Source organism: Camellia sinensis, chromosome 1, assembly GCF_055761805.1.
Source record: "Camellia sinensis isolate YWXY chromosome 1, ASM5576180v1, whole genome shotgun sequence".
Classification (NCBI taxonomy): Eukaryota; Viridiplantae; Streptophyta; class Magnoliopsida; order Ericales; family Theaceae; genus Camellia; species Camellia sinensis.
The window spans coordinates 205272252-205333199 of NC_138961.1; the positions used below are offsets into that span (position 1 = coordinate 205272252).

At 36.2% G+C, this 60948-nt stretch overlaps 1 protein-coding gene and 2 long non-coding RNA genes across 4 annotated transcripts; 2 read left to right on the plus strand and 1 right to left on the minus strand.

The window, feature by feature from the left end:
- The first annotated feature begins 31002 nt into the window (after positions 1-31002).
- On the plus strand, positions 31003-32120 carry LOC114279622 (plastid movement impaired 2). Its single transcript, XM_028221895.2, has one exon. It carries the CDS (start codon positions 31210-31212, stop codon positions 31855-31857), a length of 648 nt encoding a protein of 215 aa, XP_028077696.1. The 5' UTR covers positions 31003-31209; the 3' UTR covers positions 31858-32120.
- An 11046-nt stretch (positions 32121-43166) lies between these two features.
- Positions 43167-50558, minus strand: LOC114309009 (uncharacterized). The gene is made up of 4 exons (XR_014365965.1): positions 47479-50558; positions 45039-45878; positions 44790-44939; positions 43167-43935 (listed from the first exon to the last, which is right to left on the minus strand). It is a non-coding gene; the product is annotated as an uncharacterized LOC114309009 (long non-coding RNA).
- Positions 50559-55228: 4670 nt separating this feature from the next.
- Positions 55229-60116, plus strand: LOC114308995 (uncharacterized). 2 transcript variants are annotated; one of them, XR_003645648.2, is made up of 3 exons: positions 55229-56107; positions 59082-59175; positions 59760-59848. It is a non-coding gene; the product is annotated as an uncharacterized LOC114308995 (long non-coding RNA). The 2 variants fall into 2 exon arrangements; XR_014329343.1 differs by lacking the exon at positions 55229-56107 and adding an exon at positions 59940-60116 and having other exon boundaries at positions 58068-59175.
- Positions 60117-60948: the final 832 nt, after the last annotated feature.

Here is a 60948-nt window from a genome sequence, read left to right on the forward strand (position 1 = left end):
AAAGAGTTCCAAAAAGGGTGCAAAAGTGACTTCCATGCATCTTGATGTAAGATAGAAAAGGGAGATGATGGAGATAAAAGAATCTTTGACAGTTTCATGAACTCTAATGTCATCATCCCTTTTAACATTTTTTTGTTTAAGCGCTTATATAGACTTATTTCCTAACCCTAAACCTATATGCCTTATTGCTACAGAAGGGAGGAGCTATCAAATGTATAAGGCACCTAACTTCTAAAATTGCGTCCTAGCTCCCATTTTCATGAAATTTATACAAAAAAATTCAAATAGGAAGACAATTCTAAATCTAAATGATATGAACTCATTGTAATGTTAAGATACTACTTAAAGCTTGGTTTTCCTTGAAGGACTTCAAATTGTAGTTCAGAACTTCATGTTGAATGCCACATGGGCCTATTGTTACAAATCGTTAGCACACCATATGATTTACGGAGACTATCTCTGATTTACATAGACCAAAAATGAGTAAGTTGTAAAAACAGGCCGCAAACTGGCATGGTAAGATTTATGGAACTATTAACGTTGAAAAAGTTTTGAATGTATGCAAATGGTAGTGAAATATAGAAAATTCCTATATGGTCTTTCAGAAGAGATACAGATAGAATGATAAACTGTTAATGTAAATATTATAACAAACAATATTGCTACACTTCCCACATTTCTATACCATATTATTCTTACGATCTTGTCAACACAATGCTGGTTTAATGGGACCCATGATTTGCGTATATCTCCAATGCAATGCTGACAGACTGATACATCATATGGTAAGATATGATGGTAGAAATAAATTGTCATTGTAGCATTACTCATAAACAAATAATAATTGGTATAATTGCTTTTTTGGATATGTTAAATTTTATTTTCAAGTTTCGCTAAATTCAGAATTTTCTATTGGACATTAAGGTACAGTGACAGGATGCACAATCATTGAATTTGTGGAGATGTTAAAATTATATAATACTCCTTTTATTTCATTTTAAAAATTTAAATTATAATGTATTCTTTGGATTGAATTTGGTAGCATCAATATCAGCACCATCAAGTAATGCTTCTAATTGTTGTCATATTTTATCAAATTTTTGTTTCTACAGATATTTGGACACAAAAAGTATTTTCCATTTATTCTCTGAGTTTTCAACATATATGTTCTTATATGTAACTATGTGTATGAGGGGTATCGGTGGTCCAGTTTTGGGTGAGTTATATTATGTTCATGACTAGTTGCTTTGATTCTTGTGAGATATATCAATTCTCTATTATACGCTATATCAGTATTTCTACTCATGATTGTATTATCCTCTTGTGGACAGGCAACATTAGGCTTATTTGGACAACTTTCGTGGTGCCTTTAGATGGCATATCTACTTTAACTTTGGTATTTGCTTTGCCTCATTCGTTTATGGGAATTCAGTAGGATGATATTTTTGATCTCATCTGCATGTCTGTGAACTTTTCATCCCATATTTTATCTCATTCTTCTGCATATTATGTCAGTAATGTCTCTAAATCATGGAAATATGTCAAACTACTCAAAGTCCAGGCATAATAATGCTATGTAAAGTATTTCCAGTTCTATGGGAAAAAGTTACCCATATGGTTCTCATATCTGACTTATATGACTGTCCATTATCACTACCCTTAGTGTAAGAGGAAATTGCTTTGTTATATCTTTCAATGACCTTATTTTGTATTTACCCATGCTTAACTATCAGATGCTTAACTATAAGTTTTGTCATTAGTGTCCTTGGTGGCGCAAGTTCAAGTTACGGAAACCTCCTCTCTAGAAATGAGGGTAAGGCTGTGTTTTTCTTACCCACCCTAGACCTTGCTATAGTGGGAAACTTGTGCATTGGGTCGCCCTTTTTTAGCTAAATTTTATACATATTGTACGGGAAAAAAATAAACCTTCTCGTATAATCCTATTGATCAAGTCTGCGCTCTTCCGTACGATATCGCTTTACTCCCTGAAAACATAAACGTGAGCTAGCCGGTGGGTGTGTGCCGGAAACCCCTCCGATGCCTAAGTCAGCAAAATAGACAAGTAGGCAAAAAGCTCTGTGTATCAAAGAACCAAAGTTGTGTTACCTCTCCATAGGTGATGTTTGTGAGCTTTTATAGGTTTTGTGTGGCACAATCCTAGTAGGACTTTTACTCCTCCATGCAGAGTCCTCCTAGGATTCATACTCCTGAAGGATACTGCTTATCGTTTAACCCCCCCCTCACTGCTTAAACCAAGTGAGATGGTTCTTCCATGGCCGACCTACCATACGACCGAAGTAATCACGACTATGCTTAGCCGAACCATACCTAGTTTGGTTCTCTGTCCATAGTTTTCAACAAACCATGAATGCCCAAAACCAAACTATCTTTTATCAAGGTTTAGACCAATCTTGTTTCATTGCGCCATGACCGGTATAAGTTCAAAGCATCCTTAAACCAATCTAACTACAAAGCATCCTTCGACCGGACTAACATCAAGAGTCCCTCGGACCGGTCTTCTTCTGGGCTTGAGACTGGGCTAACTTTAAGCCTCTTCAAGACCGGAGTAACTTTATGACCTCTTTACTCAGCCCTTCGTACTGAGGCCCATAAAGGCCCAGCTCGGCCCAATTCGTATATAAATTACCCTCTCAATTGCCCCTTAATTCTATCTGCGTAGCATGATAGGGATTACCTGTCTATAAACCGGGCTAAAGTTTTACCTTTTCAGCCGAGCTAAAAAACCCTTTAGCCTTTCCAGCGGAGCTAAAACTCCGAAGCCTTTAAAGTCGAGCTATATACTTTTAACCCTCCCAGCTGAGCTAAACTTAAGCCGAGTTGTGCTTGTCCGGTCACAACGTCCCTTCAATCATAGAAACTGAATCGATTCTCATTCTTATGACACGTGGCATGCTGGTATTGGCTTACTGCAGCTGTCGCGCCGCCCTCGTACTCCGCAAAATTTGAACAGTCCCGCGCGTTTTCGTCCTTCCTATATCCCAAAACAATATTTTCGTCCTTTGAATCACCCTCATCGATCATTTTACTGTTTCAAGCTCTTCTCTCTCTTTCTCTCTTCTAAGCTCTTACTGTTTTTTGTATTTCGAAGAAGCTGCGTGTTCTTGCTATTGTTGCTACTTCCACTTCCATCTTCTTGTGCCTCTGGACCTGGTAAGCATCATAAATCTGTTTCTCTATTTTTGTTTCTGCTTTTGTTTAATCCATAGCATTCTATGTTTGAAAAACACTTTTAAGAACCACTTGAACTTCATGAAGTAGTCTATAGAATACTGTGTTTGATCCAAAATTACAATATAACCGAACTAAAAAGTAGTTTGTAGTCGATGCCACGCTAATCTAACTATACGACCGAGCTAGCACTTCATATTTATACTAGCAATTTCAATAATTCAAACCATCCTCTAATTTACCTCAGCCGGGATAAACGAACCGAACTAAGTCTGAACTTAGCATACTGGAAACCTTATCTTTCGACCGAGCTAGGTCTTTGGGGCTAAGCCAGCTTTCTAAGTTTTTAGATCGAACTCAAAAAGCTACCCCTAGAGGCTCAACCGGTCTGACTGAGCCTTCTCTTTAACTGAGATAACGAATCGCTCGCCAAGACCGAGCTATCGAACCCCCTGCTCAATCCGAGCTACTAAGCATCTTGTTGAAACCGAGACAGAACCTGTAGCATCCCACATAGCCGAAGTAGGACTCCTATTCTTGCTTTTATTTTGTAGCATGGTCCAATGATCTGTGCTTAACCCCTTTGTTTTCCACTTTGCAGACTTAGGTTGCCCAGGCACTCCACTGCGCGCTTAACCGAGCTACTGAGCACAGTTTTGCGACCGAACTAATTTATCCATAACTTAAAAAATAAATGGGGAAGTATAGGTTTTCGGTAGAAACCCCTGGTGGCCTGGCCGAATTTCGAAGGGATTACAACATCCTTGACGACGTCCAACTCATTCTGGCCGAACAAGATATTGTTCTATGGGGAAAAGAGGGCTATGTACCTTTTACCCTCTTATCAATAATAGAAACTGGACTAAGATTCCCCGTTCAACCCTTGATTTGTGAATTCCTAAGACAAACCAGAATATGCCCAACTCAGCTTTCCACTAATTCTTACCGTATAATAATGGGAATAGCCGAACTAAACCGCCGAGCCGGTCTTAACCTCGGTCTAGCAGAAATATTCCACCAATACTCCATTGGCTCCAAAGATGACGGCTGGGTCTACTACCTTAGGATACGCCGTCGCAGAGAAAAAATAATAAAAGATACGCCGGATAAGGACTTAAACGATGACGATTTTTTCTGGGTATCTGGGAATTTTGAAGACCGCAAAGCCCAGATCCCAGGCCGAAGTATAAACTAGAAAAAAGGAACACCGGGTATAATTACTTCAGTTTGTTCACATGCTTTGTTTTTATTTCGATTACCTGCTCCTGAACCGATCTAACAGTTAGTCTTCTTAATGCAGATTCAGCCCATCTTCAATCTTTGTATAGTTACCCCAATCTAAACATACTTCGCGCCGCACTACGTTTTCCAGAAAGAAGTTGGGCCAAACTTCTTAATTTTGAGCCGACATACCGTTACAGCGGTCGCCGAAAAGCCAGAGTAACAGACTTTCTGCTTGAGGACGCCCCCGAGCCAGACCCAACCTTGCCACAAATTAGACTAATCCCACTAACCGCTGAAGAAGAGATGGCCAAGAGAAATAGAGTCAGGGCCTTCTTGACCGAAACCAACAGACTCGAAGTATCGCCACCAAGCCAAACGCAACAGGCCGTTGTGGCCCTTCCTTCTCAATAGCCTTCTTCATCACGCCCATCCAAGCGCGTCCGGTCTACCCTAACCGAGCAGCGTCTAGCGGATGAGGACGAAACCACCCCTCCATCGAGCCACCCACCGATTCCACAACCGGAGCCTTCTGACCGGGCTGGCTCTTCCAAGTGGGCACCAAAGCTGAAATTTCAGAACCGAGATATCCAAGATACCGATTCAGTGGTTGCTGAGAAGGATCACTTGATGGCATTCAACCTTGCCAAGAGTGTTTGCTTTCCAGCAGACATGGAACACCACCAGAACCTGACCGAGCTAAGGGCCATCCGATCGGCCACCAAATCCATGATCCTGGTAAGATGCCCCTCTTGTCTCTCAAATTTTTGAAACTTTCAGTTCGGTCTTGTTATTTCATTTCTTTCCATTCATTTCAGTCTCTTCAGAAGAGCCAAATTGCCCATCAAAAGGTATTGGAGCTCAGGAAAACGGCTAGGCAGGCCATGGCAGAGGTGGAAGAAAGAATAACCGAACTGAAGGAATCACAACAAAAAACGACCGAGCTATTGGTTGAGGTAGCTCGTCTAACCGGACTAGTTACCTCGGCTGAAGCTAACAAACAGAAGGCGTTGACCGTGATGAAAGACAAGTATCTTCGTGAGCTAGTTGAGCTCGAAGGGAAAAAGGACGCCGAGATCGCTGAACTGAAGAAGAAGGTGGATGGTGCCAACGCCGAAGGTTTTAAGGAGGCGGAGGGCCTCTATATTCCACAATGTGAGGGAGCGAAGGACTTATTTTTCAAGTGCGGCTAGAGAAGTGCTGTGGAGCAGCTCGGCTGTGGGCCCGAAACCGAGGTCTACAATGCTCCTCAGTATTTCATTCCGGTCTCACTAGCGGAGTATGCTGCTTCTGTCCAACAACAATTTTTGCAGGGTTCAGATGATGAAGATGAAGAAAATGAGCCAACTGTTGCTCCGGTAGTCAACGAGCAAGGCAACGATCAATCAGCTCGGTTGGAGCCAACGGTTGAAGACCTAACTGTTGAGCTGCCGACTGACACCGTTCTGCCAGTTGCTACTGAGACTCATCTTCCATCTGCAACCGGTGTTCAAGTTGATATTGAAGCCGATCTTGAAGACCTTTTTACTTGATTCTGTACTTTCTTTTTCTTCTTTTTGCTTCGACTTGTAACTGGGCTGGGAGCCCCTCCATTGTAATCGTTTTGAACTTGATTAATGAAAATCATCTTTTGTATTCAACACTTATTCCGGTTTGATCTGTATGCTTGCACTTGTAATGAGTTTTTCAATGAATTCTTTTGTTCCAACTATTATCTCGGTTTGCTTTCCTGTTTGTGCCTGCTTTCTAACTACAACTTGAACGAAACACAATATTTTATGGCCGAGATACTTTATTCTGGTCTTAGCTGAGCAATCTGACTGAGCTTACTAGCCAACCACTCTTTTAGCCGATGTCATTACTTCGGCTAAAGAGTACTAAGAGTTGGTTTAATCCAGCCAACCACTCTTTAGCCGAAGAGTCGATGCCCTTACTTCGGCTAAAGAGTACCAAGAGTTGGTTTAATCCAGTCCACCACTCTTTAGCCGATGTCCTTACTTCGGCTAAAGAGTACCAAGAGTTAGTTTAATTCAGTCAACCACTCTTTTAGCCGATGTCCTTACTTCGGCTAAAGAGTACTAAGAGTTGGTTTAATCCAGCCAACCACTCTTTTAGCCGATGTCCTTATTTCGGCTAAAGAGTACCAAGAGTTGGTTTAATCCAGCCAACCACTTTTTATCTGATGTCCTTACTTCGGCTAAAGAGTACCAAGAGTTGGTTTAATCCAGCCAACCACTCTTTAGCCGATGTCCTTACTTGGGCTAAAGAGTACTAAGAGTTGGTTTAATCCAGCCAACCACTTTTTAGCCGATGTCCTTAATTAGGCTAAAGAGTACTAAGTGTTGGTTTAATCCAGCCATCCTCTAGATTGGTTTTTCCAGCCAACCTAAAGTAAAGTGTTTGGTTATTCTGACCAATCGTCCTGCAACCTGGATCCTTATCCTGGGCTTAGGAAGGGTGTTGGTTTTTCCAGCCAACCTTTAGATTGGTTTTTCCAGCCAACCTAAAGTGAAGTGTTTGGTTATTCCGACCAAACGTCCTGCAGCCTGGATCCTTATCCTGGGCTTAGGAAGGATGTTGGTTTAATCCAGCCAACCTTTAGATTGGTTTTTCCAACCAACCTAAAGTAAAGTGTTTGGTTATTCCGACCAAACATCCTGCAGCCTGGATCCTTATCCTGGGTTTAGGAAGGGTGTTGGTTTAATCCAACCAACCTCTAAGTTGGTTTTTTCAGCCAGCTTAGAATAAAATGTTTGCAATGTTCCTAACTTCACTAAAACTAACTTTTACAGAAAACAACTATGCTGAAAAGAATCGACTTGTTTTATTGAGGAAAGAAAAAATTTACACATGTTTGAAAGAGGAAAGCTAAAAATAAAATAACTTGAGATTGGCGGTGTTCCATGGCCTAGGGATTGCTTTGCCGTCCTTGTCTTCTAGGTGGTATGCCCCTTTGCCTGCTAACCCAACCACTTTGTAAGGACCTTCCCAATTAGGCCCTAGCTTGCCATCTCTTGGCACCAGGGTGTTTCCCATCACTTTGCGTAGCACCCAATCTTCGATCTTGAATTGCCTTGGATGCACTGTTTTGTTGTATTTCCTGGATAACTCTTGTTGATATGAGGCAATGTGGACTAGTGCTCTTTCTCTTCTTTCTTCGGCGAGGTCGAGCTCCAATGCTATGGCTATGGCTTCTTCATTCAAGTATGGATCAAAATTTTCGCTTCTAGTTGTGGGGAGGCCAACTTCCAGTGGGATTACTGCTTCCATGCCGTAGGCTAAAGAGAATGGTGTTTCTCCTGTTGATCGTCGAGGTGTGGTGCGGTAAGCCCATAAAACATGAGGAAGTTCCTCCGCCCACTTGCCTTTTGCCTTCTCTAACCTTTTCTTCAGTCCATCCAAGACAACCTTGTTTGATGCTTCTGCTTGGCCATTTGCTTGAGGATATGCTGGTGTAGAATTGTAGAACTCTATCTTGTATTCTTCACAAAAGCTTCTAAAGATTTTGCCATCAAACTGGGTGCCGTTGTCTGATATGAGGGCTTTAGGTATGCCGAATCGAGTAATGATATTTTGCCAGACGAACTTCTTCACATCTTTTTCCTTGATTGATGCCAATGCTTCTGGCTCCACCCACTTTGTGAAGTAGTCTGTTGCTGCGAGAAAGAACTTCCTGTTTCCGGGCATTGTTGGAAGTGGTCCTACTATGTCCAAGCCCCACATTGCAAAGGGCCATGGGCTAGTCAATGGTAGGAGTTCTCTGGCCGGCTGATGTATTTGATGTGCGAACTTCTGACATTTCTTGCACTTCTTCACATACTTCTTGGAATCTTCTTGCATGTATGGCCACCAGTATCCTTGTGAAATGGCTCTGTAAGCTAATGATCTTCCTCCTTGGTGGCTTCCGCACACCCCCTTATGTATTTCGAACAAGAATGCTTCTACTTTACTGGGGTGGACACACTTTAGATAAGGTCCTGAGAAGGATTTTTTGTACAATGCCATAGATGGAGAGAGCCAAAATCGCTGCGACTTTACTCTAATTTTGTTGGCTTCTTTTTTGTCTTCCGGTAAGACGTCGTCTTTTAAGAACAGTATGATGGGATCTATCCATGAGGGGCCTGATTCGGCGCAGCATATTTCTTCTACTTCGGGGTCTTCGATGCTTGGCCTTGGTAGGTAGTCAATTAGTAGTGGGTGAGGGATGGATGTATCTGCCATGGATGGATGGATGTATCTGCCATTGACGCAAAGCCTGCTAATTCGTCTGCTCTGCTGTTTTCCTCCTTGCCAATCTGTTCTATCCTTACTACTTCAAATTTCTTGATCTCTGTTCTGACCAATTCTTGGTACTTGGCCATCCTGTCATCCTTTACTTCATAGTCGCCAGAAATTTGGTTTACCACCAGCTATAAGTCGCTATAGACCATTAATTCGGTGGCCTTCATGTAGAATGCTGATTTGAGTCCTGCAAGAAGTGCTTCATACTTCGCTTCGTTGTTTGATGCTGGGAAGCCAAGGTTGATTGCTTGCTCCACAACCAGGCCGTCTGGTGAGATGAGGACTATGCCAAGTCCTGCACCATGCCGGTTGGATGCTCCATCCATAAAGAGCTTCCACATCTCTCCAACGAACAACTTCTAGCAAGTGAAGGGGTCAGATGATGTCGTGGGGTTAAGAATGTTGCTGGTATTTTCTTCAAGGTCCATGCTTGCTGTCTGCCCCTCGCTATCTGATTGTACCAAGTCTTTATTTGTTGGTGAGTCTTGGCTTGGTATAGCATGGTTTGCTTCTTCCTTGCTGTCTTTACTCTGGTCTGTTGTGGGGTTTGACTGAACATCCTGCACCAGGGGCTGCGCTATTCTGGCGTCAACTTTTATCCCTAGTTTGGTTGTATCAGTCAGGTCGACTGGGCAGATATGATGACTTCCTGGGGTGAATTCTGCGACAAAGTCTGCCAAAGCTTGGGCCTTTATCGTGGTTTTGGGTTGGAACTTGATGTCGAATTGTCCCAACTCTACTGCCCACTTTAAGATTCGCCCAGAAAAGTTTGCCCTCTCAAATAGAGCTTTTAATGGGAAAGCTATGAGGATAATTATGGTGTGGGCGTGAAAGTAGTGTGACAACTTCCTTGAGGCCATCATCAAGGCCAATGCCAGTTTTTCCAGTGGCAAATACCTTGTTTCGGCACCTAGCAATGTCTTGCTGACATAATAGATGGGCAGATGCTGGATTCCTTCCGCACAGACCAACACTGCGCTAATTGCATGCTGAGAGACTGCCAGGTATAGGAAGAGTTCTTCTCTAGGAATTGGGGTCACTAGCAGTGGTGGAGAAGACATATATTCCTTTAAGCTTTCCAAAGCGCGGTCGCATTCTTCGTCCCACTCAAACTTGGCTTTTAGGACATGGAAGAATGGTCGTAGTCTGTTCGATGACCGGCTTATGAACCGATTGAGCGCAGCTGCCATGCCGGTGAGATGCTGCACTTCTTTTACTGAGTTTGGTCTCTCCAAATCCTGGATTGCTTTGATCTGAGAGGGGTCTGCTTCTATACCCCGGTTGGTTACAAGAAAGCCCAAGAATTTGCCAGATCCTACTCCGAATGCACACTTGGACGTATTGAGGCGCAACTTGTGCTTTTTTAGGATCTCAAACATCTCACCTAGGTCCTTGAGATGGTCATTCTCATCCTTGCTCTTGACCACCATGTCGTCGATGTAAGCCTCCATTGTTCTGCCTAACAATGGTTCAAACATCTTGGTGACCATCCGTTGGAATGTTGCCCCTGTGTTCTTTAGGCCAAAGGGCATGACCTTGTAACAGTATAGTCCTCTTGGAGTTGTAAAGGATGTGACCTCCTGGTCTGGTTTATGCAAGGCGATTTGATGGTAGCCTCTGTATGCATCCAGAAAGCTAAGTCGGTTGTGCCCCGCTGTTAGGTCGACCAGTTGATCTATCCGTGGTAGAAGAAAGCTGTCTTTCGAACATGCCTTGTTGACTATTTTGTAGTCGACACAGACACGCCACTTGCCATTCTTCTTTGGCACCACGACTGTGTTGGAGATCCATCTTGGATAGTGCACTTCTCTGATTGCTCCTGCCTCCAGCAGGTTTCCTACTTCTTCTGCCACTATCTCGGCATGGTGGAGTGCCGATCTACGGGTGCGTTGAATGATTGGTCTGGCGGATGGGTGGACATTGAGTTGGTGACAGATGAAGTTGGGATCAATGCCTGGCATGTCGTATGGTGTCCAGGCAAACACTTCGATATTAGAGGTTAAAAATTCTAAGACCTCTAATCTCTCAGTGCTGGACAACGATGAACCGAGCAAAAAGAACTTATCCGGGTTCTTTTCATCTATTCTTACCTCTACCAAGTCTTCCACCGCTTTCTGATTAGCTACTTTGCCTATATCTACGAACAGTTCGTTGCTCTTAGGTTCTTCCACCGAATGAACGTATCCTTTGGTAGCGCGGCTGTCATTCACCGTGATAAAGCATTGCTTGGACATAATTTGATCTCCATAGACCTCTTCAATTACACCGGTATCGTTGGGGAACCGCATTACTTGATGGTAGGATGACGCCACCGATCGCGTGGCATGCAGCCATGTTCTGCCCAAGATGATGTTATAAGTGGAGGGGACCTTTAATACCCAGAACTCCACTTGTTTAGTCACGCTTCCTGCCTTGACTGGGAGGATTATTTTGCCAACGGGCCATTCTGGCATGGAGTTGAATCCAATCAAGGGAGATACGGCAGGTGCCAAGTCTTTATCTTGTAACTTCAACTGTTTAAAGGTGTCGTAGTACATTATTTCACATGAACTGCCTTGGTCTATCAAAATCCGCTTGACGTCAAAATCCTTGACTCGGAGAGTGACAACCAAGGCATCATTGTGAGGGCAATATATCCTTGCCAAGTCCTTATCCGAAAAAGACATGACGTTCGTGGCCTCTGTCTTCCCCTTCTTGATGGCAGGTTGGGCGCTTTGTACCTCTCTTAAATGCTCAGCCTTTTTGATTGATCCTCTGAGCTCGCATACACGCTCAGGTTCGAAAACTCCATGTATCACATTGATAACGCCTTAAGGTGGGGCGTCGATTGGCATTCCGTTGGGGTTGTTATGGTCCTGGGGGGCTGGTTGGGCCCTTCCTTCACTGTATTTATCCAGGTGACCTACTGCCACCAACTCCTCCAGGTGCTGTCTCAATGGCGTGCAGTTTTCAGTACAGTGCCCCTTTTCTTTGTGGAAGGTGCACCGTGATCTTTCATCATAGTCCTTCTGAGCTTCCCTAAGCTTAGCTGGCCATCTGACGAAAGGCTCATCCGTATTTCACTTAGAATTCGGTAGATCGGTTTCTTGAAGATCGTGGTTATGGCAGTGCGGACTCTTAACCATCTTTTATCCTGGTCCTCTTCGTTGTCTCGTCTGCCTCGTCCGTTTTTTCTTGGACGGTCTACCGCGTTGACCTTTGCTAAGGCCTTCTTCTCTGGTACTGTGGTCGTGCCAGATTTTGTTTTGGCATGTGCGCCATCCTCTTCTATCCTGATGCGCTGATGCACTCTTTCCATCAAGGCTTCCATGGTGAGGGGTGGTGTCATGGTGATTGAGTCCCTTAGTCTGTTCCCGACCGGAAAGCCTCTCTTGTATTGTGCAATGGCGAGATTGGTTGGACAGTCCCCAATCTGGTTAAATGTCTCCCAGTAGCGACTATTGTAGGACCTTAATGTCTCTTTTTCGCCCATGTCGATGGAGAGTAGCTGGTCAATCTCCACTGGGGTTTTGGTGTTTGTTCTGAACCTTGTGACAAACGCCTCCGCCAATTGCGCCCAGGAGGCTATGCTGCCTTCTGGAAGTTTTTCAAACCAAGTCAAGCCTAGATCGCCAAGGCTTGACGGGAAGAGGATGCACATTAGAGCCTCGTTTCGCCGATATACCGCCATAACCTGGCGGAAGTGGCTTAGGTGAATGTAGGGGTCCGTCTTCCCCTCGTACGTAGTGAATTTGGGTTGAAGGAAGCCTGTAGGTAGGGGCGTGTTTTCAATTGCCAGAACGAACGGCGAGGTCTGCAGCCTTGCTAATGCTTTGTCTGTTGGTTCGTAGGCAGGGCGTGGTAATGGCATTCCAACCTCGACGCTTCCATGCGATCGAGGAGCCAATCGTTGAAGGGCAGAAACTCTGCGAGGGTTGCGCGCCCTAGTATCTTCCTTCAAACGTGCCCTTTCTTCCAGCATGATCCGCAAATCGGATGATTTTGGCAACTCCGTCTGCCTGGATGATGTCTGGTGCGAGCGCGAGGGTCAATAGGTACTTCCCTCTATGTAAGACCTCAATGATCTCGTTCTCTCAGACCTGGAGAAACGAGCTCTGGAGGTTCTGGATTGAGTATCGCTTGTCCTGAGGCTCCTACTTTCTACTTGTGATGGTGTGGAATACCTTCCACGGTCTTCTGAGTGGCGAGGGGGCGCTTTGCTTTTGCGCCCCTCTCCTGTCGCCACTCCTTTTCCCTTCATCTGGTGTTTCAAGGCCTCCATGTCCGCTGCCATCTTCCTTATTAATTTATCTTGCTCCTTTACGCGGTCCTCCAGAACTTGAGGATCAATCCTCCGCCTTTGTCTGTTAGGACTACGTGAACGAGAGTGACGGGGGCTGTTAGTCCGCCTCCTCCCCCTTGTATCCCTCCTAGGATTTTGTCGCTGTGGCTCCAAGTCCGCCATGGGAGGGATAGAAGGTAGGCCTTCGCACCTTGCACCCCCCTCTGGAGTTTGTCCATCGATGGCGAACTGCGGCAAATCTTCATTGTGCGCCATTGCTTCTATAAAGGAGAAGTTTGATCAAGAGGTTTTGTTCTTGTCTGAATTCCCACAGACGACGCCAATTATACAGGAAAGAAATAAACCTTCTCGTATAATCCTGTTGATCAAGTCTGCACTCCTCCGTACAACGTCGCTTTACTCCCTGAAAACACAAACGTGAGCTAGCTGGCGGGTGTGTGCCAGAAACCCCTCCGATGCCTAAGTCAGCAAAATAGACAAGTAGGCAAAAAGCTCTGTGTATCAAAGAACCAAAGTTATGTTACCTCTCCATAGGTGATGTTTGTGAGCTTTTATAGGTTTTGCGTGGCACAATCCTAGTAGGACTTTTACTCCTCCATGCAGAGTCCTCCTAGGATTCATACTCCTGAAGGATAATGCTTATCCTTTAACCCCCCCTCACTGCTTAAACCAAGTGAGATGGTTCTTCCATGGCCGACCTACCATACGACCGAAGTAATCACGACTATGCTTAGCCGAACCATACCTAGTTCGGTTCTCTGTCCATAGTTTTCAACAAACCATGTATGCCCAAAACCGAACTATCTTTTATCAAGGTTTAGACCAATCTTGTTTCACTGCGCCATGACCGGTATAAGTTCAAAGCATCCTTAAACCGGTCTAACTACAAAGCGTCCTTCGACCGGACTAAAATCAAGAGTCCCTCGGACCGGTCTACCTTTTGGGCTTGAGACCGGGTTAACTTTAAGCCTCTTCAAGACCGGAGTATCTTTATGACCTCTTTACTCAGCCCTTCGTACTGAGGCCCATAAAGGCCCAGCTCGGCCCAATTCGTATATAAATTACCCTCTCACATATTGTCAGGATAGCAAATCCATAGCTGGATGGGCCATAAGTTTCGTTGCCATTTTTGTTGTTATTTCTTTCTGTTTATTTTCTTTTTATTTTCTCCTGCATGGATTGGTGAGAAAATCATTTTTTCAATTGACTGATGTCTGATCTTCTGCAATCATATTTAATGCTTGACAGTACTTTCATGGTTCATCTTTAGAAGAGATATGGGTTGTAACAAAATATGGGTTGTCATAATATCATTAACATTTGAAGACAATCTGAACAGTTGTTGTAATAATAAGGAGTGTTGAGTGAGTTGAATTGAGCTCGGTTTCTATTACCAGTTTGCTGCTGCTACCACCACGCTCTTCCTATATTAGTGATAGTAGTAATATCACACATTTAACTTAATGATTTATTTAATGAATTTTAATGCATTTGGAGTTTTACATAAGCTATTCCAATTGAAAACAGGGGCATACTTCTATACTCATGTGCTTGAAGTGTTTTTTTACTAGATTAGTGTCTAAGAGTTGTAAGTCTTATCACATGATAACAGCAATTGGCTTCTGATTTGAATTTTTATTAATAGACTTGCTTCTTGTTTTTCACGCAAATGCTATGATCAAGCATTTGGAAGCAACTGTATCTGCTACCAGATTGGATATGGAGAGCTTAAACTCAAAGATGGAAGAGTTGCATGTTGGTTTGAAATTTAAGGAGGACGACATTCAAGTTTGAGAATTTCAGAAGAGATGTAGGAGAAAGAAAAAAATGATCTAAAATCTGTGTAAGTGACATTGAATGAAATGACAAAAAAAATGTAGATACCCCTCACGAGGATGGAGGACAAGGTGAGGATGAGGGACACGAAGAAGAGTTGGGAAGAGATGAAGATGATGGTGATGAGGGAGACGAAGAAGAGTCGGGAACAGAAGATGTTGAAGACGGAGATGAATTTTCTAAGGAGCCTTGACTTTGGCCTTTTCATTGTTTTACTATGCTTAAGTCTAAATTGATAGTTAAATATGTTATGGTATGGGTTTTGTGGTTGTCCCAATTTGTTTATGAACACTTTTTGCTTATTTTTGGGAGTTTAGTATGATATGTTTTGTGTATAAAAAAATTCTTGTGGTTGGTGTTTTGGTGAATATGACCTCACCAAGTTGTTTATGGTTTGAAATATGGTAGTATATTGCCTTTTCTTTTTTTTTTTCTTTCTTCTAAATTTTTGAAAATTGTCAATGAGGATAAGTTGCTTGATGTTTGAAATATGATATATTTTGCTTGATGTTTTAATGTATTGAATAGTAATATATGAGGAGATTGTGAATGATACAATTTGTTAACTTCAAACCTTGTCATTATAAAAAAATATAATTTGGAAGCCCATAGACTGACTAAACACTCAAGATTTTGGGTTTTAGCTTTTATTTGGATTATGGCCAACGGATTGGCCAATTGATTTCTATCAAGGCAGTGCATTTTTCAATAGATTTGAAAATTGATTGGCGACCCATTAGTCAATCAATTCTTGCAAAAAAAGTGATAACACCAATCAATTTGCCAATCATTTTGGAGCCCATGGCCATGACAAACAAAAAAAAAAAACATGCCAAAGTTTGGCATCCTTGTATAATTTGCTTCAATAGTGTACAATCAAATCATAGTGAATCTATTTGGCACTAGGCAATGTTCCTATCTCACAATCATTTGTGCAATCAATTGTTCTGTACTCTTGCAATATGGATGCATTTTATGCTAAATAGATCGGCATCCAAAATCAAATTTACAACCTTACACATCAATAATCTACACATACATTGATTACCAAAATCAAATTTACATCCACATTACATCATCCCTAAAGAAACCATTCAAATTACATCACATTTATAAAAATAAATAGTCATTGGTAACGTTTATAAATTTTATTTTTCGTTTTTTTTTTTTTTTGGCTACTAATTATTTAGTCGCCAAAAATCTTTGATTTCTTTTGGCTACCAAATATTTAGTCACCAAAAAACCTTGATTTCCTTTTGACTACCAATTTGGTTCGTCGTCAACAACTTCACTTCTTTTTGACTACTAAATGTTTAGTCATCAAAAACTTTCTTCGGTTTTGTTCTATATTAATTTCGCCCTATATTTATTCTATGCAACCTGTACCCTGTATATATACAAAATAATAACAATCTAAGAAAATTTAACTTTTAATGTCAAATTCACAATATAATAGAAATTCCATACAAACCAAGCATAATCTAATTTAAAATAATAATTCTATACAAAACAGAGGATTATACAAAAACTATGTCTTTCGTACACAAAAAAAGAAATATCCACAATACCATGTCAAATGGTAATATATACCACGCCAAATGTAATATGTTCTATGCCAAAACTAATTTGTACGACGCCAATAGTTATCTGTACAAACAATCGTAATCCACCAAAAACAAAGGACAACATAATAACAGATTATAAAAAAAAAAAAAAAGCAATGTCCTCCACACACAAATAAAGAATATTCACATTTCCGCGCCAAAAACCATCTGTAAAAATAAAATTAACCATTAGTATTGATTGAATAACACTATCATTTCAAATTATAAAAGAAAATTATATAAAACTAGAATGTATATAATGTTTTCAAAATTGTGTATTTATAGTCATAATCGTATATTGTATGTCCAGACAAGTTTCTCTCAAGTTTTCCCCTCCCAAAATGCAATTTTTCAGTTTAATTTAAGGCATTTTCAACTTTAACTCCCAACTTATGTCTCCAACTTTAACTCCCAACCTATGTCTCCTACTCCCAAGTTTTCCCGTCCCGGGGGCTGTTTTGAATTTTCGCCCTCAAAACGTCCATTTTCGTCTAAGTTTAAGGCGTATTCAGCTCTAACTCCCAATCTATGGGTCCGAATTACATGCCGTCAGTTGTCACAAGTCCTATTTGTCAAAGGGAAGCTAGTTTATGGGTCCATATCAGATTTCATAGCACAAAAGGTTTTTATTGCAATTATGACTTACAGTCTTTTGCATAACTAGATCATGATAGTGAAGTTGCAAGCTATTTTCATGGGCCCCATCTAAAATTAAATTGTGGTCATCGCTGGATAGTTGGCAATCATTGAACAGTCAAGATAGATGACCTTTCACTAGAAATGATGAAAGAAAAAATGAAAGTTTTAACTAGAGTTCTTAACCTACCTGTTAGAAATCATGGAGTGCAGAAAGTCAAATTCATTGGAGATGCTGCTGCAGCCACTAGCTGTCTTCCTTTCTCGTTTTGCTTTTCTCTTTTGAAAAATCTATCCAGAAAAAAAAATAGTAATAGTAATAAAAAGAGAATTTATATGCAAATTGATAATGCCAAAAATGAAAATTAAACAGTTTAACAATTATTGTTTTACCTCTGTCTGTACGTCAAAAACACTTTTTGAGGTGTCCTTCCGGCCAACCATCTGAGAACTGATCTCCAACTAAGAACCAATAAACCATGCAAATTATGTTTGCAGGAGATCAATCAAGAGAATAAACATGTATCAAGAAAAATCCCAAGAAACTTTTCATGAGAAAGACTTGATCTTCGCCAAATGGTATTCTTTCTTTAAGTGTCAATTACCATTGGAATGCTTCTTCCTTATTTTTGTTATCTTTCTATATAACTACTAGCCTTTTTATTCAAGAAACCTTCAAGGAGGGAAGAAAAATTTATTCACAAGGTTGATATGCCTTTGTGGAGGAGCTATTACTCACCGGTATACTCTGCAAGTGCAGTAAGTGCAATGGAACTTGCCTTTAGTCCTTCCTTGTTACATATATACTTGAGCCTACAATAACCATTTTTTAACAAATCAGGCTGCATAATTGCAATCACAAAAAAGGTGACAGTTCAAATACAGTAGGGGGCAATCATTAAAAATACACCCAAGCAGTGATCAATAGACATGTTCAGACCACACCCTCCATGCCTTTCTATGCCTCTTCCCAACCTGACCGCCTCTCCAACTATGAAGTACACGCACAATACTCCCTGGCTGCACCCAAACCATGCTAAACATAGATGGAGCTAGTAACTATAATTGCATTATAATCCATTTTTTTAAAAAAATATATACAAATATATATATATATATATTACAGGAGTATATTCGGGCTCAAAATCTGATATCAAGATTTATTTTAGTATTTTGTGTGTGTGTGTGTGTGTGTGTTGGGGGGTGGTTTGAGGGGGCAATTTTTCTAATCATAATAACTCACACACCACAACCGCTTGTTGCTAAAGAAGTCTAAACCCATTCAATACCTCGAAAGGGCCGCACCCAAAAGTCAAAGCATCTCTGAACAGTAAGTAATGTATATGAAAATTTAGATAGCCAGACCTTTCACCTGCATATACAATTAAAACTACAAACAACCTAAGTTCCAAGTTAAACCTCTCAATATACTAGAAACAAGCCAACTATCCCAATTAGTTACAATAACCCACATTGTCATGCAATGGGTAACAAACAAGAAAACTCACTTAAAAAAAAGTCATGATGATATTATTTGAATTCATCTATCCTACTTATATATTCAAGATCACCTATTCAAACTTCCAATATGGAATGGGATTGTTACACTTCCTCTAATTAGAAAGCCTAGAGGGCATAGGTCCTAGAACCTTGGGCTGAGACTGAAGCTTACGGATGCTCTCTTGGACAAGATTATGGGCAAAATCTCTTGATCAAAATTTTGACCAATTCAAATTCAGCTGACTTATTTGAATTCAAATTTTTGCCAAAATATTGGTTTTACTTTAACACTGATGCTTTCTTTGTCGTTTCTTTTTCTTGTTCACCAAAATAAACAAAAAACTAAACAGTAGTGTGTTCATACCAAATAAACAAACAAATAAATAACTAGTAGATGGAATATAACAACCAAATAAATACAAACAAATAACTATTAATGAATCGAACATTGAGTCTTACATTATTAAGCTGAAGTAGTCTTGATGTGTGCATCTGTGAACATACATTAGTTTTGAAATCATCTTCATCTGATTCTGAAAATGATTCTGTGAAGGCATGAATAACACGGAGAAAAGAGAATAAGCCTCGGCGACGTCGCTTCAATGAATTGCCTTTGTTAAACATTGCATGTTCTGCAACAGAATCTTCATTTTGGGATTGTGCACCGCTTGCACTCTTGGCTGGAATATCTTTTAAGTTGAGGCTAAAGCCTTCAATTGTTGTTGTTCCTCTATTTTTATTTTTTTTATAACCGATTTGGATGTATGTCAGACACATATCCCACAAACCACGGGCATCCAGAGAGTAACTAAGACTCCATACAAAAGAAATTCAATTTAACATGGCATAAATAAAGGTGCTTGTTCTTTATAAAACTTCTTAAAAATAGAGGTCTGAGATGAGATGAGAAGCACTTACCACTGACCGCCAAGGGAACAACCACAAAGTGAGGAATATTCCGAACCTTTTCATTCTCCATCTGCAGGTACACGACAGATTCCCAGAAATAACATATTTGTGAGCTAAAAGTTTATCTTGAAGGCAAATTAGACAAGCAACTAAAACAATGAAAGAGATGCAGTAAGGTGAGCAGTCAGTTGTAGGAGGTAAGTTTAACCTACAACTTTTTATGCTGTATAAATTCATCAGATGTGTTTTAAAGATACAACACAAACAAAATTGCATGTGAGGAGAAGCAGAAGTTCAATTTCACAGAAAGTAGAATTTCAGAGACATGCCAACACAACAAAACTGATAGCTTTTGCAAGCACAATAAACCCATGTATATCAGGTCGCTCTATCAAACTCAACAAGAATATACCTTCAGTTCATGCAGATTCCAACGGTTTAGACCACTGGATCTTGAAATAGATACAAAGGGAAGGTCACTCGCTTGTACAATCATCATACAACCATTACTGGAGCTTTCAGAACTGGTAGTCGATTCGTTTAATAATAGTACGATTTGACTTTCCTATTTTCGACAACAAAAGGTCATATAGACAACCAGTTATGAAAATTAACGGCATAAACATGGAAACTCTTAAGATCATTACTTTACGTAGACAGAGATCCACACAGTGGTAGCCATCAGAAACGGATAACAAAACAGCTTCCAGTGAGGCATTTCTCTTCTTTACACTGCTCAAATCATGCATAAAACCCCTAGCGATGCCTATGTGCTGAAGAACATACCTGGTAGTATGATATTGATATAGGAAAACTTAAGGATGCAGATTTTGGTGAAGATGCAACTGGAAACAGTCGCAACAAATCCTCAAAAAGTATCTTCTCGGAAATTGTAGTAAAGGGCACTTCAAAGGCTTGCTTGAAACTGCCAATGTGGGGTGATAATATAAGGCATTAATAACTAGAAACAAGCCACATGACTATTCAGTTTCAAGCAGGCTTGCTTGAAACTGCCAATGTGGGGTGACGATATAAGGCATTAATAACTAGAAACAAGCCACATGACTATTCAGTTAAGTTTCTCAAATCCTAATTTTTTAAGAAAGACTAGAGAACGAACTCTTCTAAATGTGTATCCATTTTGGACACTCAACACTTGGGTAAGGGTATGGGATATGTGTTCAGTTAAGAAGCATGGACACTTCTACAAAGGAAGCGTGTCATGTCTAACATCTGTGTCCGACACTGACACTCTTCAGACACTTCTTCAAAGTGTCTTAATTAAAAAAACAAATCCATGACAGTGGACACTTCACCAAAACTTCGTGGATACTTCAGCGACACTTTTTGAACCCTCCAAATACCTCCTATGTGATGAATTTTTTCAATAACAATGTCCTACATTCTTAAAAAAACACAACTTATGCATTCTAAATATGTTTGGAAATATTTATAAAATGAATACATCATGCGTATTACAATGTTCTATAATTTGTTTTGTATTCTTTAGAATGTAATTATTACTGAATGATATATTGACTTTTAAGTTATGAACTATATAGTTTTTTAATGTGATTAGTGTCATGTTATATATTTTCCATTATCTTTGAATAAAATATTCATATATATATATATATATATATTTATGATATATAATATATTTTTCAAAAATAAAATTTTAACGTATCCCAAACGCGTGGTGTCCTACAATTTTTGGAAACCGACGTGTAGGCATGCTCGTGTCTATGATACTTAGGTGTCCATTGTGTGTAATTGGGCATTTACCCAAAAAATGTCTTGTAATTCTAGTTTACCATATAATTATGCATGAAGCTTCCATGTAATGCACGGAATGCTCTATGTCACCTTGAAATCACGATTCCAACTTAGTATATTAAAAAAAAAAAAAAAAGAATATTAAGAAACATGAATATTTTGTGGTGTCCCTGCATGAATAGAAATGGAAATTAGATAAATCGAACGCTTCGACACATATCTGTACAACCGTATCAAAGTCCATGCAACATAGATGAGCAACAATTACTTCAACATTGTGTTCTCCATTGAATATTACTCTTTATTTTAATGTTTGATGGAAGAAAGAGTGAAGATCAATATTTAAAAAAAGAATCTAAATCTTCCTTTTCGTCAGAAGCCTTAGAAATAAATTGCCATTATTTCTTACAAAGTTTCTATTGAGACTAAGTGAAGATCATGTATGCCAAAAAATGTGAATGGGAGAAAGGAATACCAAGATTTCATTTGCTGAAATTCTTTAGCTAGTGTCCTTTGCAAGTATCCAGTGTCCAAAAATCCCCCAAATTGAACTAATTCTTTGACTCTTTTCATAGTTTCCTTGAAGAATCAAGCAAAACAAAATTAATTACTGATCAATCATTAAAGTGCATGCATAATGAGAAGAAGAAAATAATTGAAAGGCATACCTTGGAATGAGGCCAAGCCATGAATATTTACAAATTAAGAAAAATACTCAAAGGCACTAAATCTATGCCTTCATTGAGAGAGAGAGAGAGAGAGAGAGAGAAGCATAATTCTTACAGTTTTATCCCTCAACACATTGACGGCATCCTTATGACACCACACTCTGCTGCGCTTTTCAGGTTCCTTTTGTGATTCCCGACGAACAATTTCCCTACCTATGTCTCTAAGCACTTAGTGCATTATCAGCTTGTTGTTATCTTTATTAACTTCTATGAGACCTCTATGAGTGAGATTTTGAATACCAATTGTTATGGAGAAATCACATTCCTCTAGTATTTTAACTGTGTAATCTTTGTCCTTTCCAACAAAGAAACTGTCACGACCCCAACCCGCCCCCATAGGTCTAGGATCGTAACCAGCCAGTAATCCGTGATTACTGAAGGCCTAACTGACAAAGCAAGCATAAGGGGGCTAGCGGAAGCTATTATGTAAAAAAAAAATGTCTATTGAGCTGTGCATTCAGATGACATTGCTATACATATATATATACACACATATATTCACGCATAAGTACAACAGCCATTACACGTTCGTCAAAAAAATATAAGGAAAAGGGGAGAAAGAAACTCCTATGACAACAGTTATAATATTAAAAACCACATGACCAAACACATGAATGCATAACAAAAGGGTGGACATCGGCTCGGTTCAAACTTAAGTAGGTGGGGAACCTCGTGGTGAGGCTCGATGGTTGGCTTGGCAAAACTCGAGTAAGATCGATGCCACTACATCCTTTCCTGAGCTGGATCACCTACAAGGCATGCCAAAATGTGAGCTAGACCCAGTGAATAACAACTGAGTGAGGAGATTATGAATGACAATTATAATGTAAAATGACACACAAACTAAACAAGCTTATTCAATATTTAAAAAGCATAACATTTCACATGGTGTGTACCAAAAGCAGCAAATACAGGCGGTCTAGAAAGGACGAACAGACGGTCATGGGGATCGGACAAACGGTCAAGAAGACCGAACAGGCGGTCATAAGACCGAAAATCAGGTTTGATAGTCAATCTCACATTAAACAGTAGTTCCGAAAGATGGAACTAAGGGATCTATAAGTGTTAATGGTACCAAATGGTAAACATTGAGAATTATGGTAAAATCATCTTTCATTATCATAGGAATCCTTCAAGATAAATATAAGTTCGAAGCAGAAGAAGATAATCAGGATTAAACATATTTATACAATAGTGTTACTCATAGTCCGTTTCGTGTTGCAGACGGCTGGAATGAGGTGGTTGACCTACACAAACAGATATAAGCATAGAACACTTAATTTCCACACAACTAGCTAATTAGTTTCATTGCTTAAGTGTTCGTTGGTTTAAAAGTCGTTCACCCTTGTTAGATGCTTTTACATTGCAAATGAACACTAATTATAGATGTAAATTATGGTGACAAAGGCTCGAGAGTGGGGAAAATAACACAGAAAAATGAAACCGAGGCTGCAAAGCTGCCGCACGTGCGGAGGTCCTTGGCCGCACGTGCAGGACCCCCTCTGCACGTGCGCCCCTACGTGCTTTTATTACAGAATGCATCATCCTCCACCCCTGTTTTCCGCACTTGCGGGCCTACCCGCCGCACGTGCGCTGATGCTCTCCCGCACGTGCGGGCTCCCCAGCTGCACATGCGGTTCTGGGTGCTCCAGAACTGAGTTTCAGCTCTGTTTTTGGGGTTCCAAACTCCACAAAATCAAACTCAAAATTGCTCAAATTAAAGACCAAAATTTAACAATCATGATACACAAACAATTTTCATGTTCCACTCAAAAGAAGACCTTTAAATTCAACCTCAAGCTCAAGAATTTCATCAACAGCTTCAAAATTAGGTGAAGCTTAATGATTCAACAAAATTATAGAAACCTAACTTAAGGTCAAGCAAGATCAAATAGATTAGCTCTAATTTCTTCAAAATTTGGAGACTTCTTCTTGTTAAGGTTTTTAATTTAATTAACTACCCTAGCTTTCAAGCTTCCCATTTGTTTCTCATACCCCATGAGTTCAAGGTGAAAATTAGCCTTATACAAGAGATTAAAAAGAAATGGTACATCAAGGAGCTAAGTTAATCAATTTGCTCAAGATCTCCTTCACCTCCTTCACTTCTCTTCTTTCTCTCTAGAAAACTCTCACACTCTCTTATCTCTCCCTCTTTTTGTCTAACACCAATACATATATAAATATAAATAAACAAAACAAAGATGTAAGCATCCATACCAAACTATGGAATATTGACTTCATTAACTTAGTTAATTCTATTAAATTAGAAATACACCTACAAAATGGTAACTGAACTCTTCCTTTCTAATTATGGAAAATTAGGCTCTAAGCACTTGGTCCACTAGTTAATTCATAACCTTACCATTTAACGAATTAGACATGTCTTTTTCATAAGGAACGTATCTAATAGCAACCATGATGCACATAAATAAGCATATAGGGTGCAGATAAAGACACAATTAATATTAGAATCATAACACAAGTCCTTTTTGTCATGGGGAAGCTGGTTGTGACATCGGTAGAGTGGTTCGTGGGCCGTTTCGCATTTTCACCCACCTAACGCCCTTTTCGGTTAAGTTTAAGGTGTTTTCGGCTCTAACTCCCAACCTACACGTGCTAATTACATTTCGACGGTTGTCACAGGTCGTATTTGTCATGGAGAAGTTGGCTGTGACATCCATACTGTGGTTTGGCGGCTATTTCACATTTTCACTCCCTCAACGCCCCTTTTCGGTTAAGTTTATGGCGTTTTTGGCTCTGACTCCCAAACTCCACATGCTAATTACATTCCGTCTGTTGTCACAGGCCCTATTTTCCATGGGGAAGCTAGTTGTGACATCCGTACGGTAGTTCAGAGGCTATTTTGTATTTTCGCCTCCTTAACGCCCTTTTTCGGTTAAGTTTATGCCGTTTTTGACTCTAACTCCCAACCTACACATGCTAATTACATTTCGTCTGTTGTCAAAGGTCCTACTTGTCGTGACGAAGCTAGTTGTGACATCCGTATGGTGGTTCGGAGGCTGTTTTGCATTTTTGCCCCGTTAACGCCCCTTTTCGGTTAATTGTAAGGCGTTTTCTGCTCTAATTCCCAACTTACGTGCCCGAATTACATTCCGTCTGTTGTCATAGGTTCTATTTGTCATGGGGAAGCTGGCTATGACATTGGTATGGTGGTTCGGGGGTTGTTTCGCTGTTTCGCCCCCTTAATGCCTTTTTTCAGTTAAGATTTAAGCATTTTCGGCTGTAAGTCCCAACCTACACGTGATAATTGTATTCCGTCTATTATTATAGGTCCTATTTGTCATGGGGAAGGTGGCCGTGACATCTGTATGGTGGTTCAGGGGCAGTTTGGGAATTGGGTTTGTTTTGATATATGGGTGATGCACTGGCTTAGACAATTCAAATATTTTAAAAGGCTTATATGCATGCCAGATTTAAAGTACAGACAACAAAAGTAATTAGTTGCCTTAGCCAGATAGTCCGACAAAAGATTTTAATTAGACAAGAATTTTCCAAAAAATCTTATTTTAGTTAAACCCTTAATTGAATATAACATAGCAATATATGTTCAACCACTATTAATTAACAAAAAGTATGCTAGAGCATGATCAGCTGAATATCATACCATATTGAGGGTTTCCGTCTTCTTGTGGAGAAACTGAATAGTGTTTAAGCATGAGCGTATATCACACTCTGTAATAGAAGCATACAAGGATATCAAGGCCATAAAACTCAGAAACATTCTACAGCACAACGCCATAGAGAATATTAGAAGCCTCTGAAGAATTCATCAAGATTACTAGATGTCCAAAGTGGTTTTAGCCAACATAAATGCTTATCATAAGTAATAGCACATGACTAAATCTGATGTGAGTTTTCTAAATGAGAGTTGAGTGAAGGTCAACAAAAATGTGTGTTATTCTAATTGTTTGCTAACTTGTGCAGCAGCTTGAGGAGCTCTATCGCAGATTTTGAGGGTTGAGTGTTGTGAGAAACATACTTGAATATCTCCAAAGATTTGAGTATATATTCTATGGGTTGAATGCAGACAGCCAATATATGAGCGGTTCACTAATCTCTATTTATCTAGATAGCCATCTGAATCTGCATTTGCCCCCTACAATGTGAACCCTAGCACTAAGTTGTAGTTTAGCGATGAGACTACAAAAGGTTGATCCCTTTATCTACATTAAGGGAACAATTACTGGAGAGCTCAGAGTTAGGTATTAAGAAAATAGTGATCATTACAATCCATTTACATGCTGACACACACACAACATGAAAATGGCAAGTCCAGCAGTGGACTGCATGGAACTTGCTGCGTCTCTGGTTCTGCCTTGAAAGCCACTTTTGTATTGGAAGTGTTAGGTTACAATAATAAGGCTTGAGTTCCTGTTTTAAGCCTTAATAAATTGACATAAATTTAGCTAAAATACTGGAGCTTAGTGTTATAGTGTTAGGTTACAATAATAAGGCTTAGTGTTATAGTGTTTTCGTTTTATTTTTTTTAGCTACTAACTATTTAGTCGCTAAAAATTTTTATTTCCTTTTTGGCTACCAATTATTTAGTGGCCAAAAACATGATATTATTATTATTTTTAATTTGTCCATAACCTATATATTCTGTGCAACCTATGCCATGTATATAAACACCTCACAACAAATCATAACCCAACCCCATAAAAAGCATTTTCATAAGGAACCAGAGGTCACAATAACAACAGGACAAATATATCGCCTACTACCCACCAAGTCACCACCCTTGTGATATAACAATTCTAAAGTTATGAATGTAGCAAAAGGATTGCTTTTTCTAGTGCTGCAAATGAACCCACATGATCATATCACATCAAGCACAATTAGTAACTCATTATCAAACAAAATATTCTATTGATATACAACAAAACTCTCTTGATTTATATGTGAATCTATCTAATATGAACAATTTAAAGAAGTCAAGAATCATTACCAGAAAATGGGTTTTCTTGACCAAAAACATTCACTTTTTAACACTGTGACTACCCAAATCAGCTGCAACACTGACTGTACGCAATACTCGTATGGTCCATGTAACATAGCTCAATAATTAAAAAATAACCGCTTTTTACTTTGTGATATAAGAGTTATGCTAGCTACTTCTACAAGCTATTATTTGCGGAATAATTTCCAAACTTCATAATATTTCGTGATTCCCAAATATTGAATGTTTGTTCACTATGTTGTAAAAGATGGCCAAAAGATACTTGCTTTACCTCTTTAATAGAACTCTTTTAAGCAAGACTAAATAATTCATGACAACTCATGACTTTACCTACCAATAGGGGAAAGAGAAGGTTCATACCATTAAACTATTTTCATCTCCAAGCTTCCATGACGGGTTATTCCAAGGATCTGATTCATCAATATATGTCCCCCAGCACGATATGCATACATGTTGATCTGCAATTTTAGCTCCCTGAGCAGGACGAATCATCAAATCAAAATTCAAATATCACACTAGATATCTAGATTATAAGAACATCACTTCATAACAACTGGAGCTTCCAAACACAACATGAAAAAGATTCTTCATTAATGCTATATATTTAGCAGATCCAATGAGCTAATACCATAAGTTCTACAATCACCTTTTTATCTAAGAAACAGAAGGACAAAACAAAGAGCAGATCAATGACTTGTAATATTGAAACTGCTGAGGTAGAAAAACATCTTGAAAATCAATTCCAAGTCCTATTTGTCAAGGGGAAAATCAATTCCAAGTCCTATTTTACAAATCTAATTCCCATATTAACATATCAAACAAAAAAATGAGACGATCAATGAATGAAAATGATCACAGAAATTATTAATATAGCTAAATCTGAGCTCAATCTGTGTTAAAACAACAAAATTGAGACCCAAAAATCCGAGAACGAATCAAACCCAGATCTGAAACAATCGATCAATTACCACAATTCAGAATTGAAGCAAACCCAGATCTAAAAGAGAGAAGAAGATATCAAACCTGATCGAATTGGAGCCAAGAAGTTACCCAAGTCCAGATCTGTTGATGTTTTCGAGTAGAGAGAGAGGAACTAAAATTGCGAAGAGCTCCTACAATCGAATCAAACTGTATTTGTGTTGTTGTTCAAATAATGGCAATGTGTGAGAGAAGAGCAGTTTGAGAGGGCTTGGTGTTTCTCTCTCTAGAATTCCGGAGAGAGACAAAGCGTTTGGGAGGGCGATCAACAAAGAGAGATCGACAGAGAGATCGACGGAGATCGACAGAGAGAGAGAAACAGAGAAGAGACAGAGATCGACAGAGAGACCAAGATCGACAGATTTTCTGAAAATTACTCCTCTGAAATAAATTTTTTATAAAATTTACGCTTTTAGTGGAACTTACACTGAAAACAAAACATAAGCTACTTATATCTATTGTGAAATAACTTACACAATTTTTAAAAAATTATCCCTTTTGTGAAATAATTTCTTTCATAAAATTTATACATATTGCTAAAACTTACACTTTTTCTGAAAATGTACACATTTTCGTGGAAATAGTTACACCTTTTTTCAGAAAAGGTGTATGTTCATAAAAGGAATAATTTTCAGTAAAGGTGTATGTTCATAAAAGGAATAATTTTCTAGAAAGTTATTCCTTTTGTGAAATAATTTTTTTTATAAAATTTACACCTTTTGTAAACTTACTTACATCTTTTGTGAAATAACTTACACTAATTCTGAAATGTTACGTTTTTTGTGAAATAATTTCTTTCATAAAATTTATACATTTTCTTAAAACTTACATTTTTTTTGAAAATTTACACATTTTCGTGGAACCTTTTCTGAAAAGTCACTCCTTTTGTGTCATAATTTTTTTCAAAAACAATGTAACTTTTTTAAAAATTATTTCATAAAACGTATAACTTGTTTTACCAAAGATGTAAGTATTATGTGTAACTTTCACAAAAGATATAACTTTTTCACATATGGTGTAACTTTCAGAAAATGTATAACTTGTTTTACAAAAGATGTAAGTATTATGTGTGAGTTGTCAAAAGTTACACTTTTGGTAAGCAATTTTACAAAAGGTGTAAGTTGTCAGAAAAGTGTAAGTACTTTCACAAAAAGGTTTAAGTTCTCACAAAAGGTGTAAGTTTTCACAAAAGGCGTAAGTTTTCACAAAGGGTGTAAATTTTCAAAAATCACTTACGCCTTTTTCTGAAATTACTTACGCCTTTTGTTAAAATTTACGCCTTCTGTGATAATTTATACATTTTGTGAAATTATTTACATCTTTTGTGACAATTTACACTTTTAGTCATATAATATATTCTTTTATTCATTTACCTAGAAAGTCACCAATGTGCTTGTTTTCAAATATTTTTGTACAACTCAATACATAAAAGGTGTGAGGGTAAAAATAGAAAGGTGTAAGTGCCTTGCAGACCATATGCAAGGCACACATAGGAAAAGTCCTAAAATAAAATATACGTTTTAATGTAAAAAATTTCCCAACAACAGGGTAATTATTCAGTATATAATTATGCAAACTTGTGAAATTTATTGTATTTTCTTCAAATTTTAAGAACGTGAATGTAATTTATCCAATACTTTATTTATATATCATTACCCTAAAGAAATGTGATATTTCATTATTTTAATTCTCTTAAATTTAGAATTGGAAAAAAATAAAAATAAAAATAGAATAGAGTAAAAAATAGAGAGTTTATTAAAAAATATATTTAAAAAGATGGTTAGTTAAAATAGAAAAATAAATTCTTAATTAAAATTTAATTAAAAATTTTATTATTTTAATGGAGATACTCAAAAAAAACGGTGCTACTAATTTATGAACTCTAAACATACTAAGATGAAGGGGGTCCCAATTTTAGATTTGAGAGGCTGATATGGTAAGGTTTTATCTGTTTGTCCATTTCATTTCACAGAACTGTAAAAAACAAATCTAATGGCAACAAAACCTCTATGATATTAATCAGTTTATAAAATCAAATACCTTCTTCTTTTTTTTTTTCTAAGGATTCACACTTAAAGGACAGTCCCACCACGATCTCTAACTTTTCCGTGAAAGGAAAAGAAAATATAAGATAGCCACTCCTTTACTCGATAGGAATTTAAGAAGTGGACAGAAAGGGCTGGCAAAACCATTGTGCGGACCAACCCAGCCACTGCATGCAGGGTTCATTTGTTGAAGTATATTTTATCTATTTTTTTTTTCTTTTTAAGTTTTTATTTAAAATCTCTCAATTAAACACAGCGTTATTAGAAAAGATTTTTCAAGATTTGTAGGCATGACATACAAAGGCCTATTTTAAGAATTTGACTAAAAGTTATTTTTTAATTTTTTTTATTTTGAAATATTTTAAGAAGTGGGTTAAAAGTCACTTTCTAACTTTTAATCTATTTTATCTCTCATAAAAAAAAATTAAAAAATAAAAAATAAAAAAAAAATAAATCAACTTTTAACCGTTTTTTCAAAATATCTTTTTAAGTCACATCACTTTTATTTTTTTTTCCATATTTCTTTTTTTTTAAAAAAAGTCAAAAAAATTAATTTTTAACATACTTTTTAAAACTCCTATAACATAAATTAAAAATTCCTAACGAACTGATGTGACAGATTTTCACACACCACACCAACCAAAGTTTTTCCTGTTCTCCAAACAGTATCATTTTCCGTGATGGAATTGAGCTTTGAGTTTTCCCACTTCATTATCAACATCTTTACCCTACAATGAAATAGTGTTTGATTAGTAGATTTAGGAAGAGATTTGAAAAGAGAAAGAGAGAAAGTGTAAAAGTAAGTAAAATATAAGTATATTTTATTCATATTTTTTTTATTTTTCTTTCTAAATCACTCTTTAAATCTTTCAACCAAAGAAAGTATTATAATTTCAACATATTCACACGTTGCCGTACATTCATGTCGGTTCATAACTGTTTCAAATCAATTTTTTGTAATCTTGTATACTTGATTTTATTTATTTGTTTAATCCTATTTATGTTTGGTGTCTCAATACTATTTAGCCGTACGTATCAATTCCTAACATGACAGGATACTTCTACATGTCCCCATACGGCTATATAAAAAGTTGTAAATGATTGAGACATATTCATTGAAATTTAAAAAAGAAAACAAAATTTGTGTACATATACTGTTCTTTACACCCACAAAACTACATCTATATATATCATCATCATCATCAGGAGGGAGGGAGGGAGAAAGAAGCAAAGAGAAACAGCCATGGGGAACAGCATAGGAGGAGGAAGAAAGAAAGCAAAGGTGATGAAGATCAATGGAGAAACCTTCAAGATAAAGACACCAGTACCAGCTTCGGACATAGTCAAGGACTACCCTGGTCATGTCTTACTTGATTCAGAGGCTGTCAAGCACTTCGGCCTCAGAGCCAAGCCATTAGAGCCCCAACAACATTTGAAGCCCAAAAAGATTTATTTCCTAGTGGAACTGCCCAAGCTGTCCGAGGAAAAAGTGCCTAGGAGGACACGATCAGACGGTATACACATGACCGCCAAGGACCGGCTGGAGTGCCTCATGTTGTCCCGGAGATCGGTCTCTGATCTTTCGATCATGAGACCGATCAGGCCCGAATTAGATGAGCCTGGACAGAGTTCGGGCCCTGTTCGGGTTAAGATGAGGCTACCAAAGGCTCAATTGGATAAGTTTGTTGAGGAAAGCAGAGATGAAGCAGAGGTGGCTGAGAAGATCATTGGGCTTTATATGGACAAAGGCGGTGGAGCGGAGAAGGTGGCAGCGTCCAATGAAGATGAGGGGCTGTCGTTGCAGCACAACCAGCAAGGGCAGTGGAAGCCTGGCCTTGGTAGCATTGGAGAGAATTTTAGGGCTCGAGAGGAGGAGCTGTCTCTTCTTTGAAGTTGTACCAATTTTTCATGCCTCGGTTCACTTTATATCCTTTGAGTGGTCAGAATAATGTGTATCTCATTAAGAAGTGACAGGTCGACTTCTACAATTGAAAGAAGTTTATGAGAGGAAGGGGCTAGCTTGGTGAGGCTCCTCTTACCAACCTCTAAGCGACTTTTCCTTTCCCTATCCTCTTAGCTAGATATATTGCAGTAGTTCTTAAATGTACCCAAAAAAAATTATGAGAAATGTACATAAATTGATTGGTGATTCAATTACGTGGTGTCACTGTTTTTGTTATATTATTTCTCCAATTAATGGGAGCATGTTATGGGCAACTCCAATTTGGTCACGGGTCAATTTGCTAAGGGGATAGCCTAGTGGTTAGACGACCTTTTCCTAGAACATTAGGCCTGTATTCAATCATTCTAGCCGCTTTGCGACTTTGCCCATTCCCTCTCGTAGCTAGATATATAACTGTTGTTCATGAATTAATGTACCCAAAGCATGGTTCAATTCAAGATGTCCTTGAGTTTTAGCATGTTTTGGGTAAACTCCAACTTGCATTGTTGAGTGAGTGTGCTTAACTCCTTTTGAAATAGTATGCCACTCCCCTACCCTTAACTTTGACTCTTTGTGGATTGTTTACATCGTGCTAACCATATTGGGTAAGTTTATAATCACAAAAGTATGGTTTGGAAAAGTTGTGGTTTGGTGACCTTCTGTGCCAAAACCCAACTGTTCCTCGTACCAATATTGGAACAAAAGGGCAAGAGATCTTTCATTGATTGGCTATTTCTCTTTCTTTCCAATTTTCTATGTCGTTAGTTATCTTTTGGTATACATGTCTTGATGGTTTCAGAAACCCATGATGATGGTAAAAGAAACCATCACTGTTGTATGACCTGGGAAAATAGTGTAGGAAAAATAAAAAATAATATACAGCGGAAATAAATGAATTCGGATATATCTTTAACATTCAAACTGAATCTATAGATCATGTACGTAAATCACGTGTCTCTATTAATATTTTCGAATAATTTTCAGTAATGTAGTAGAACCATTAGAGAATTATCCACATTATTCACAATACAAAAGCTATATTGTGTTTCTATGGAGAGAGAAGAAAAAATAAAAAAGACTACAAGAGACTAATCAGATATGGTTAAAATTAACTCTGACCATATAATACGTATATTATATGGGAGTGCTATAACCACCCACAACTCTATCTCCTTAATAGATGAGATAGTAGGTTAATCACACTTATTCCAAGAATAAGTTAATCCAAGTCCACTTTGACTGGGTCTCTCTTTATGGATCTTGGGTCATGCCACCATGGGCAACCCAATCGGGTATGAATTTCAAACCTGACCCAATATTCAATATTTCCCACTCGAACATGCGCTAGCATGACATAACGCTTACTTTATCTCAATCTATCTATCAAACACGATCATACTAGCAAATAGACTGTGCAACTACTGAAAACACCTGCATATGGGAGCTTTACACTAGAAATTCAAAAATGAGTCAGCGTAGAGACATCAATCCGAAAATAAAAATAGTGTCTCATATACCTCAAACCCATCTAATTACACTAGTCTAAAAAACATATATGATCCATCAAAAGAGCATGTTTAACCCTCTCAATTCTTATAATATATCTACACTCAATCCACTTCTTATACAAAGCGATGTGAGTTGTCGGCAGTGAATAAACAACAGTGGTGTAATACTAGATGATCTTCCCTTCGCCCTCAAGCCATTTAGGGTTAGAGACAGCTGGTGTAATGTATGCACCTATGGAGAGGTGTAACATATTTTTCTAACTCTACATCAAGTCTCTAACTTTCCGGTAAAATATGTTATTATCTCAGAAATATCAGTATAGAGACAGCTCGTGCAGTGCAGGCACCTGTGGAGACAACTGGCATAGTTGGCATGAAAATATCTGTTTTACCAGAATAACTGATCGGCCAGCCACTCACTTCTGGCCAGCTGGCCTTTGAGTGGTTAGGCTTGGAAAAATACTGTTTTGGTCCAAAAGTGGTGAAAGGTTTGTAGGCTTCTGAGGCTCGAAATCAAGGATTCCTGCTGAGGAAATTGAGCGTTTGTACAACATATAAATTCATCATTGGGTGATTAATCTGTGGTGCCCAAGTCTTAGGGTGGTTAAAAATGGGGTGTTTATAGTCACATTTACTAAGAAAACTTTATGTGACTTAATTACACTCCTACAAAGTTGCTCACCTATAAGTACATAACCAGGAGGGTTTACATAACAGCATACAATAATGTGCCACATGACTCTAAGCGTTTACAAGACAACATACAATAATGCGCCATAGAACTCTAGGTCTTAACTTCGCAACCTTATGAGAAATAAAATAAAAATAAGCTTCTTGATGGCTATAGATCGCTCACAAATGGCTCTCCGCTAATCCATTACTCAAATGAAGTATAAAATCTGATATGAAGGGCACTTAGTTAGGGACATAGGCAACAAACTAAAGTGCAATTCCCAATTAGGAAATATATTGCGCCATCATCCACCTAATATAAACAATACTTAATTCTTTATCTCTACTACATCATTGTGTTGCTGAGTATTAGAAATTTTCTAAGCATCCATTTCTCTTCATAGAACTTTCTAAAAAACAACTCAAATGGACACTCATCACCTTGGTCAAAACTAAAAGTACGAAAGCTCTTATCTAATTGATCTCGACTTCATACGTGCAATGTCAAAAATCATCTCAAAAAATTTGACTTATAGAAGATCAAATAGTCTTAATTAAGATGTGTATCGTAATCTATAAATGTGTCGAGATTGGGGCTAGCTATCATAGCCTTATACATATCCAGTCACAAATATCATAGTGGACTAAATGCACTAATACAGATGCCCTTCTGCGGCTTTCTTACTTACTTGTGTGCAACCATTGCGAACAAAGTTACATATTCGCATGAAAGCAAGATGCTATAAGCGTGTGGGCCCGAGAGGGTCTACTCAAACCATCCATGCCATCTTCTCATTAATGTAATTAAATACAACAAGCCATCGGTTTATGACCAATGTAATAAATTAATTTTAATCATCATAATGTGTGAGTTCTCAAAGACAAGTGTAAAGGTTTAGGCTCAACTGGGTAATGACTCATGACTAACTCATGTTCACTAGATCATAAAATAATGTTATGGAGATATCAAGTGCGCCTTAGTCGTAAATTTAACTAGTAAGTGTTTATCCCTTGCACCTTCATGTTAATTTTATTCTCCATACACTTTACTCCATCTAGTTGAAACATGACGATACTCCTCTTGCCATCTCTGTTTCTCGCATCATAGTTAGTTGCAATTGATTCTACCATCCACAAGAATGAGAAAATAAGCTATCAATCTATGACAGCTCCTAAAGCAACTTAAGCGCGAATTAGGCTAAAGAGTTTAATTCAACACAATGCTCTTAGGAGCGATGCGTCAAATTCTTAGAGTCATAACAACCTTGTCGGCCTTGACCTTTTCATTACTATGTTATAACTTTTGCACTTAGTGGTAAACGCTATTCAAAAGCTTTAGTCTAGCTAAGGAATCATACAAAGAAGCACCTCGTCATATCTCACACTCAAGTGTGAAAATAGTAAATGTCCAAACTTAGACAAGTTGGCAGTACTAATAGATTTTTATAGCCACTAAGTGTTAATCTTCTCACTTAGTGTTAATAGATTTTGAAGCTTCTAAGCGCTAATCTCTTAACTTTAAATGACACATTAGTGCACATTGTCATAGTGCGTGAAATTTTGCTCCATCTACTCCCATCAGTTGGTAGAGAGCAAAACACTATTCATATTGGCTACTCGTCTTACATTTAATGACTAACTCATTTAAGCTCGAATTTCTTGGATGACGTGACTCTTGGATAGTGCTTTATCCAATGATAACAACATTATTACAAGTCAAATTACAAAGTCAATCCGCGCAGCTCAATAGTCATGATCATATCTAAATCTATTAAGGGCGTATGGATTTCATAACTTCAAACTCGCCAATCAAAACTACTTAGCATACCGCTAATCATAGCGCATGCATCTGTTTTTATTGCGCCAAACAAGGCAACAAAACCATGGCGACGTTGAGTTATGTTTCTTTACTTTGGTTCAATTGAGGTTTGACTTAAAGTCTCCAAGACATTTTACTCATCTAAAGAATAGGATTACATTGTTCACATTTGAACATCTCTACTAAATTTAGGTCAACTAAATTAACTTTCATAAGCTAAGTCAATTAGAGAGGGAGAAAAATATGCATTTGGATTAATTTGATTAGCATATTACAATATAATTTTGCTACAAAAATCTAAATTAAATAATGATAATATTACACTAGTCGCAAGATTGAAAATCCGCTATACTTGTAATCATCTCTTACCCCACAAGTAATAATTATCTAAAATTTAATTTAATTCATGCACAAAATATTAATTTTGAAGAGTAAATCTATAAAAAAAAATTCTTAACCGAACAATCTCCTACTAACTATGGCATGTCTAAAGCATGAAAAAATATTTAATTTCACATGATAACATCTCAATGTAATTCATAAAAGAAAACATGCTAGAATATTTAATCATGGAATTAAAATTTGCCAATATAAATAAATCATGTTATTTAAAATAACAACATACTACAAGTTCTAATCAATTAAAAGAACTTATATGCTAGATACAGTATTTCAATAATACCACAACATATTTCTAATAATTTATGGAATTTTCTAGAATTACAAGTAATTAATAATTACACAAAAAAAAATTAGAAATAAATATTACAAAATCTGAAAAAATGAAAAATTCTTACCAGTAAGTAATATTGCATAGTCTACTGTAACAAATTCAAGTTCAGAATCCAAGTCATGTTCTCCCAAGGGCAATTTAACATAAAAATATTGAGTTATTCATTAATAAAAAATATTTTATTTTTCAAAAAATTCTTAATCTTTAGCATATTGTAGAAAAATAAATTATAAGTCCAACGGTAGAAGTTATGCTTCAATCAGAATTATAATGAACAATATAAAAGCAATTAACGTCATTTTGAATTAAAAAAAAAACAAACAGGGCCTTAGATCATCAGCAGCCAAACTCTCATTCAGCGCTTACGTCAGCGCACGCGCGTGTCAACCCTTGCCAGCGCTTACGTCAGCACAGACTCACTGATGTCATTATCACAGGTCAGCCGCTCGTCAGGAAGACGTCATCAATTTCGTCTCCTTTTCCTACTCCAATCCTACAATTAGGATTTGAATTTTCTCCTCAACCGTAAGTCAGAATCAAGCCTATAATATACCGTTTCGAAGCTCTCAAAATAAGGATTCCAAAAATGTAATTTCCATAACATGAAAATGAAGCACGTAAAAACAGGATGTAGTCAAAATTACGAAGATAAAATATAAATTTATATTTTCTCAAAATTCGACCGTCTAATTTTTCAAAACTTTGCAGATGTGATTTAAATAATATGGATTACGACATATATGAAATTTAGTACAATCAGAGATAGTTCAAAAAACATCAATTTTTATGCACAAATCATATCTATACATATATTTGTGCACAAAGAACACGAAAAATCCAATAATGGCTTTGATATCAATGTAGAAAAAATAAGAAATAATACACAGTGAAAATAAACTAATTCGATCATACCTTTCATGCTCAAACCGAATCCATGGATCTTGTGGGTGAATCACCTACCTCTATTAATGTTTTAGAATAATTCCTAGTAATGGATCTTGGGTCATGCCATCATGGGCAACCTAATCGGTTACAGGTTCTGAACTTGACCCAATTTCCAATTGTTGGTGAAAATACCAGAAGAATTATATTTTATTGATAAATAATATAAAGAAAATGAGATACAGATAGATCAGACTAAGGCACAAATATCTCGTTTTTTTTAAGGAGATCAAACTTAATGCAGTAGGAAGAATCCAAATACCGATGCAACAGTCACTAAACTATGACTTGTCCCCTCCAGAAAACAACAGCTCGACCACTTGTCATATTATTCGGGCCAACTCTGCACAAGATGGTGCATCCAAAGCTTCAAAAAAAAAAAAAAAAAAAAAAAAAAAAAAAAAAAAAAACCTTTTTTGGCTAGTAATCTCTCAAGTGTAAAAAATAGTTGGTCTAGAAAATAGTAGATGAGAAGAGCAATTTATAAGCCTCTATGACCTTACAAATTACACCAAAAAATAATGACCATTAAACTAGAGAAAAGGGAGTCCCAAAACCTTAAAATATAACTTACCACCAAGCCCATGACCTTCCAATTGATCTCCATTCATGAACAAAATAAAAGGTCACAAAAAAAAATAATAATAAGATTCATGAACAAAACAAAAGGTCATCAAAATAAATAAAAGATATTAAAATGGTCCAACAATCCCCCACTCATTTTAATATCAATAAGGACAAGAGAGATTACCAAACAAAGATAGACTAATATGCATCATGAAGGTGTGCTCTACATTGAACCTTCATTAGTGAAATATCAACCTCTACTCCAGAGTCAGTAGTGGTCTCAAACTTGAACTATGACTACTTAGGGGGAATAAAGTATTACTGCTCACACATAATGATCCAGATGTTGACATGAGCTTTTAATAGCCAGCATATTACGGCCTTGTGCTTATCCCAGTTTTCATGAACATATTTGAGAACAAGCCTTGTTCTCATAGAAAGCGACCTTATTTACATCCTCATGTAGGTGAAATCTGTCAAGGATGTTTCTGTAATTTACACACCCCACCGAACAAAAGCTACAAAATTTCATTAAGAGTATAAAAACTCAACCTTCTAACATTACAGGACAAATGTACTTACATCATAGGGAGGGACAACAAAATATTAAGGAGTGCATTTTTTACAACCACCATATAATTTTATAGGCTTCAAACCCATCCCCCTCGATATGTTTCAGACCCTATCTTTTGTCAAGGCCTTGGTTAACGGATCCGCAAGATTATCACAAGATTTTACATAATTCACAGTTATGATGTCATTGCTCAAATAGGATCTCACATTACTGTGCTTCCTTCGAATAGGTCTGGATTTACCATTATAAAAATGGTTGTTCACTCTATCAATAGTAGTAGTGCTACCACAACGAATTAACATAGAAGGAATTGGTTTTTCCTAAAAAGGGATTTCATGTAACAAATCTCTTAATTAATTCGTTTCCCACATGCTGAAGCTAACTCTATAAGCTCAACTTCCATTGTAGAATTTGCAATTATAGTCTGTTTTTTAGACTTCCAACATATAGCACCACCACCCAAGGTAAAAATAAAACCCAAAGTAGAGAGAGAATCACCTGACAAAGTGTTTCAATCGACATCACTATATCTCTCAAGTACCGCAGGATACTTATTATAAAACAAACCATAATTTTTGGTACCAGATAAATATCTCATAATTCTTTTTATGGCTAGTCAATGATCTCGACTTGGCTTGCTAGTAAATTTGCTGAGTACTTCAACAGCATATACAATGTCAGGTCTAGTATAACCAGTAGGATATCTCAAACTACCAATCATGCTAGCATATTCCTTTTGATTAATCACTTCTTTTTTTTCATTTGTTACAACAGATAAACGTATGATTGCATCCAAAGAAGTAACAACATGTTTACAGTCTAGAAAGTTATATTTCTTTAAATTTTCTCAACATAATGCGATTGATCAAGAAAAATGATATCATTAGTCATGGTAATTTTAATTCCCAAAATAAAATTGGCTTCACCAAAATCTTTCATATCAAAGTGGCTATTACGCATATTTTTAGTCTCATTTATAATATGCAAATTAGAGCTAAAGATAAGTAGATCATCCACATATAGGCTAATAATCACATATGCATTCTCACAGGTTTTGTAATACATGCACTTATCACATTCATTAATCTTATAGCCATTCTTAAGAATGCATGAATCAAATTTCTCATGCCACTATTTAGGAGATTGTTCTAAACCATAAAGGAATTTAGTTAGCTTACACGCTTTGCTTTCTTGGCCAGGATCCACAAAGCCCATGGGTTGGTCCATGTAAATCTCCTCATCTAGATCTCCATTTAAAAATACTGTTTTCACTTCCATTTGATGAATTTTTAAATCATGAATTGCAGCCACTACTATCAACATTCTAATGGATGTAACTCTAGTAACCAGAGAAAAAGTATCAAAGAAATCAAGATCAACTTGTTGCTTAAAACCTTTATCGACAAGCCTCGCTTGATATTTATTTACGTTTAAGTTTTTTGCGAAGGACCCATTTACACCCAATAGTTTTACAACCTGGAGGTAAATCCACTAGCTTCCATGTTTTATTTGAAAATAGTGAATCTATCTCATCATTTACAGTACCTCTCCAGAAAATAGTATCATGAGATGACAAAGCTTCTTGCACCGTAAAAAAAATTTCTTCCACATTGTAAAGATAATAGTCAAGGCCAAAATCTTTTTCAACTCTAGCTCGTTTACTCCTCCTTGGTTGGATTTAAGAATTTTATTGGTCTTTAAAAACTTGAGATGAAGTAGAAGAGTTATGCATGAATTTTCAAAAATTATTTGACCCCCACTATTTGTAGATTTGAAAGGAAATTTATTTTCATAAAAAATAATATCACCTGATTCAAAAATAATAGTATTTTCTATATAAAAAAAATCTATAAGTTGTACTATGCAACGCATACCCAAAAAAAGCACAAGTGGTAGCTCGTTCACCCAATTTAGGTCGTTTAAGATTTGTAAGCCTCACAAAAGTTAAACAACCCCAAACCCTCAAATAACCTAGATTTGGTTTATGCCCTAGCCACAACTCATAAGGTACAATTTTAATCTTTTGTGTGGCACTCTATTAATCACATAGCAATCTGTCAAAATAGCCTCGCCTCAAAGATTTGAAGGAGCACTTGAATCAATAAGCATAGCATTCGTCAAGTCAATAAATGTTCTATTTTTTCTTTCAGCTACGCCATTAGATGAAGGTGAATATGGTTGAGTAGTCTAATGAATAATTCCCAAAGACTGAACAAAATAGTTGAATCCAAGAGATTCATACTCCCGACCTCTGTCACTTTTAATTCTCTTAATCTTTTTATCGAATTGATTTTTCACTTCAAGAAATAATTCTTTAAATTTCTCAAAAGCATCACTTTTATTTTTTAATAAATATACGTTTGTATATTTTGAAAAATCATCAATAAAAATGATAAAATATCGATTACCACCACGAGTTAAAATTCCTTCAAACTCACACAAATCAGTATAAAATAATTCTAGCAATTTGATATTTTTCTCAACACTTTTATAAGGCATCTTGGTAATTTTTGCTTTACTGCAAACTTCACATTTCTCAAAAAATTTTGTCACTTTAGGAATCAATCATAAACTACTCATGATTCCTACATATTTACTGTTAATATGACACAAACGAGCATGTCAAAAATTAATAGAAGACAACATATAAACCGAATTGGTAGATGGTTTATTAATCTCAACATTTAGTTTGAACATCCCATAACAAGCATAACCTTTACCCACAAAAATACCCTTTTTAGTAATCACATATTGATAAGATTCCATCGTTTGCTTAAAGCTAGCCTTATTCAACAAATAACTTGACATCAAATTCTTTCTCATGGACGGTGTATAAAGCACTTCTTTTAAAGTAAGCACACGTCCGGAGGTGAACTTAAGGTCAACCTCACCACTCCCAAGAATCTTGGTTTGACTAGAGTCACCAAGCATAATTGTTTTCTCGTCATCAAAGGGAGTATACACCTTGAACCAAGCTTTATCATAACAAACATGTCTATTAACATCAGAATCTGCCCACCAACCGTCCATATAATTAACTATGCAAATGTTTGTAATCATCGCCACAAATGGCTCCTCGATAACGTTAGCCTTTGGGGCAAATACAGGTTTTCGAAATTTGCAAGTTCGAGCAATATGCTCACTTTTGCCACAGACAAAGCATACAAAATTTTGTGAAGGTGGTGGACCTTAGTTCTTATTTGGATTAATCCATTTATTGTGAGATTTACCATAATTCTTCATATTCTTTTTATAAGGCTTCAAATAAGCATTCTTGGAATTGTAACATTTAGATAAGTTATTATTTGTTGAAACAAAGTTTACCTTTATAGTGGAATTGTCATTACCTTCTTGTGTTATTAATGCATCTTGGCCTCTAGCCTTCTCTTCGACTCGGATGCGAGTGATCAACGCTTCTAAGGAAGTCTCTTTTTGTTTCTGGCGCATGCTCTTTTGGAATTCTCTCCAAGATGGTGGTAACTTGTCAACAAGTCCTGCAACTACCAAGTTGTCACCAACCTTGATGCTTTCAGATCTTACTTATGCAACTATCATTTGGAAAACTTGTGCTTTCTTCACAACAGATTTTTCATCCACCATTCGGAAGCTAAAAAATCGACTAGCTACATACTTTTTTGCTCCTGCCTCTTAAGTATCATACTTAGTCTGTAAAACTTTCCAAATTTCTTTGTGAAAGTGTAAATGGTGTCATAGTAATCATAAAATTGATCAGCAAGACAATTTAAGAGATAAAAATAACACTTATACTCATCTGTATTGTATAAAGCCAATTTTGCTTCATGTGTCTCGTAGTTTTCATCATTCATCTTCCCGGTTGGGATTTTGTTTGGGTTCTTCTCAGTAAAAACATAAGCAACTTTCAAAAGGCTGAGGTAAAATAAAACTTTTCCTTTCCACCTTTTAAAATGAACTCCCTTGAACTTGAAAGGCTTATTGAGATCTCTAATTCCGTCATTGATTTTTTTTTGTACTTGTTCCATTTTGATCTCTTTAAAAATTGTTGGTGAAAATACTAGAAGAATTATATTTTATTGATAAATAATGCAAAGAAAATGAAATACAAATAGATCAGACTGAGGTACAGATATCTCGTTTTCTTTAAGGAGATCAAGTCCACTGCGATAGAAAGAACCCAAATACCAATGCAGCAGTCACTAAACTATGACTTGTCCCCTCCATGATAGAATACACTGCTGGAAAAAGGGGCTTTAGAGGCGTTTAAAAAACGCCGCCATAGGTCCCAAAAACGCCGTCTAATCCTTTTGTGACGTTTAGCGCCAAACGCCGAAGATGCGGCCGTCGCTATAACTTTATGGCGCTTTAGAAACGTCGCTAAAACACCGCTAAAAGTTCTACTAAAGGGTAGCATGACGTCACCATACTATTTAGCAATGTTTTAAAACGCCATCATATCTTCCTTTTAAAAAAAATCCAACCGTTAGTGTGATATTTAGCGACATTTTTAGAAACGCAGCGATAGGCTTTTTTTTAATTTTTTAATTGTGCTAATTTTATGTGATTGAACTAAAAAAATACCTATAATAAAACTGAAAATTAACACTAATATGAAGTTGCTATGTTTAAAAGCCTTTCTACAGCCTATAATAGGTCACACCATAATAGTGAGCTTAAAAGTCTTCCTGTTACATTAATGTACATAAAATCTTCTGAGAATGGAAGTTTATCCAACTTAACATTGCCATTCACCCAACATCCATATCCACAAGAAATGCCCAAAACCAGAGGAATTAAAACAAGCATATCATATGATCTCCACAGATACAAATTCTCAATTGAGTGTTGAAAAAATAATAAAAGTAAATTGGGAAGAAGTGCAGGAACAAATAGTTGTTTTCCTAACATGTTTATTGATTTCTCATTAAACAAACAGTAGCCAGAAAGGCCAAAAAACATGCCATTTTAGCACTCAAAAAAAAAAAAGGGAATAGGGGTCTCAATCATCCAACAACAATCTAATAGTGAAGGCAATTAGAATTGTCTTAAAACACAAATTCACTCTCTCTCCCTCTCTCTCTCTCCTGTAGAATATAAGTTCCAGAATAGAGCAGCAAAAAAATACAAAAAATCCCTGGAAAGAACCCATTAATTCAATAAAAAAATTGGCTCCGATTATTCCCAAAATAGCAGCAAATGTCCCAGCAGTAGAACAAAGTCAAAAGCAACCTGCATTCTACTTGGACAAAAAAATGTAATTATTATAGTATACTTGATATAATTGAAAGATATGCAACTTTAAAAACAACAAGGAGGTAATAATAATATGTTTCGGTGTGAAATCCTTCTAAAACCTCAAAAGCATGGAAAAGTGATGCAAATAAATGGTTTCATCCAACCAAAGTGATTCAAATAAATGGTTTCATCCAATCAATATATTCAATTACACACCCAAACCAGCAATCAGAATTTCAACGTCAGAACTAGAAAAGATATAGCAAAACCCAATTCACAAACACCAAAGATGAGCCCAAATATTTTGGAGTCACTTCTCCTTTAGAATTCAAAAGTCCCTAATCTATCCTATGCACATTTTCAGAGAAGAAGAGCATTGCCAATACAAGTGAAACCCGTAAACATCTAATGACACGAGGAGACATTCAGATATGGATAACTCTTTCATCCTCAATATTCATGCTTAAATATTAGTTGGAATCAACTCCCCAACACCACTAATGACACCCTTCCCATACACTTTGAAAGGAGTTTGATGTAAAGTAATACACTCCCTCTTTACATCTGGAAACTTTAAATCACAAAGCTCCATCTACTATAAAAATCTGCCTAACTAAGTGGCCAACATATCTTTCTAACAACTGGATTCATAGAATAGGAAAATAGCATAAATGAAAACACTACTTCCATGACTAAAGAAAGCACCAAAGAGCATGGATGTTCCAGTTCTCTTCAAAACATAATATTGAGAATGCTCGTTCAATGAGCAATTCAATACCAATTCAATCCAAGCTCTTATACGTTCAGTAGTGATCTTGTATATCTAAGCAACCAATAGTAGGACTATTACATTACCTGGCTCATTTTAGAACGAAGCCGAGCTGATCTTGTGAGGCAGAGCCTGGCTGCAAGACCCATTCTCTGAATTTGAGTCTCATCGATGTTTCCTTCTAGATTCAGATCGAGTATGCTTCTTAGATTTCCAGTCTCTAGTTTTAATTTTGCCTGAATATAAATCTTCTAAGTTATATACACATAAACATAACTTATAAGTTGTAGGCAGTGAAACTGTGAAATTTTCATGTCAAAGAAAAAGACCCTTACCCACATGACCAAGCTTTCTTGGCCCTTGTCAGCGTCAAAAGTGATCGCTTTCCTCCCCGATAACAATTCAAGAAGAACCACTCCAAAAGAGTACACATTGACCGTGTCGCTGACTTTGCCATACATGAAATACTCGGGAGCAAGGTACCCAAAAGTATGTATTCTGGGAATTGTCAAGGCTGGAAAAACCCATCTCAAAGCTTCCACCAGATGAAACTATGGTATTGTTGCCTGTAATCACTGTTGTTTATTCTCCAAGCATTCCAAAAATTATTTATTTTGTAATCATTGTTGTTTATATTGTTATATTGACTTCGCTAAAGAGCATGTTGATAAGGTGTGCGCGATTAATATTGAAATAACTTATAACTTAAGAGAAAACATCTGAATCAGTTTCCTAGGACGTCCACAATAACTTGTGAGAACAATTAACATGTACTTTTGATTGTATCCACAAGCTTCCATAATCAGCTTCCCAATTTAGTAAATCCACAAAACATCACTAATGCTGTATATTCTTCTGTATCATGACTCGGAAATGGTGGGACTAACTCCACTACCTCTTTGTTTTCTGTAAGGGCTGCTCACAACATTTTAATTCTCATAAAACTTTCTAGGATAATCCTTACCTTACTAGCCAAAAAAACACTGCAAGTCATCATAGGACTGAAGTATCTTCTTGTAATCTTGAAGTAGTAGAAATATACATACCATTTTGCCCAGAAACTATGAAATCGTCAATGTATTCATGAACACTAATCCAAAATGCAAGAATTGCCAATCCAAATGCATGACCGCCTATGATATCAACCAAACTGTGCATCCCAAGGTCAATTCTTCCTAACAAGACAACCAAAATTTTAATTTGAAATTGCATAAAGAAAAAAGTAAAAAAGTTAGAAAATAAGCCATAAAGTGGGGGAAAAATCAAAACTTAACCATGTAGGATATGAGGTAACTGGATTATGCCCAAGAGAAATTAGTTAGTAAGTTTTACATTATAATAGGATGCTAAAGCATGAGGTGAACATCTGCTAGCAAAAAGTACAAGAAGTACAGATCGGTCATAACTAAATAAAAACATATTATAAATAAAAAACGCTGCCTAAACCCATTTTTCCTATTCGACACTTATTCACTACATAAAGAGAACACATATGAAAGCCTTAGATATATCATGTAACAATAGAGCTAAGTGACTCCAATGATAATATTCAAGTGTTATAGGAAAATCCAGATTTAGCATCAATGAAATGCTTACTTACCAAATAAATGGAAAGGAAAAACACATAAATAAAGAGTGTAAAAGAAGACTCATAGTTGAAACCATGAGATCCGTCATAATTTTGCATCTGTTTTATACTCAAACTTTGAGTCAACACCTATTGAAGGAAGGGGAAAACCGAAAGAAAAGAAACAAAAATATAAAACATTCATTGTTTAAAGGCCTCCAGTTGCATTGTTTAAATCCAATTCCTCAAGTGCTTCAATTAAACTAGGCAATGGGATGAGTTGCACACTTGATGAGTATGTAGTATGCAACAGCTGTATTTGTTTTATTTCTATTTGTAGAGTTGAGATGTCAAATACCTAACAGTATTTGAAAGAGTGGTAGATGATTTTTTGCATTTACTAGTAAAAGTCCAGACATTAGAGTAGGCAATTAATGCAAAATGAAAAATGAAAATGATAACAAACTACAGAATGAGCCAAAAAAGATTATTCAGAATAGGCCATTGACTCAGTAAGAAGATAAATTCAGTTTAATAATGCTAACTGCACAGTTGAGATTCAACTAGTTATCAGAAATCTAATCTTCCCGCAACAAATTCCCACAGTTTGGCTAAGCTATCGGCTAGATTTTAACCATACACGAGTGTAAATGATCTCAAATCCAACAACTGTCATAATCACAAGCACATTTGGCATTTTCTCAAAACAAAAAACAACATATTAAGGAAGAATGACAAAGCAAACAAAAGAAGAAATTGAACAGGCTTCCAAGCAAATAAATACCAATAGCAGGTTCACAGGTCATACATACAAAGCTCAGAAATAGGTGAAAACAATACTGAAACATGTCAAAACCCGTATTTCCTGTAGTGAGATAATGTAAAATTACAGTACTGAAAGAAAACAGGCACGAGAAGAAAAACTTAAAACATGTCAAATATAAATATGTAAATATTGTGCTCTATAAAACCCCAAGTAATAGAAAACAGGCACAACAAATACTAAATGGAATCAACAAAAGCCTAAAGCTCATCTTTAAAGAGAATTCACCCAAAAACAGTCATAAAATAAAATAAAAAATCATAACAAGTTCAAATCCTGATTAAAATTGTAGTTTCTTGCTTACAATTTCAATTTCAATAACCAAATCGAGAGAGACGGGAAGGAAGAGCTTGAGAGAGAGAGAGAGAGAGAGAGAAATCGATACCTCGCTGGTGCAGATGGTGGTGGCGGTGGAGCTTCGAAATCGAGAGAGAGAACTTCAAAATCGAAATCGCTCTGAGATGAAATCACTGAGACCGATCTGAATCTCTGAATCTCAAAGATGAATCTCTGAGAATAATAAGGGTTTAGAGAGGGTTGACCGAGAGAGAAAGATATCTAGAGAGAGAGAGACGGTGGAGCTCACCTTAGTAGACGATGGTGCTCGCTACCTCACCGATGGTGGTGGTGTAGCTTCGAAATCGAAATCGAAATCGAAATCGCTCTGAATCTCACAGATACAGATGAATCTGTGAGAATGATAAGGGTTTAGGGAGGGTTGAGAAAGGCGAGATTTGAAGGCGTGAGAATGATAAGGGTTTACAAAGGCTTTGACCATTATTCACAGATTCAAAATAGGCGCGTGAGGCCTAACGCATTTGGAGGCGCTTTTAAATGCCTCTTATTACAAAACGGTATCGTTTTAATTAAAGAAACATGTGACGTTTTTAAAACGTCGCTACATGTTAAAAAAAGTGACGTTTCAAAAAGCATCATTAAAAAAAGGCCACCAAAACCCGTATTTCTTGTAGTGATAGCCTGACCACTTATCGTATGGTTCAGGCCAACTCTACATAAGATGGTAAACCCAAAACTCCACCAAGAAAAAATACATTTCTTTGGCTAGTAATCTCTCAAGTGTAAACAATAGTTGGCCTAGAAAAGAGTAGATGAGATGAATAATTTATAGGCTATTAGGACCTTACAAATTACACCAAAAAATAATGACCATTAAACTAAAGAAAAATGAGAGTCCCAAAACCTCCAAATATAACTCACCACCAAGCTCATGACCTTCCAATTAATCTCCATTCATGAACAAAACAAACTAAAAAAAATAAGATTAATGAACAAGACAAAAGGTCACAAAAAAATAAATAAATAAATAAAATATATTAAAATGGTCGAACACCAACAAATAGAAATTGAGAAAATAAGAAACAAAGAAATCCCATTTTTTATCTGTGGAGGCATTTGTCAAGAGAAATAAGAAGATAAAATAGAAATAAAAATAGCTTCTCAATGTAGGTCTCGGATATTTCTTTGTTCCATAACTTGGGGCTCTTTGCAACTAATCAATTAAAACTTCTCAAATGTACTACTAGCTGTGCATCAAAGATGCAAGCATCAGTTCCTCCGAGAGGATATCTCTCTTTTTGTAATTTTTTTTCTCTTCACAATTCTAAAATCTTACTGCAACCAGTGTATTGCGATTTTTTGAGTAGCAACTCTTTTTATTGTTGTTGTTGTTGTTTTTTTAAAGTTTGGAAGACTAATATTGCCGTGATAATGAAGGAGGGAACAGAAAACGATGGAGAACAGAGTGTTTTCTAACTTCTTTGTAATTTACAGGCTCCTAGATTGAAGCCTCCAAAAGTCAAGATTGGTGGCTTATATGTGTGCTTTTGCTTGACTAGCCTAATAAATTAAAATATAAAATCTTCTAAAGTTTAATTGTCTTTTATAAAATACATTGTTAATTGATTCACAACTTAGACAATATATCAAGTAAATTTATACGTATTTCCTTCATTGTTTGATATCTTATGCTTGTCCATGTCCACAATTTATTGACTAAACAAAATCTTATTTTATAACTTACAACATAAATTAATTATAAAAGAATTGGACTCACTTAATTAAGTCCCACATTTAATTAAAAAGTTGACACTATTCACCAAAAGTTAACAATTACGACTGCACAATTCACAATCTTAATTTTTCCTTACAAACTAATTTTTACAATTTTTTAATACACATTTTTTAATAAAAAGTCAAAAAATTAACCCAAACATCCATATTGATCTCCTATTTTTTAGTTCAATTTTCTGGTGAGAACAGAGTTTTCAATGTGCTTATCACCCTCTAACCCTTCTTTTTTTTTTTTTTTTTTTTTAAGAAAAAAAAAATGCCAAATCATTTTAAATAAATAACTGAGAAGGAAGATTAGAAAAGCAACAAATGGGGAGCCTGATCTATCAATATTTGCCGATATTATAACCTTTTAACTATATATTGATAGGTATTTCGATATTATTATGTACAACCAAGACTCAGTGGACTTTTCTAAAAGTGGCTGGAACTTAAAATTCATTTTGAAGAACTTCAAAACTTTTCCAGCCAAAGTTTACAGCCCCACTGTTTCCTCTCCATCTTTTTATACAACTTTAGTCACAAAACATGAATATCTCCGAAACAAATTAAGGAAAAAAAACTCACCGGACCAAACCATTAGTTAATTTATTTGACAAGTAAGTCAAAATCATTCTTATTTGGAACAAACAAGCCATATTCACACACTTGAACAGTTATGATTATCGCTCCGACTCTGACCTTAAGAACTGGGTAGAAGGTTTCCATGACAATCATACAAAATTTTCCCGGAAAAATCAAGCGGCCTGCACTTCTCTCCCATCATGATCGTCCTCCTCCACACCGCTTCATCGCTGCCATCAAAACCTTCATCTTCATCTTTTTCTTGTTCATCTTCATACTGATCAACTTTCCTCCAAGAGATCATCTTAACCATCAACAGAGCTTTGCTACTTAAATTGCTCTGCAACCTCGCAATCGGCTTCTTCTTGTTCCCCAATCTCACAATTCTCTCTTTCTTCCTCCGTGAGAGTGTTCTTGTCATGGCCCTGCGAGAACCGCAGATAAATGTCACCCTAGAGAATACAGAGAAGACCCCCATTAGTTTACCACTCAATATAAGCTCACAAAGAGAGAGAGAGAGAGAGAGAGAGAGAAGTGTGTTTGGTGCATCATTGTGGTTTGTGGGCTGCATTATAAGAAGAAGAAGAAGATGGACTAAGACCAGTAGCAGGGAGGGAGTAGAAGGAACCATGGCCACTAGTCAAAATTAAATTGAAAGAGAAGACTTTTGGGGTCTAATGGGGACCAGGAATTATCCAATTGGGAGGTGACACGTCTATTTCCGCGTGTTGTATTGATGCTGACATGTCGTGTTATAGTTGGGTCTAGTGCCTTAGTTGAATGCAACGTGTTTTACCAGTTAATATTGAATTGACCCGTTGACTCAGGTGACTTTGAATTTGAAGTTTTTGTTTCAATGAGACAGTTAACTATATCATCTTTGCAAATGGTGGCCCCAACGAGTTAAGTTCACTGGAATAATATTTTGATGAGATGGGCTAGTCTGGTAGTTGAAATTTTAGGCCCAACTTTTATCTGACGGGCTTGGCCTAATCAGGCTTGCGTGTAGGTTAACCAACTACCTCTTGTGAGCCAAGATTAAATTCAATATTTTTTTAAATATAAATAAATGGGGTAGTTACATGTAGGTCCTAATAAGTAGACGTCTAATAGATCTTATAAAAAAAATTATTATAAAAAAAGTCACTAATTATAAGTTTTAACTACAATTTATAAAAATCATGATTAAAAAAAGTCACTAATTGTCAATTTTTAGTGACATATATTAAAAATTATCATAAAAAAATTATTTTTAGCGACAATTTTACTAAAACTTATTTTCAAGTCCCATCAAGTCCTATTGAAAATAAGTCTTGATAAAATTCTCGTTAAAAATAATTTTTTTGTGACAATTTTTTACATACGTCGTTAAAAATTAACAATTAGTGACTTTTTTTTGTCATGATTTTTATAAATTATCGCTAAAACTTACAATTAGTGTCGTTTTTTTAATAAATTTTTTTAAAGAACCTATTAGACAATAAATTTACTTATTAAGACCTACATATAAGTCCTCCTATATCTTTCATAATTTTTGTCAAACTCGCGGGTTGAGTTGATAGACAAACCAAACTACCAAATCCTAAGCCTGGCCAAACCCAATTCTCATTTGAGTTGAGCTGACTCGACAAGGTACCGGTTTGGATTTAATAAAAATTAGACTAGTTTTCAAATCAAACAATGACCCAAAGCAATGATCATACTTGGTTTGTTTTAAGGGTAAAATACAGCGGGTGATTTATTTTTTTACAAATACATGAAAATTTTTAGAATTATAATCATTAATGTTTATAAAATTTTCAATTGATTTGTAATTTTTTTTTTTTTTTTATATACGTTTACACTGAATTGCTATTTCTTTTTGTTTTAAAATAGTACTATTTTGTGTTATGATTGATAGGATAGGATGGATTAAACGCACGAAGTGAAATTCAAGTTTTGTTTGAAAAGTGAGTTGTCTTTTTAATTTTTTTAACTATTTTAAGTTGAGATTATAAAGTACATTGGGTTGGATTTTTTAGTTTTTTTTTAATTTTTGTGAGAGAAAAAATAAAATGATTATAATTTGGATGTGATATTTTGTCTTATTGATTTTTTAACTTATTTTATTATTTATTTTTGGCTAAATTAACCCCCAACCTCAAAAAAAAATCTCATGCCAAACGAGGACTCATTGGCCCTGTTTGGTAAGGCTTATTTCAGCTTTTAGCTTAATTTAAGCTATTTTGATGTGTTTGGCTCAATTTAACAATACAGCTTATAGTTTTTTGTAAGTCAAAAATCAACTTATTCTTTGAATGAGGGAGGAGAAGCTTAATTTATAAGTCAAAAATCAACTTATGTTCACAGTTATAAGCTATAAGCTGTTAGGGTATAAGTTATAATCACTTTCCCACAGTTCTACCAAACGGGGCCATTGTGTTTCTTTCTTAAGTGACTAAGGCCTCATTTGGCATTCAACACTTTTAGCTTAAAAGCTAAAAAGTACAAAAATATCAAAAAGTCTATAACATATACTAAAAAGTTAAAGATTTCATTTTCTCTCTATTATTTACATATATTTTCAAAAAAAATTAAAAAATCGTTTCAAACATATTAAATTTTTTTATCTCATATTTTAGTCATAAAATTAAAATTTTTCTAAAATAAACTCTTTCTAAACGAGACATAAGTAGTGCAATGCTAAGCATACAAAATGATTCATAGAAAATAGATTGAAATAAAACTCTTTGTACTTAACCAACGGTGTTTGTGAAATTACTAATAGAAAAATATGTAAAATCACTTATATAGCCCATAAAATTTTCTTACTTCACAGATTATAATTGCAATAGTGACCGTTGAAATAGAGAGAGTAGCAATAATGGGGATAGCGGTAGCAGTGACAAAAAAAGTGATACAAGATGGTAAAAATCACCATAGCAATCAATGGTGACGATGTCACTTTAAAAAAATTCAAAATAAAAAATATTTTTATTCTATTAAATTTGTTTATTGTTCACTATAAAAATATTTTTAAAAAAATAATAAAATTTCAGTTTTAGTGGTATTAAATGTTAAAAATTACATAAAATAAAATAAAAAAATCATCAAACCAAACAAAAATTCGTATCAAGTTTTACTCGTATCAAGTTTTACTCCTTGCTAATCAACAATTTACCCTTTTTGAGTTTATTATTTTTTTTGTAAAGAAAATCTGGTAACAAAGGAAAAGTTATTACCAAAATTACACGATTGCTTGTTTGTTTTTTTCTTTTCTTTTCTGTTTTTTAAAGTAAGGCGGCGGTGGATCCGTCAAATTTGTGCTTCGACAACAAATTTCTTGGTAAATTAAAATGGAATGTAGGTACAAAGAATGAACACCATTAGGAATGAAGGTTGGATGTTATTTTCTTTAAAGGGTCAGGCTTTGATCTAGTCTATCATCAGATTGGACCGTGTTGTTAGATTCGTGGAGGTCTATTACGGGTCCCGTTTTGAAAATATGAACCATTCAATGTGTAAAACTCTTCGAGTACTACATGCCTGTAAAAAATCATGTTAATCAGATACCGATAACCATGTGATCAAAACAGTTTTTTGTCAACCGTTAATTTATTCACCGTCTATTTTTTTTATTATACAAAACTGATTTGATCACAGAACTATCGATATCCGATCAACGTAATTACAAACATCTAATACTTGAAAAGTTTTACAAATTGAACGGTTCAGATTTTCAAAACGAGACCCGTGGTGAGCCCCACGAGCCCAATAGCATGGTCAAATCCGATGGTAGACTGGACCAAAGCCAGACCCTTCTTTAAAAAGCCTCTCTATGTCTCAAGTGAATTTTTTAATTAAAAAAAAATAAAGTTAGAGAAGAAACCAAAACTCAAATCTGAGAACACATTTATCACTTAATTAGCACACAAAATATAATATTATTTTTTTAATTTTTATTTATTTAATGCGTGTACCAACAGCAAAAGCGAAAAAGTTACAAAATATTGATAACATCTTTGAGCAACCTAGAGAGAAATCAAATAGGAATGGCATTGGAGACACAAGGATAAACGACGGTGACTGGGTGAGCCATGATGCGACGGCCCTTAGAGTGGCGAAAGCAGTAAACAAGAGCCCCCACAGGCCATTCCACCACCGCCGCTATTATGAACGCCAAAAACCCGAGTGTGGGTCCCACCACCTTGCACCGGCAAGGATTGCTTGTACTCCCACACTCTACGCACATCGGCATCCCCATACCAACAATTGATCACGACCACGAGGACAAGAGCAATAATAATAATAATGATATATAGATGTGAGTGTGGTAGGTGGGGCTTGGAAGTTAAAGAGAATTGGTGGTTTGGTTTTCTTTTGTTTGTGAGTGAATGTAGTGAAGGAACGAGAGACCCAAGAAGCAGAAAAGACAAGTTTAAAAAAATTAAACATTGAATTTTAAAAGGAGCACTGCATAGCATATAATATGTGCTATTCTCTTCTCTTCTCTTTTTATGGTGGTGGGGCATTGAAAAGCAGAAGGAGCATCAAGGGTTATCATATATTTATAATTGAGTAATTTAGAAATTTTAAAAGATTTATTAAAATTGTCATCAAATGTCTTATATGGGTATGAGTTCTGCATAGAACTTACATGGTGTGAGAGTGAGATATTTGGTATAAATTTTGACAAATCTTTTGAGGTCTCTAGCATTTTATTTTATAATTATGAAAAAGATAATATAATTTTATATTTTTTAAGTCATTATTAAAAATATATATATATATAATTAAATACAACATAAGATATAATCAAAAATCTCATTAGTTATAATTCAAAAAAATAACATAATTAAAAATATATATACCACGCTATTTTAAGAGTGTATATTAAGAAATATTTTGAAAAAATAGTTAAATGTTAATTTTTAAATTTTTTTAAAAAACATATAAAAAATATAAAAAATAATATAACTTAAAATAAATTAAAAATTGAAAAGTGACTTTCAATTCGCCTCTTAAAAAAGCACATAAAACTTTACTTCATATTATTATGGTGTCAATTGCGAAGGGGAGGGGGAGAAGGCTGATACGTGTCGTCTCATGAGAGTACCACGTGAAATTTTACTTGAAGACACATGTTGTCCATCCCTTGTTTTGGGCTGCCACCGTGTACTTCCACTGAAGCAACATAAAAATATCTATATAATAAGGAGTAATGGTTTTTGAATTCAGATGGGACTATTGTCCATTTGTCACAATATGAACCGTTAGATTGACTCAATCCAACAGCTAAAAAATGTCTAAGAGGCAAATACATTTTCAATGGTGGATTTACAATGGTGATTCAATCTTACGATGTCCAAGAGACAAATACATTTTCTCATTAGGTTTATTCTTCCCTTCCATCCATCTCTCTCTCTCTCTCTCTCATTCAAAATTTAAAATTGAGTTGTCTCTCTAATCTCTCACTCTCAGAGCTTACTCTTCATCTTCAATCTCCTTCATAGTAGATTGGCGACTTCGCAGATAGAGAGTTTGTTGGGTGCTAGCCTTGCTAGATCGGTGGGTCTAAATCGGCGACATCAGTGAGGTTCTCCAAAATCGGTGAGGTTCTCCAAAATCTTTTGGCCCTTCACATACCAGCCCTTTGTTTTCAATGAAACCAACCTTGAGTTAGTTTTTCTCTTTCATTATGGGTGATTAGCAGCCAGATTAGTAAGGTTTTCTTTGTGTGTATATATATTGATTATAGATTTTTTTTGTTTTTTTTCTTTGAAGCCACAGAGATCATCTTCCTCTCCCTCTGTTTTTTTCTTTGAAGCCACAGAGATCATCTCCCTCTATTTTTATATCCCATCTCCCTCTGTTCTCACCTACGTCTTCTCCCCATTCCCTCTTTATCTCTCTGGCCCTCTCTGATCTTTTTCTTTCCTCTACATACTGACGCTGCTCACTTCTCCCCTTACAACCCTCCCTCATCGCTCGGCTTGCAAGGTAAGATTTCCTCGATTTCTATCTCTCATCTTCTCCCTCTATTTCAATTTCTTTTTGTCTGGCGCTGCTCTCGAACTCTCTCTATCAGGTGAAGGAGATTCCAAGATTCAAAGTGAAAAACCCTAATCGTCAGTGAACTAAAACCTTAATTTCGCTTAATTTTGAAAAATCCTTGACTGCTACTAATTGTTTGATTGCTAATGAATAGACTAATGAATTTATTGATTTTGTCTTATTTTTTGAATCCATAAGTGTAACTCCCACAGCTTTCTCCCTCTGTTTCGATTTCTTTTTGTCTGTTCGACGCTTTGGCGCTGCTCTCGAACTCTCTCTTTATCGGGTGAAGGAGATTCCAAGATTCAAAGTGAAGAACCCTAATCGTGAGTGAACTAAAACCTTAATTTCACTTAATGTTGAAGAATCCTTGACTGCTACTAATTGTTTGATTGCTAATGAATAGACTAATGAATTTATTGATTCTATCTTATTTTTTGAATCCATAAGTGTAACTCCCACAGCTTCTGTGATAGATTCGGGTAAATAGGTATTTAATCAGTGGAACATATTTTTAACTCCTATTTTTGTCATTTAATTTCAGCTTCTGTGATAGATTGTGGTAAATAGGTATTTAATCAATGGAACATATTTTTAACTCCTATTTTTGTCATTTAATTTCAGCTTCTGTGATAGATAGGGGTAAATAGGTATTTAATCGTCTAGTTTAACATTATATTAAAGCATTTTTTACTTCTTCATCCCCACCCCCTGGCAGACATGCAGTGAGTTGAATATAGTTTCCATGTGTAATTTTCTTTTTATTATATTCTTGATTTGTTGAGTTATATGAGTGTCTCACAATTTGTAAACATCAGTTCTGAAAGTTCTCTTCTAAAAGTTCTCTTCTGAAAGTTCACTGGATTTGGTAAGTTCTCTTTATGTTATGTGTAATTTGCTTTCTACTCTCACCACCCGTCTCCCAGCAAAACAATTTCAATTGCACATGTTATGTTATGTGTAGATATTCTAGACAAAGGATCAAAACTAAAGTGTTGAATTTAAGAACAGTATTAGAGTGGTTAAGAGGATTACTTTCCATAATTTTATCCTCTTATCCTGTTATGGGCAATCATTTTTATTTTATTTGTATTTCTTTTAAATAATGTATTGTTAATGTTAGACAAAAGAAAACACCTAAACTGATATGGAATATAATAGTGAAAAAAAATGTCAATTTATCTCTATATTATACAGTTAAATAATGTATTTTCCTCTTGCTATCAGACTCCATTTTCAAGTTATCCCTATACAGTTGTAGTAGGTTCCTTTATAATCCCCCAGTCTCTTAGAAGTTGGATTTGTTGATTGGGATTTTATTTTATTTAGCAGGTTGAGTTTACTTATTTTGGAACTTTTGATTATTGACTCTTCAAAGGAACAATGCCTTAGCCTTAGGTGCTAAAATACATGTGTATGCATTATATTCTTTTAGATATTATGATTGGCCTTAAAAATTTAATGGACAAACCTTGCATAGTTTTCATCTGCCTACTTTCGTGGGCAAAACAGACATGCGCATGCATGCATGCATTACATATATATCTCATTGGATATGTGACAGAAAAGTCCATTTGTGCTCATATATATATTTTAAATTTTGTGTTCAAAGTTTGATTTTTTGTAATGGAAAAGTATTTGATTGCTAATGAAATTTAGAATCTGTTGGTTTCAGATTCTAAGAATTTTTTTGGTTCATTATGGTGATTTCCAAGTTGATTGCTTTTAAACAAAGCAATAATAAGTTTTTCCCTGATTTATTTTCTGAATAGTTGGGTTCAGATTCTAATAATTTTTTTAACTACTAATCATTGGGTGTTTGTTCCATTGGGTTGTTTTTTTAACCATTTCCATACTCTGTTTTTTTTTTTTTTTTTAAAAAAAATTGTATTCAAAGTTAGATGTTTTGTAATGGAAAAGCATTTGATTGCTAAGCTTTTTAGTTTCATTTGAGATTTAGCAGGTTGAGTTTACTTATTTTGGAACTTTCGATTATTGACTCTTCAAAGGAACAATGCCTTAGCCTTAGGTGCTGAAATACATGTGTATACATTATATTCTTTTAGATATTACGATTGGCCTTAAAAATTTAATTGACAAAGCTTGCATAGTTTTCATCTGCCTACTTTCGTGGGCAAAACACACATGACAAAATCCCATTTGTGCTCATATTATCATATATGAGAAAAGTATAGTGAGTTTTGCACATGTTATGTTATGTGTAGATATCAAGACATACCTGTTTTTTGCACTCTCCCCTTCTCTCTCTATGCTCTTTCTTTTTTTTTTTTTTTTTTTTGGCTGTGTTTGTTTTTGTGTTTCCATTCTTCAGTTCTTCAATTAATTATCACCGGTAAAATAGCATTGATACCCAATTTCTTGCTCATTGTAGAACTAATGAGTGTTTTTTTTTCCCTACAATCTCTTTCCCATTTTTTCTTGACAGCCAAATAGAAGATTAGTTTAGCAACATTTCCATCAATGACAAGAATACAACACTGAATCCACAATTCACATGGAATAAATTGTAAATAAAAAGTTACTAACTCACCTTTTGACTCTGATTTTTGCTCATCCCCTTTCAGTGCTTCTTATTATTTGGGTAGAAATTCTCATAATCTACAAATAAGAGACCCATAAAAACACACATGCACATGCATGTATGCATTACATATATATCTCATTGGATATGTAATAGAAAAGTCCATTTGTGCTCATATTTATATAATAAAGCAGAACGGTTTTCAAAAATACATAAAATGTATCAGAGATACATTTCGATTGAACGGCTAAGATGAATCCTAAATTTATATTAATGGTTTAGATCAACGATACTTCCCGCCCAAACATTTCTCTCCCAAGCTTCCCATCTACCCACGTTCTCCTCACATTCCCTATCTATCTCTCTCTCTCTCTTTCTCTGTTCTCACCCACGTCTCCTCTCCATTCCCTTTTTATCTCTCTCTGCCTCTTTGTTCTTCTTCTTTCCTACCCTCCATCTTTGCTCACTCTCGAAACTGCTCTCCAATCCTCGATTATTGCCTCTCAAATTCGTCTCGCAAGGTAAGATTCTCTCTGTCGGGCTATGTCTGTTTTTGAATCGAACCCTCCCTCTTCGCTCGCTCCTGACTCTTCTAACTCGGCTCGCAAGGTAAATCAACATAATCAAACAGGTTATTTTAGGGTTTTGTTTACGGGTTATATATTTGTAATTTCTACCAAATCTGTTCATGCTGTGGTTATCTTCCTCATAGAATGCTCTATTCCAAGCATAAATCGGGGTCTCTTACTCTACTGCAGCCAAGACAACAATACAAGTTGAAAATCTTTCTTTGTTAAGTCGACAGCTCCGAGGTGAAGGAGATTCCAAGATTCAAAGTGAAGAACCCTAATCGTGAGTGAACTAAAACCTTAATTTCACTTAATTTTTAAGAATCCTTGACTACTACTAAATGTTTGATTGCTAATGAATAGAGTTTATTGATTCTAATTTCATGATTGGTATATATCAGCTCTCAAATTATATTCTTATATTCTTATTTTTTGAATCCATAATGGTGGTTATCACTTGGCTGGTGATGTTTTTGAGTTTGTTTCATGGTTTCTCATGGTTGTTCTGATTCAAAAAATAGTATTATGATTTTGTTTTTGATAGATTGGGGTAAATAGTATAATGATTTCTTAATGGTAATGTTTTATTTTTTTATTTTTTTTTTCCAGTTAAATTCTCAACCTTAGAACTTTCTTTGTTTTTTAAGAAAATTTGTGTTAGAATGTTTGGTGCCACTTCTGCCAATAACTTATCAGATTTTGCTTAATTCTGTTGTATGTGTATTTTTTATTTTTATCTATTTATTTATTTTTGCTCTAATTTTGTTTCCACATTATGTCATTTAGTTTTCACTACTCATGGATTGCAATGTGCGACATGGAAATTGCTCTCATTGTTGTTATTATTATTGTTTTATTTCGTTTCAGGTGTCGTCTTTCAATCGCAATCTGAATTCTGCAAAGTTTCAATCAAGCATTTTTGGTACTGTTGTTCCTGGCAAGCCATCTTCCTTACAGTTGAGTAATCCATTGTTTCCTCTTTGTGCAGTTGAGTAGTGTTTGCTTATATTGTTATGAACACAGAATGATTTGGTCCAAACCATACAGAAAATGTATTGCTAGGAGTATGCAGCCTATCAAAGCAACTGCAATGCCTCTTACAGTTGTTCTTCAACCAACATCTCGTACTATTCTTTGTTTCAGTTGTTTATTAACTATGTATGCAATTTATTTTCCTTCGATAAAAATTTGACCTTGTAATTAATTGTTGGTGTATGATCCATAGCATCCTAGCTAGATTAAGAAGTTATTTTGTGTAACGCCCCACTATTTGCTGGCCCAAATAACTTGTGGGTTGACCAACAATACCCAAAAGCTTAAGTCCAAGCTATTTAGTAGCAAGGTAGTGGTGCTATATATGCCCAAGATCACCCATGCAAACTTCCGATGTGGGATAGGGTGTTACAAACTCCCCCACTTATAAATCCTCGCGTCCTCACGAGGGTCTATAATCAATCAGAATACCACGACAAGCTCGTGGCCAGCCCAGAATAAGTGGCCCACATGGTTGTGTGCATGGGTCGGCTCTAATACCATTTGTAACGCCCCACTACTTGCTGGCCCAAATAACTTGTGGGTTGACCAACAATACCCAAAAGCTTAAGTCCAAGTTATTTAGTAGCAAGGTAGTGGTGCTATATATGCCCAAGATCACCCATGCAAACTTCCGATGTGGGATAGGGTGTTACATTTTGACTAACAAAACTGAACTCACTCAAATTGCTTACTTTTTCAAGTTTTGGTCGGATTTGACGATTGGTATTACGAATAGCAACATCTAGGGATGACATGGATGTTATAGCTGTCAATGATCCTTTTGTTGATGCATGGAAAGAAGTTGTACTTTGCTTCTATTTTCTTTGGGTTCCTCCCCAGACATCTTGAATTGTTTTACACGTAATGTATTTTCAATAGTAACATAATCTCCTTCTAGTTGTTGGGCTGTAAGTTGAACTCAGCAGTTCTTGGCAAGCTCAAGTTGCTAAAAGATAATTGTAGTTCACTTGATGACCCAAGTTTGAATCTGAATTGTACACGCTGTTCTTGGTGTATGATC

Excerpts from the sequence above, each read along its gene's own strand:
- LOC114279622 (XM_028221895.2), top strand. The coding sequence starts at position 31,210 with ATGGGGAACAGCATAGGAGGAGGAAGAAAGAAAGCAAAGGTGATGAAG.